Source organism: Sylvia atricapilla, chromosome 10, assembly GCF_009819655.1.
Source record: "Sylvia atricapilla isolate bSylAtr1 chromosome 10, bSylAtr1.pri, whole genome shotgun sequence".
NCBI lineage: Eukaryota > Metazoa > Chordata > Aves > Passeriformes > Sylviidae > Sylvia > Sylvia atricapilla.
Window position 1 is genome coordinate 25204202 of NC_089149.1, and position 72089 is coordinate 25276290.

The 72089-nt window shown below is 46.5% G+C and overlaps 1 protein-coding gene and 1 long non-coding RNA gene across 2 annotated transcripts in view; both read right to left on the bottom strand.

Annotated features, from left to right (window-relative positions):
- Window positions 1-35173: 35173 nt before the first annotated feature.
- Window positions 35174-35750, bottom strand: LOC136365811 (uncharacterized). The gene is made up of 2 exons (XR_010744417.1): window positions 35677-35750; window positions 35174-35276 (listed from the first exon to the last, which is right to left on the bottom strand). It is a non-coding gene; the product is annotated as an uncharacterized lncRNA (long non-coding RNA).
- Window positions 35751-71850: 36100 nt separating this feature from the next.
- ZIC4 (Zic family member 4) overlaps window positions 71851-72089 on the bottom strand; it is a 6082-nt gene continuing 5843 nt past the window's right edge. The window contains exon 2 of the mRNA XM_066326505.1: window positions 71851-72089. This exon is cut by the window's right edge and continues 183 nt beyond it. Within this exon, the coding sequence (XP_066182602.1) occupies window positions 71851-72089 (239 nt within the window).

Here is a 72089-nt window from a genome sequence, read left to right on the forward strand (position 1 = left end):
CAGCTCTTGAAGTGCTCACATGGAGTGGCAACCTCAAGGCCCTGACCCGAGGAGCCAGTGTAGGGGATGTTGTTTTGGATAACGGTTTAGAATATGTTAATGATGCCCTGAAAGGGGTTTGCACTACTCACTCCCTCTAAACCTGCGGCAAGATAGTTTTCCTATTTTGAAGCAGCAGCAGATTCACACACGGTTCACTTTTAATGAGCTCTCTTGTTTAGGAAGTTGGTCTTGTTTACACATCCATATACTGTGTGTTAAAGGTGCAACAAAAAAAAAAAAAAAAAAAAAAAAAAAAAAAAAAAAAAAAAAAAGCAGTTCCAAAAAGTTAAGTAAATGAAAAACAGGCAAATAAAAGCATTATGCCTGGCTTTTGGCATTGCACATATGTTCTGGTAGCTTAACTCTGGTTCTGATTGACTGCTTTCAAAGTAAGTGAACGGAAATTGTTTACTGTTTAAGAAAAAAACAATTACAAGCCAATAGAACTGCCGGGAGGTTCTTCTTATAAGGCCATTAAGCAATGAGCATTGGCCTCTGAGGAGGGTTGGAGTGGGTCACTGTGCTCATGCCCTGAGCAGGACCAGCCCAGGCACTGGGGGAGGCAGCAGTGGAAAACTACTGGAAACTACTCAGGAGCGTGTCATTTGTGTCACCATTCACTGAATCCAAGTGCCCAGACAAATTTCAGATGTTTGCCTGTGCTGGTCCAGTGGGGTTTTTTCTTCTCCCAGTGGTAGGATGCAAAGTGGCTACAAGAACCTGTGAGGAAGAGTCTTCTAAAAGAGCCCTTTAAACAGAATGGGCTTTGGAACTTTTCTTCTATTGCACCTTGCTTAATGTGGCTGCACTGAGTGAGGATTTCAGCTTGTTTGTTCTCTCCTTTAGGAGACCTTTAAACTACTCACAGTCTCTCTGTAGAGATGCAATGATGATAACATCTTTTCAAAAATAGGAGTGAAAACATTATCTTAAAGAAGATTTATTCAGGTCATTAGAAAAATTCTCATTGAATTTAGTAGAATCTGCAGTTCTCTCTAGCATTTCATCAGAAAGAGGTTGTTTGGCTCAGAAATAAAAGGCCAGCTGAAGGCCCAGATTGGTTTTGCTGCCGCTTTGTGGCTGTGCTGTTCAAAGAAGAATCTCATACCTAGACCTACTAAATCCTGAAGAATTTTACAATTATACTAGCACATGCAAGTTGTGTAAGTGGTGAACTACAGGCCCAGAGTGGGGGATTACCTCCAAAAACACTAGAGAGATTTTTGCTCATACACTTCATAAACTCAAAACAATACACCCTCATTGTGGTCTTGCAAAAGGAGTTTGGGCTTCACTCCTCTGGTATGGGCCCAGGGAAACCTTAATCTCGTTCACTCAAGTGTTTTCCTAAATAAGAAGCCATTCCCAGGCAAGGTCACAATTCATATCTCATGTAGCTTTGGCTGGAGTCAGTAGATTAAGTCAACACATGCCCAAAGGCAACCATGGAAGTGTAATTACAGGCAGAGGCCACAAACGAGGAAAATTGTACAGGTACATAGAAATTAAATTCTTCTTCCAACTATCATCTCCAGTTAATGCACACATGTAATTACAAATATATTCCTAATAATTTGTAGTAACTTTAAATGAAAAGTGTTCACTAATTAGTAGATCACTTTATCACTCCAGGTTTGGATGCTACTCCCTTCTCAGTGAACATCTCAGCCTCTCTGTCTTCCTTAACCATACTAGGAAATAACGTGTATTTCGGTGAATCTTTAGGTCCTATTCCTGTCCATACATTGACACATATATATCCCACCACATTTGTATTAAATTAACTTCAATCTCTGTCTAGGATAAGTGGAAATCACCTTCCACTTGCCTATGAAATGGTAAGAGACACTGATAATATCCGACCTTTCCTTCAAGTGAGAGAAATATTTTCCTAAAGGAAATCCTCATTCAATGGTCTTTCTATGCCCAAGCTTGGCCTATCACAGTTTGGTCTTTACCCCTCTCACATGTGAAAGGCTTACCATAGCAAAGCACAGAGGTTTTCTTAAGAAAAAACACAAGAACTAAAAATTAAGAAGGTTTTGGTTTGGAGTCAAAGCAATATAATCTGGAAAAATTCAAACTTCTTCCCAGATCTTCAGCAACTTTTAAAGTTTTCAAACACACCCAAGGTACTACTAATATCTCTTGTGTTTCAGGGGATCTCAAAACCTGAGTGTTTTGAAAGAACAATGTTCACAAGGAAAGAAAGCAAGAAGTTATGAAAACATTATTTCCTCTAGCACCGTGATTTTTTTTTTATGGAGAAATGTGGGTGATGCCTAAGAGGAGGATTTCAAGGTCATTATAAGTGTCCTATAGGTCTTTTACAAGGGAATCTGCTGCTGTCATGGTTGGGCAGACACACAAATTCCTCTTTCCCTGTTCACCAAATGCCTACCACTTTCCTGTCCTCCTCCTCCTGCCCCATATCACCCCCTGGCTACAGGGCCAGGCTGGAAATACCAGGCAAGCAGAGACACACATTGCTCAAAAGAAACAATGTTCAACAAGTAAAAAGAAAAAGAACGTTTTGCTTGGACATGGTTAAAATGCATCTTTTTTCAAAAAATGTTTTTGTTGGCCAACACGTTGCACAATACTTTCCTGGCGTGCTTTATTATTTTATTATTATTACAATTACTGCCTATTATCTGTTATTAATACAGCTATTAAATGTGTATTATATATCTACCACATGCCCTTACATCTTTCTGTTCTAAAACTGTCCCTCTGTCCACGGGGGAAGAAGCTGCCACAAGACCATCTGATCCCAAGTGATGGGATTAGTGGTAACTAACACAGACGGTACCAGTTGGTGGACTCCTCACGCCGCCTGTGCTGCCTGCTCTCCAGCCCCAAATACATTTTTAGAAGCCTTAAGGAGACAACAATTAGGTGAGGTAATGGTTATTCTTAGCCTATTATCTCTCACGCAAATGCTGTTCCATAAATGAAACCCGAAGGATCTGTCAACACACGGAACTTACTCTGACGTACACTGGCGGCCTGAAAATGAAATGGGATCTTCGGATTTGTTTTCAGCTGAGTAAACATGCTGATTTTTAGGGCAGACCTTCTGAGATATCCTGGGTCAGTAAATACATGCAGATGGTAAAGCAAATCGAAATGATATTAATTGAGGCACTCACTATCCCCTAAGAGTCATTGTTTTGAACTAAAACTGAACTAGTTTTCTAAGGGAAAGGAATCTGTCGCACTGTAACTTGATATTATTACTACAAACTAAATAATTTTTTTTCATCATAAAGGCTCCTGGTTTTCTTAAATCTAATAGAAATTGATTCCACATTTTCCGAGCTATGTAACAAACAGCTTTTTTATGCATAACTTGTATTCATCTTGGAACATGATATATTTTCAAAGGCATTATGAAATGAAGTGCATAAGCAGTCAGATTTGAATAGAACATATTATACCGTTCAATCAGCTTACTACAGGCCATAGCCTTAAAAATAAAATTATACCAGTACTGCTGGCATTTGTGCTCCAGAGGGAGATGGTTAATTCTTCAATAAAAAGTAGAAGGATTTGCATCTGCCCTGGCTGACAACATAAAAGATCAACGTTTTTCTTATACTTAGGGCAAAACGCTCCCTCTAAAAACCAAGTTAATGCAATATTAAAGCTGCAGAGTTAAGCATATAAAAATGAGGATAGGCACCACTAACGGTGAACATTCAACCTTAATTCTGTCCTTCGGTGTGCTTGCATCAAAGCCTGGTTTGCCATTGTGTGATTACCACATGAGCAATATATTGAACAATATTAAGCAGCAGAAACTGTGGGACAATCACAGCAACTATGATCTTTAAAAAGAAAATCTAAATTGTTCTAATGTGTACATGGTATATTCCAAGCTTTCACCCTATTATGGTTTGGGCAGGATTTTGCCTATAATAAGAATTTTTTTATTCTTCGCTTACAAAGTTACTCCCAGACTCTTCTGACATGATAAACAGAATATAATCAGGGAATAGAAGCATAAAAGGAGAAAGATCACTACATTCTACAGATATAACACAAGTTCTCAATCTTCAGGAAGCAAATGTGTCAGTTCAAATGCTAGCATTTCATAAAAACAATTTATTCTTAAGAGATCTAGTTCCCAAAAGCTGGAAAGATATTTTATTTCCAACATAAACCTTGAAATAAATACAATAAGGTAATTATTAATGGGCTACTTGGAAGAACCATCCTGTAATCTTTTCACGGTGAAAAGATTTTTGTATATTTTCATGCCATGAATTTGAAGCGTAGAAACATTACTAAGCCCAAAAACTACTTAATGTTACCAGTTAAAAAGAAAAAAAAAAAAATAAAAAAATATATTCTCATCCCAAAAGGCAAATATCTCCCTTGTTAAGATTCTTCCCAATTCTTTTAGAATCAATTTGACATGACAGCCAAGATACATCCTTCTACACCTTTTTTGCTCACATCAGATCCTCCCCCACCCCAGGCTTTTCCTCAATACAGTTTCTACACCAAAGTAATCAAATCAATTAGAAAAAATGTTTTGGCTAAAATCGATGCCACCTCATATCACAAACAGAATATTATTGGTACAAAGTTTATTCATACCACTGCCTCTTGCTTTTGTTAAAGCTATACTGTAATAAATATCTTTATAGCTAACACACTTGTGTCCACACCAGGCTGTTACACTGATTTAAACACTGTCTGTTTTCCCAGCAATTTAGCTAAATTATTAAAACAATGACATAAAAAGCAGAGCATAGAGAGCTAGATGATAGAAAACAAAAAACACTTTCACCTCTCGTTTTCATCATCTTTTGTTTGAATTTAAATCTTGCAGATCATGTCTAAGCCTATAATCACAAAAAGCAGCCACATTAAAAAAGAAGGGGATTTGGAGGGCTCTGCAGCATTCCCGTCTTTCCTGTAAGAGCTGCAAACACTAGAAATATGAAGTAAAATTATCATTAGTTCTGTAGTTTATAAAAATGTCCTTTTTCAAGAAAATATTCCACTTTTAGTTTCTTCTCCATTTGTAAAAAAAAAACAAACCTCTGTGAAACTTTTTCTCATTATCTGTGATTTATTTCCTTATTCCTGGACCTGGAGTGTAATAATGGCCCAAATGTAATAGCCTTGACCTTTGCAGCTCTTCTCAGGGAGGTCACGGGGAATTTTGTTTAAGCAAGGATTTCAACCAGAAATAACATGATGCACTTAGATTATATAGGGCTTTATCTACTGGAATGTACATTTCAGCTGTCCCCTGTGCCCAGCCACACAATCAGCGCTGCTTTATGAGCAGGGAAACTGAGGCACACGGAGTGAATTACCACTGACTGAAACTGCCAAAGGTGGAATTAGAGGTCAAGTTTTCTGCATCCAATACTCACTTTAACTACAGTCACATCCTTCCTCCCAGCACTGTCCATGTCCTTCCATAACAAGACACAGTTATTATTTCAAAATTGAAGCGTGGGAAGGTTTGTGCAGATGAACACTGGTATTACTGCCCTTCTGTGGTGCTTATTTGAAAATCCCAAGGAATTTTCATCTCATTAGGCAATGCCCAGTAATAAATTTCTTGTCTCCACTCTCCTGCCTGCTTCATCCCATTGTCTCCTTTCCTAATGCACTGCAGATCAGGACTGCCATTTTTGGTACAGCTCTAAATTCAGTTCTCTCTTTCTAATTACAGAAGTTTCAGGCTGGTAAAAGGAAAATAAATACCCCACATTAAAAGAGTAAATAAACCGGCACAAAGGGAGTATTAAGAGCACCCTTATCAGCAAGAAATCCCTTATGTCTTTCCTCCCATCATCTTGCCAAAATCATAAAAAAAGGAAACAAAATGGCAAACACTAATACTCAGATTAATAAAGACCCATATTATTCCCAGCTGTTGACTATAAGTGGCAATCCGTGTGCAGTCTTTTTACCCGATGTGGTTTTCACAATACCCATATTTGTTTCTGCTTCTCAGTCAAGCTCCAAATAGTAACTGGTATGTAGTAGGATCTGTGCAAATAATTTATTGTCTGTCTCGCATTTAAGGAACTGCAAAAAGAATGTGAAAAAACAAGGAAGAAGGTTTTTTGTCCATTAATCAGGACCCCGAAGATAAAAAGAATAGGGTTTTACTTGTTAATAGTGAACAGAGGTTCATGCTTTTAAGATTTCATGGCTTTCCATAAGGCACGGGCATTCATATGGTTCTCACATTTTCTGCAAAGTGAAGCCCAAGTTAAGTTTAAGCATTTACCAAAAGCTGTGAGAAATATCGTTTTCTTTGAAAACATTCACATTTTCCTCACCGTGCCATCTCTTTTAAAACCCATTCCACATTTACGTAGCCAAACGTCTATTAAATATTAATACAACACTTTTCTTTTGGTTCCTGCTTATTTTCTAGGGGAGCATAACAATAAGTATTGCTCATTTTGACAGCGCTGGCTACGTTATCCATCTCCAACTACTTTTAAACTCCGTCTTTGAGCCTCGCAGGGATCCGGCCGGCGGGAGCCCAAAAGCAGAGATCGCTGCTCCCTGTCCTGCCGTGCGCTGCCGGGGCGGCCCCGGGAGCCGGCCTCAGCGGGGCCGTGCCGGGCAGGGACACGGTGCCACCTTCCCGGCCACTGTCCCCGTGTCCCCACGGCCCGGGCAGGCTCGGGGCGGCCGAGGGGCTGCGCTGCGGGCGGTGAGACTGAGCCGCGGAACCCCCCCGGCACAGCACAGCCCGGCACAGCCCGGCACAGCCCGGCCCGGCACAGCCCGGCCCGGCACAGCCCGGCACGGCACAGCCCGGCACAGCACAGCCCGGCACGGCACAGCCCGGCACAGCACAGCCCGGCACAGCCCGGCACAGCCCGGCACGGCACGGCACGGCACGGCACAGCCCGGCACGGCACAGCCCGGCACGGCACAGCCCGGCACGGCACAGCCCGGCACAGCCCGGCACGGCACAGCCCGGCACGGCACAGCCCGGCACAGCCCGGCACAGCCCGGCCCGGCACAGCCCGGCACAGCCCGGCACGGCACAGCCCGGCACAGCACAGCCCGGCACAGCCCGGCACAGCCCGGCACAGCCCGGCACAGCCCGGCACAGCCCGGCACGGCACAGCCCGGCACGGCACAGCCCGGCACGGCACAGCCCGGCACGGCACAGCCCGGCACAGCCCGGCACGGCACAGCCCGGCACGGCACAGCCCGGCACAGCCCGGCACAGCCCGGCACGGCCCGGCACGGCCCGGCACAGCCCGGCACAGCCCGGCACGGCCCGGCACAGCCCGGCACGGCCCGGCACGGCCCGGCACGGCCCGGCACAGCCCGGCACGGCACAGCCCGGCACAGCCCGGCACAGCCCGGCACAGCCCGGCACGGCACAGCCCGGCACAGCCCGGCACAGCCCGGCACAGCCCGGCACAGCCCGGCACAGCCCAGCCCGGCACGGCACGGCACGGCACAGCCCGGCACGGCACAGCCCGGCACAGCCCGGCACGGCACAGCCCGGCACGGCACAGCCCGGCACGGCACGGCACAGCACGGCACAGCCCGGCACAGCCCGGCACAGCCCGGCACAGCCCGGCACGGCACAGCCCGGCACAGCCCGGCACAGCCCGGCACGGCACAGCCCGGCACGGCACGGCACAGCCCGGCACGGCACAGCCCGGCACGGCACGGCACAGCACGGCACAGCCCGGCACGGCACAGCCCGGCACAGCCCGGCACAGCCCGGCACAGCCCGGCACGGCACAGCCCGGCACAGCACGGCACAGCCCGGCACGGCACAGCCCGGCACGGCACGGCACAGCACGGCACAGCCCGGCACGGCACAGCCCGGCACAGCCCGGCACAGCCCGGCACAGCCCGGCACGGCACAGCCCGGCACAGCCCGGCACAGCCCGGCACAGCCCGGCACAGCCCGGCACGGCACGGCACGGCCCGGCACAGCCCGGCACGGCACGGCACAGCCCGGCACGGCACAGCCCGGCACAGCCCGGCACAGCCCGGCACAGCCCGGCACAGCCCGGCACAGCCCGGCACAGCCCGGCACGGCACGGCATAGCACAGCCCGGCACAGCCCGGCACAGCGCGGCACAGCCCGGCACGGCACAGCCCGGCACAGCCCGGCACAGCCCGGCACAGCCCGGCACAGCCCGGCACAGCCCGGCACGGCACGGCACAGCCCGGCACAGCCCGGCACGGCACAGCCCGGCACGGCACAGCCCGGCACAGCCCGGCACGGCACAGCACGGCACGGCACAGCCCGGCACGGCACAGCCCGGCACAGCCCGGCACAGCCCGGCACAGCCCGGCACGGCACGGCACAGCCCGGCACGGCACAGCCCGGCACGGCACAGCCCGGCACGGCACAGCCCGGCACAGCCCGGCACAGCCCGGCACAGCCCGGCACAGCCCGGCACGGCACGGCACAGCCCGGCACAGCCCGGCACGGCACAGCCCGGCACGGCACAGCCCGGCACAGCCCGGCACGGCACAGCACGGCACGGCACAGCCCGGCACAGCCCGGCACAGCCCGGCACAGCCCGGCACGGCACAGCACGGCACGGCACAGCCCGGCACGGCACAGCCCGGCACAGCCCGGCACAGCCCGGCACAGCCCGGCACGGCACAGCACGGCACGGCACAGCCCGGCACGGCACAGCCCGGCACAGCCCGGCACGGCACAGCCCGGCACAGCCCGGCACGGCACAGCCCGGCACAGCCCGGCACAGCCCGGCACAGCCCGGCACAGCCCGGCACGGCACAGCACGGCACGGCACAGCCCGGCACGGCACAGCCCGGCACGGCACAGCCCGGCACGGCACAGCCCGGCACAGCCCGGCACGGCACAGCACGGCACGGCACAGCCCGGCACGGCACAGCCCGGCACGGCACAGCCCGGCACGGCACAGCCCGGCACAGCCCGGCACAGCCCGGCACAGCCCGGCACGGCACAGCACGGCACGGCACAGCCCGGCACGGCACAGCCCGGCACGGCACAGCCCGGCACGGCACGGCACAGCCCGGCACGGCACAGCCCGGCACGGCACAGCCCGGCACAGCCCGGCACAGCCCGGCACGGCACGGCCCGGCACAGCCCGGCACAGCCCGGCACGGCCCGGCACAGCCCGGCACAGCCCGGCACGGCACAGCCCGGCACAGCACAGCCCGGCACGGCACAGCACGGCACAGCCCGGCACGGCCCGGCACAGCCCGGCACGGCACAGCCCGGCACAGCCCGGCACGGCACAGCCCGGCACGGCACGGCCCGGCACAGCCCGGCACGGCACAGCCCGGCACAGCCCGGCACGGCACAGCCCGGCACAGCCCGGCACAGCCCGGCACAGCCCGGCACAGCCCGGCACAGCCCCGCACGGCCCGGCAGCCGCAGCACAACTCGGGGGGACTCGGGCTCTTTCTCTGCAAAGAGCCGATGTGGTTTGAGTACAGGAACTTCAGCTGAGTAGCGCTGTTAAGCGAGAGAAAGGTAAGGCTTCTTTGGGGAGCAGCTTACAGGAATGGAAAAAAAAATATATAACTCCCTGCAAATCGGGAACACGTGTTTACTAGTCCCTAAAGTGGCCTTGTTTTAACTCTTTGAAGTCACAACATTATCATCTATGGGAAAGAAAGAGGACGACGATGATGATCAGTATTTATCACACATTTTCTACACAAAAGAGACAGATAATAAAACTTATTGCAGAATACATTGCTAAAGTGGTGTGGTTTCACAATATTCTTCCTTTGCAAACTATTCTTCCATTGCATAATTTTGTAAATTATCTGAAAATGTTCCTATTGAAAGCCAATATGATTTATACTAATCTCTCAGAGGCAGCCGGAATACAAAGAAAAGCTGATGCATTTACTATTTGAAAAGCAACACTATATTTAGGGACACAAGCAAAAATGAAGACAGCAGCTCTTGGGAAAAGAGATGAGAAAATTTTCAATCAGGGATCACGTTCTCTTCTTCACAACTACATCATTAAAACTGCAATATGAGACAAAGCATGGCTTGTTGTTTGTTTGCTCATTTGGTTGGTTTTATTTAAGTGTGTTCAGCTGCAGTCAGTGATACTCAAAATCTTATGATACACTGTTACTTTTTGTGTTCAAACACCAGAGCATGTTACCAACTCCTGTGATCCATTCCATGTGCATTTTTTTTAATTATAAGCTCTGATTCAATCAAAAACTTAAAGGCAAAACTGTGGGAGAAATTTATGGCCTGTATTATCAAGCGACTCCTGCCTAATTGTAGACTCCCTGAATACTCCAGAAGCAAGCAGACATTTGTATCTCTAATGTAATTTATGCACATGTATCATGGTATAGTGCTAGCAGCCATATTCCAAAATAAATTGCTTTTGTAGGTTCTATAAATAAGCCAACATTTATAAAATGGCAATAAATGCAGTTCAATTTACTTCTCCCTTAAATATATTGTTGCACCTCCACTGGATTAATGCATCAGACACTTGTTACAGGGTCTCTAAGCCACATAACTCGCAGTCCCAACCTGCAAAGCCCTCTCAGGACACGATCTGTACTCCCTAGCAGGCTGGCAGATGCCAATCAGGCACGTGTCCATACTGCAGCTGCTGCAAACTCGAGGATTTTCTGCCAACAAACCCAGTCCTTAAAGACACAAGTAAATTAGTGCTAAATGCACTGGATTTCCCCCCGCGTGGCTGGTTCTAAGATAATACCCAGCCTGATGTAGCCACCTCTCTCTACTCTGGGTGTACAGACTCATGGGGATCTGCACGCTCCTGGGCTGACCCTGCTCCCCTTGGATCAGCCCTGGTCCCCACGGGTCACTCTCGGTGCCACAGGTCAGCCCTGTGCTCTGCTGCACACACGGACAAGGGGTGACCTACACGACCACTCAGTCCTCACTTTTCTGTCTCTAGCAGCTAAAGACAATTTAAATATCCAAGCTAATTGCCAAGGCTGACTGTGGCTCACAAGCAATCTGCTGGGTTGTGGTTTTATATTTGGGAATTGTGCCATTTCAGTGAGCTTGTGCCGTTCCCGCAGCTCCCGTGTCCATCTCTGGTGTTTTCAGCCAGCCCACAAACAGAGTTGTGCCAGCACGTTGTGGGGGCCTTCTCAGTGCTCAGGAGGATTGTTCTTCAGCACCCCTGCCCCATTTTAATCTCTAAAACTCAGTAACCAGATACTAAAAAGCAAGCAGCACTTAGCACCTCTTCTGCAAATGCAGACGGCCAAAGACCAAAAACCCCAAAAGCAGTGTTAGGTACCTTGGAAACTGAACAGATGAGAAGTTGAACAGATCTCAGCCAAGAGGCACTCCTAAGGTGATGGAGTGCACAATGTTGCTTATACCTGCCCATTGGGGTGGGCAAGACACTTCAGAGCTGACAAGAATGTAGGTAACATGTGGGATAAAACCTGAATGAACTGACTGCTTGAAATAAAACAGGGTTTTTTTTTTCTCTGAAATGTCTGAATATTTCACGAATATAAAATGGGAGAATTCTAGAAGTAAGTGACAGATAAAAACATATAATTTGGGCTTTTTTGTTGTTGTTGTTAAATCTTTAACCAAAGTAATATTCAAGACAAATGCTTTCCAAAACAGTAAAGAGAATTAAAGCTTAGGGCTACCATACCATTGCCTTTCCCTAGAAATCATCCTGATACAGTTCCAGCTTAACCAGCTCATGTCTAAACAACTGCTTGCCACAGACCAAAAAAACCAAAAAACCAAAAAAACAAAAAAACAAAAAAACAAAAAAAAAAAAAAAAAAAAGTCAAGTAGAAATGTTGATTTAATTATACCAGCCTGTTACGGTGGTATGAAACCTTCTATGAATGCACAGAACAATACGTGAGTGGGGAGTGTGTCCTTTGTAAGCACTGAAATTAAGATGTTTCTGTTGGCTCCCAGTTCTGCAGAGAGGGTGACTGAACTCCAAGCACATGCTCAGCTGGTTTGTGTTGGAGGGAGAGGATTACCCATCAGCTGAATGTTAATTCTGAATGATGAAGTACAGCAGGTACAAAAATGGAAGTGAGAACTGTGGCTGTGGAGGCTTCACCATGACAACCCGCTGGCCAACACTTTGGGGTGCTGCAAAGGCAGGTGAACATTCACTAAACATGGTCATTACATATGCACATGGCTCCAAATATTGAAAATGAGTCATCTCCTCCCACTGATTTAGCTGAGTTTTACCCTGGTACTGGTCCATAAAACACCAATAGCCTGAAATTTCCTAGTGTATTTGACATCGAAGTTCTGGGCTCAGTTAAAATATAGACATCCTAAGACAATAAATACCTGGATAAGCATTTGGTACTCTATTGAAGAGGCATACTCACAACATGAGCTACATAAACTCATTCTCTAAATGGGAATATTTTAAGAGATATCAAGTACAGATGTTTCAAAGTAGAATTTAAGGTCTCCGTGGGTGTCCCCAACTGGTGATCACTCTATTATAAGCTTAACTCTTCACAGACAGAGTTCAGATTCCAAATTACTTACCCAACTTTGCATCAAAGAAAAATAACTGTTTCGTTTCAACAGTTCTTTGCACCCACTACCTAAAACAAACCATGAACATCTGTAATCTCACTGTCCAATCCTTTCTTATACCCTTACAACATTTGTTCTGTTAATGTAGGTTAATTCTGCAAATAACACTTCTGTAAATTGTTCTTGCAAACTGCTACATCATTTATGTAAGGACTTCTGTGAACTTTGAAAAATTAATGCCTTTAATTTTGGTTGATGGCAACATCAGCAGAGCTCTGTAAATTGCACTTTAATGAGATTTTGCTACAGGGGATAATCTGCTACTGACAGAGTAACATCTTGAAAACATCTGTAGACCTATAATTTTTCTATGACGATTAGATCCCACCACAAGAGTCCAAATACAATGCAGAAATAAAGGAAAAATGTAAAGTCCTAGATGAATATCCAACCTGTTCTTTAAAAAGAGGAGAGACACAATGAAAAGTTTCATGCACTGAAAATAAATCAATTTTTCTGACTAATTAACATTTAGCTTTATTTAATTAAGAAAGACTATTACTGTCTTCACTGCTGTGCATCTGTATATAATGAAGCAAACAGCAGTAGGTATAAGATACCACAGAGGGATATGCCCAAGTAACCAGGCACTATAGGTGCAAAGGAACGTCTATTATTGTTAAGTAACTGACATCAGAGCCTCTCTTTAATGTTGTCATAAATAAAAGAAAGATTTTCACAGATGCTTTCACATATGGTTTCTTATTTGTCTCTGATGGAGACTGGGAGTTGGATTAGATGCCAAAATTAAATGATTTAAATAGATAGCTGCATAATGCAAACTACTAAAGAACACCTTTTGAACACTTTCTATTTATAGTGAGCTCTAACTCACAGAATTATGACAAATCTCATTTTGCTTATATCACTGGAAGTTGTTGCAATAAAACCATTGCTTTTATAACCCTGAAACATCAAGTTACACTCCTGTCAATTTGGAAGTGCAAAGAGCACGGGATAATCATGGCAAACAGGAGTGGAAAGCTCAGAATCCAAGATTAACTTTGATAGATTAACTTAATTGTTGAAATATGCAGTTAGTGATTATCTGTAACAGAGCTATCCAGGATGAACTAAAAAGGCAGGTAGAGAGAAGCCTTCAGTGCAAACTGCTGGAGAATACCAAGTCTGTCATCATACAAGTGAAGTGATGGACAACAGAGCAGGCATTTAATACTTAAATAATAACCTACCATCTACCAGCACTAAGGTATTATATCTTGGGGATAAAACTTTGGATTAAAAACACAGTATTTGGTGCAAGGGAAAATGTAGCAGCTTTTCAGGAGACATTCTTTGTTAGTATAGCCATTCCTTGCATTGTTGTTCTGGGTCCTAAATCATAAAACCATTCACAAGTACTGAGTCTGAATGAAGTTTTTCTGGAAAGGAATACAAACTGCCAAATACTACTGGGACCTAAAATCTATTCCTAAAAGCAGTTAACACTGGTTGCTTTTAGCAATATGGAAGGCACGAGCTCATGGATAACTCTGAAATGCTCTACCAAATCAGAGGACTTTTCCTACCACCTATATTTTCAGTAGAGGCATTATGGGCAGAAACACAAAAATGAAGAGGCATCATTTGAAAGACACAATAATAGGTTTCTACACAGTCTATTTATCCAGTGTGAAAGTCAGAAAAGCAGTCTGTGGCAGGAGCTGGGAGTCACACACTAGGGGATGCTCCCAGCTCTGCGCCCCACCTGCCCAGCACCACCACTGGCACAGCCTCCAGCACAGCCACCACAGCACAGCTCCTCACATCTTCTGCACTGCCCAGCTTCTGCCATTGCACACACCTTGGCCTTTTCCTTTTGTACTGAAATGTCAGTATATTAATTTTTATCTCCTATTGTCCACTCCTTGGAATTTGTCATTCAGAGGTGAGATCATTTTTCCACCAAGTTCAGCTCTCTGAGTTTTGAGGACAGCTATTGCGGCACGTGCTGCCCTCACTTCATACAGGCACAGCCCCAAATTCCCATCTTTCTTTGTGCCTGGCTTACGCTATTATCCATTCTCCATCATTTTAGTCTTGCTATGTCTCCACACCTGTGTCACCCAACACTGAGGACACAACCAAGGAATCAGTTTCCAAGCACACCTACCTTCTTCTCACCCTGATAAAGTGAGTAGGATATGAAAAAAAAAAAAAAAAAGTCAGGCAATTTTGTAACCAGAGAAAATGGACCTGGATATTTTGTGACAGAGAGTAAAGATGCTAACACTCCCAGCCCCAAAAATGGTTATGCGGATTGTGCAGCCTCTTTATAACTTGGTCTCAATCTGCACACTATATTTGCCAATATCATAATGTATTCATCCACTTTTCCTAAGCCATCCTTTTACTCGCCAGCATTATGCAGTTGATACCATTAAGCAACGAGCAGCCAGCTTTTGTCCATACCATAGTACTGCATAAATAGAGGTAATGAGAACTTTACCGCAATGTTTATACACTTTAGATACTCAAAATGTGCTTCATATAGTCAAATAAGTGTGTCAACACAATGTAATCTCCATTCTTCAGACAAGATACAGGGCTGAGTTTCCATTTACACTTTCCCTTTGCCTCATTTCCAATAGTTAAATTTGCTATAAGTAGCTGCAGTATATGTGTTTTATAAACTAAATTTTGTAGGAATTAATAGAATTACATAGGTATTTTATATAAATGCCAGCTGAATCACAAAATATACAATTGGCAAAGTTTTGAGCCTAAAGAAAATTTTTTTCCAGCAATCTCAGTTCTTCTATACTCTCAGTTTAACTAAAGCACTGAAAGAGACTCAAGATGTGCAGAGTTGAGATGTAGATGTGCTGGCCACTATTAAGCAGCAGAAAAACACTAATTTAAGTTTGGAATATGGGGTACTGGGACATGACAACTGCCTTTAAAGTAGCCACTCAGAGGTCTCTCTTACTCATATTTCCCTTGGCTGGGAGAAGCCTCCTTGTCCCTCCCCACTGAAATGCTAGCCAGCAAATCCTACTGTGCTGTACTATAAAGATTAAGCTGCAGAGGGAAGTAAAGCTTTGGCTGACACCCTTGATAGCAGAGCCATCAAACCATATATGCCTCTTTAGCCAACAAAAGGTCTGAGAAGCTCCCAACAAGCAGTCATGTAAATTTAAGGGAGCTGAGGGCAGTGTTATTTTACATGCCAAACGTGAGGAGCGTAGTCAGAAGTTGGCACGTGGGAAGCCAGCAAACAAGTGAAATGTAGAGTCAGGACTGAGCACATGTGGGTCTCCAGCAGACTTTCTGTACTGTGGCTCTCGTGGCACCAGCCCTGTGGAGGAGAAGGCGCCAAGCAGCCCTCCACTGACACTGTCCATGTGCTACTGCACCCACGGGGCTTTCTCCAGCCTCGCTGCAGCCCTTACACCAAAAGCCCTCAAAGGATCTGTTTGGGTTTATGCTATTCAAGGATTGATCCACTCTAGGCAAAAAACAGCTCTGTGTGTAAAACTATGTTCAATGTCCTCTGCATTACCCTGTGCAAAGCAAGAGCAGCTTTTCTGTAGTGTGCAGTTCGCTTTACTTTGACTCATGTCTCATTAACCTTAAGCAGAATAACGAATGACAGTGACAGTCAATGGCTCTCATTTTTGTGCAAAAATATTTTTATGAATGTATGAACTTTTTTACCACCAAAAGCACTTTTTATTACGCCCCTGTGACTTCTGGTATTGGCATTCTATTCTCTGAGTGCTTTGTTATTATGTGCTACAATTCAGTAGGTTTCAAACCCATCAAGTTCAAAGTCAGTAGAAGAGGAACTATACAGCAAAAGCCAGGTATTGACCCATGAGTGTTTACCTGACTTCTACAGTGATTTTAAGATTAAAAATCCCAAGAATCCACGGCTGGGGAGAATAGCTACTATAAATATCAAAACCAACTTTTTACAGGGATGAGTTCTTAATGAGACATAGTAAGTAAATGTAATATGAAGCACAACGAAAATTTTTCAATAGCTGGAAATAAATCACCTTGGGTAAGCTGAGCAGAAATAGCAATTAATAATGGTTCTAATTATATTTTTCAGCATATCAAGTAACTAAAGAATTTAAAACATCCTAAAATACAATAAGAATGCAGCATTACAGTAAGAAAATGTAAACATGTCACATTAGTAAAAAAACTAAATAGAAGGTGTCTACTGAAAGGGAGCAGAGGGAACTCTATTTGAAATACTACAGTGCCTAAACACCTAAATTTTAAAAGTGTTGCATTTTTAGGAATACTTCTAGGGAAGCAATGATTGAAAATAAATTGCTTTGGAACTGGGAAAGGGATTCCCAATAATAGCCTGCTAACTCTCCTAAGCCAGAGAGTGTGAACTTCAACCACTAAACAAGCTTATTTTCAAGGACAAAGATCAGTATAAAATTGATTGCCATATTATCCACAAGCGAGAGAATTTGGTTGCCTTTTCTAACAATAAGCCAGGAAGAAAAAGCTTATACTTCACTTAAGGTAAAAAAACCCTAGAATTAATAACTTCTGTCTGACCGTGAAGAGACTGCTTAGATTAGGCAAGGTAAAATAACTCGCACACCAAAATTTAGTTGAAAATTCTCAAACCAAATAAAAAGGTCCCTTTGTATTTCTGACAACTAGACCATATGCAAATGAAAATCAAATACTTTTTCCTGCCCTATGAATGCCTGGCTGGGTAAAATCTAGGTTGCTCAGCCTTACCAGGAAAACAGATGTTGCTTCATCTGGTTTGATGTTCATATGGATGTTGAAGTCTCTAAGGCTAATAGTACAGTTCCAACAGTAGCTCTGACAGAGTTTCAATGAATACATTTGTGATATATTTCATACACTCTGATAGTCTATGCACTCTTGTAACTACAAACTTTGATCCTTCCCTGGAAGTACAGGAAACACCTGGATAGTCTAATAAACTCCACTGCACAGTTGGCCACTTTTTGCATTGCAACCAAATTATAACCAGGTCCCAGAAATATGAGCTGTGGATCTCCACTTCCTCTGTATCACAGCCCTCAATGCAATACTTTCCGTGGAAAAGTGAGTCCTTGGGGAGAATAGTGCTAGGAGAAGAGGCTCAAAACAGATGAAAGAGAGCCAGTAAACCTAAATACATTTCTCCATAATGTGTTTCTCTTCAAGAGAGAGGATGTTGTCCTTTCTCCTGTATGCCTCCTTTGATAAGTGCAGATGTATCACCTGAGCTCTTTCTGCTCTCTCCGCTTCTTTACTCGTCTCTTATTCCGAGACATAAATATCGCACTTTCCACATTTTTTTCAGCTTGCCAATCTCAGTCCAGAAATTGTGAGCATGATATTTTAACCAGTGGTGACTGTGACCAATAGGGAACAGCTGGCCTGCCTTGCCTCTGCCACATAATTCTTTTTTCAGCAACTTTGATTATTGGTGAAAAGCAGCACTTTAATACTTACAGTCTAGCTCAGAGAGAAGAACAACTTAAGGTTTAGGAAGATCATTTCTTGACATCAGCCCTTGATCCCCAGTAATGTTAAGACACAAAATTATTAAGCTGTTTATCATGAAATATTTGTGTTGGGTTAATAATTTTATTCCAATAGGATGACTGGTATGTCAGCCTCCTGAAACTCCAACTTGCTGTGTTTATGATTATTGGTTATTAGCATCTTTGCATTCCTTCCTCTTTATCTCTGCTTTTCGTCTGTTTACTGAGTTAAACACATCAAGCAGTGTTGCAAACTTCTCCCTTGGCTCTTACTGATATTCCTCAACCCTAAATGGAATAGACAAGCCAAGTAAGGAAATCTCACCTCAGTCCTCTCTCTTGGTTTTGCATTTAAAAGAACACATTGCCTAGTTGAGACTCTATGAGTTAGAATATGACCCTGTACTGGTATTTCCTATCAGTGCTTTTCTACCCTGCCAGAGAAGGCTAAACAGGGAGGGTTAGGAGAACACACACGGCTAATGCTGTGGAAAACCATCACCACTAATGCTGAGGAACCGAGTTTTATCCTTTACATTCCTGCCATCTCAGTCTCCTTCCTCGTAGAAAGTTTCCGCTCTGACAGACAGCTACACTAACCTTATTTCAAGAGCATGCTTTGCGTTTCCACCTGTCATTCTGACTTTCCTGCGTTCCCTCTCCTCCTCACGTGCCCTGTCATGTCAGCTGCTTGCTAAGTGCCACACACGAGTGACATGCTGCAGATGTAAGAGCAGATAATGGACCCTAATTCGGTAAGATAAGCTTAACCACACCTAAGCTGCTCGTCACAGCACTGCCTCTGTCAGAGGTTTTGCAGTGCCTTGTTTGAAAGTGATGTTAGCGTTAATGGATGCTCATTGCATGATTATTCTTCCTTTATTTAAGAATGAGCTTTACATTTGCTTTTATCCTGACTTTCAGCACGGCCCAAGCATCCTTTGGACTTTTGTGCTGAATTGTGTGGGAGGCTGTTGGGTAGCTCTCAGTCTAGGAAATGCACTGAGGCACATTTCCATTCTCCCCTCCTCAAGAATAGATTTGCTTTGTTCAATCAGCACATCTCCTGTGTATCTTACAGCACGCATAAATTGGATTGGCATCTGAGTATAGATCAAACTTTGACAAGAATTTCACTACATATTCTTTACCTCCAGGTATTTTGATTAGCTTTCCTTTCTCTTGCTTGCATAGGCTTAAATCCTTGTTGTTGGCTTGTTCATTTAAAGCATTTTTTATTAATTTCTCTCTCTCTCCTTTATCTGAGTTATCTTTCTCCTCCTCACTCATTATTTGTATAGTCACTAGGGCAGACCAAATAAATTATTAAAACAAGTCCTCATTTCCAAGAAACAACTTTAGTATCTACAAAAAAGATGCAATTACAGTAGAGTAGTTCTTCACTTCCCATAAACACCACTAAGAATTGTTTTTTAAAAAAATAAATAACAAACACATTCCAAGAAGTTTCCCAGCAAATTAAAAAGATTTTATGTACCTAAAAATTCTAATCAAAGTAGCAATTAAAATTCCATTTTTTAAAACTCAGTAAAAATCCAGCTTTGTTCTGGAGTAAGTAGACATAAGTTTGCTTGACAAGAGGTTGTAGATTTATTTTTTTTTTCATTTTAAATGCAAATCAACATGAATGTCCTTTATGTTCGTATTTTAATATCAGTAAAATTTTGGACTTAAGTCAGATCTAGTTCATGAAAGTTTATTTCTAGTATTCTCAGCTTGGAACAATTTTGCACAGTTCTATAGGGAAATGTAATTTCCTCAAAAATTTTATAGAAATAAAAAATACCAGGGTTCAAGATACGTGTAACAGAAATAGATGATAGCACTACTTCACAGCAAATGGAGAAACATTAATTAAAGCTCATAATTAGAAATCATTTAATAAAGATACGTTCCTGTATTCCTTTTGACTGAGACCTAAGAGGAGACATTCAAGTGAACAATGAAGTCCTTGTAGTTAAATCTGACAAAGCTTCTGCTTTAACAATTATGCCATTTGATTTAAGGCAGTTTATCAGAACTGGTGCAAGTGGTAATTGAACTTGCCATTTCAATGCAAGAGTTTGCATCCTCTAGTTTATTTGCAGCATGCTTTCAATGCTCATACAAAAAGGACAGCTAAGCTTACTATTTACTATTAATGAAAAAATGTTTCTAAATGCACATGACATCCTCCCTTACCTGATAACAAGCCACAAATTAAAGGCTTTGGTTTGTGTGTTTCTACTCAGTGCAGATTGAATTACGTTTGAAATATAATTTTTAAAATATATTTAGAAACATGGTATTTTTTCTGATCAAAGTAAGGTGTCTCTTCTCTATTCTTACTACTGCCAAGCATTTGATTTACACACAGTTTAATTATTCAGATGTTTATTATGTTCTACATAATGAAATTTGGACCCTCATATTTTCTTCCTACATGCTCAGTGCAGGCTGCAATTATAGCCACAGATATCTGTTTATTTGATGAATTTTGCTTCTTCTGCATAGTTTGATAAATATGGAAATAAGTCAAAACCTACTTTATATACAGTAATTAAAGTGAAAAATCTAGTCATGATGCAAATCCTTAATTGGACTCCAGGAGAGATATGCAGAATTTCTCTTTAATAATATGGGATGACTGGGGACAGAAAAACAAAGCACACTAAAATATGGTTTAGAAGCACAATTAATCACAAAATAGAAAACAACCAATTTAGCATAGCTCATTCAGTGACTCTCAAGGCTCAGGTAATGTTCTTTTAATCATCTGGCTCTAATATTAAGGTTGTGTCATGTGCAGCTGAAATAAAACACAGTATATGTGCTGATCTTCAGTGTGAAACGTGTCCTCTGGACTAATTTGTAAACACAGCCTTTTCACACTAAAATGCTTAGTCTACTTAATGACATCTAAGTGAATGATCAAAGCAATGTAAAATAGTTTTTAACTATTATTGTTTAATGTATTAATTCATTAGCAGAAAGAAACCCTCTTGCAATTGGTTGCAGGGAATATGTTTTTGCTGGCTATATATAATTCATTCTGTTTTTTCATTTTATTAAGACAAAGTCATTATTTTGCCTGATGGTGTTCCAAAGAATGTACTTGTTAAGCGGTATTAAATTGACAAATTATAGCACGGAGTAAGTGGGGCTGAGATACAAGTCTCCAGGAAAGGGACGTCTGTACAAGCTAAAGAAATAAATGTTTTCTTTCCAAGCTCTGAACAGATATTGCTCTAATAAGCTAAAATTAACCATCACTGTCACTTAATTTGATTGTAAAAATATTATTCTCCATATAGCTTCCTGTAATATCCCATTAGGGGCATATGATCACGTTCTAATCAGAAGGTGCTGGATTTATTGTGCTAGTTTGTTTAAACTACAAATACAATTAATCTCCTTTTGTACTTCTCCCAAATAAGTAACACCAGAATGACATTTTTTGCCTCCAAATGGATTACAGACATCGAGCAGGAGGCAGAGGTCATCCCCCTGCACTGCCATAATTATTGCAGCAAATATCTGCTCCCAGGCCCTGGGTGCTCAGTGGGGAGCTGGGGCTGCCTGCCCCATCGCCCACCGCCCCAGAGCTCCGTGCCTGCCACAGACCAGGAGGACACTCTTCTGCTACCCAGATGTGCCCATTGGGAGGGACCATGACTGCGAGCTTCCATGCTGAGAGCAGCTGAAATTAGAGAGGCTTGATGTCCAGTATTCAAAATCACTGTTAAAACTCTTTCCAAGTCAGGGTCCCAACTGTCTTTGACAGATAAAAGGGGTCCCGTGCAATCTAGTTTCAATGTACTCTTCTTTTGACCACCCTGAGACGACCTGGCACCTCCTTGTGCACCTGCCGTAAAACTTAAAGGCTTCAGAAATTCTCTTCTTTGAAGTGTCCTAATAATAACAGTCTAACCTTTGATGTTCCTTCCTGTACCACATGCTTGAACTTCTTATAATCTAAAGTGTATAACCTTCAATTGCTGCACACAAATGGGTCGCACATCTTGAGAACACAACACTATAAACCTAATGCAAGCTGTAGTAATGATGGGTTTATTTCATTTGTATTTAGCGCTTTAACTTATATAGCATCATAAACTCAAACACCAACCAGGCATTGACCATCCAGGCTGATTAGCATGGAGCAGAATTCACCCTCTGCAGCCTGGAGACAGAAGAAATAAACAATCTCATGTAAAATAAACTTTGTGTGCAAATATGATATTTTAGAAGATCCTTTTCACACTAAAAAGCAGAGAGAAAGTCTGCTTCCGATGGCCTGAGATCCCATTCAGAGAATATTTTTTCAGTACATAAAATTTAACAGACCCCGAAGAAGCTGGGGAAAGTTATTTTTAAAAAACATTCCTACCCTGATCATTACCTCAGGTTTCTGTAAGCTTTTACAGAGCTCTCTGAGAATGTCTGTCCAGTTCTGTTTTATGTTACTTCACAGATTTTTAATATTCAATAGTCCTTATCCCGTGCAAATGTTTAGATCTAAAAAGAATTGTTTCTAGTCTCTATTTTTAACTTGTACATCAGGGATGAATTTCATCCAAGATGTATCATTTGTATAGCTCTGGGGAGAGAGAAAACACATCCTCCATGTAGCCAAGTCCTGCACGAGCCCATGAACATGCTGAATTTCCCTTGATTTAAGCCATTCTACTGAAAATTGTGAGCATCTGCAGGGTGCTCTTCCAGCATTGCTTAAATTTCTGCCTTTCCTGTTAATCACTCTTTCGGGTGGCTATTTTCAGAGGATTGTTTTTCATCTTATGGCTTTATTCTTTGCCTTTGACTGGAATATTTTAAGGTTTTGTTTGGTTGGTTGGTTGGTTTTTTACCAAGGTGAACCTTGTGGGGGAAGTTATTTAACTAAAAATTATTATTCACATTTTAGAATAGTGTCCTTTGTCCGGTTACTCGGAAGAACAGAAAGGGGTTTTGTCTTCATAACTAACATTTACAAAGAAATAATCACAACTGAAGTGCAAAGTCCTTTTGAGCAAACGGTGGGAAACACTTCAGTCCACACTGCTCACACGCAGCAGGAAGGAGAACATGTGGGTCTGGTCCTCTCTAGAGTTCCAGTTTCCTCATCAGATGTTTGCAGGGGATCCAAACTGTGCTCAGTTCAGCTGACCAAGATTCAACCCCTTTGGCTCTCACTGCAACATTAGAAGCCAAATTTGTAAATTATCAAAAGGAGAGCAGTTCCAGTTACACTGATGTAGCGGCTCAAATAGCTACAATAGAATGGAAAAAGAGTTGGAGAGAGTGACAAGTATGAGCAACACCCAGCTACAGCCTCCAGGCACGGGCAGGTTAAATACCGTAAATCTCTTGGAACTGGGAAAAAAAAAATGAAATTACTAACAGAGACATAATAAAGCTTCTTAATATCAAGAGAGATGTGGACAGGATGTGTGAGGAAGGAGCAGTCACTCTCCAGGAAAGTTGAGTGGCCATCAGATGAAACTTGTGAAAGTCAAGTTCAGAAGGTAAATAGGGCATTCTTGATATAACAGTGCATAGTTAGGGTAAGGAAGTGTCTTCACTGGAAGACACTTGGACTGCCAAAACATCTATATGGAGTTGAAAAGCATCTGGAGATATTAACAGAAAAGGAACTCAACAGAACTAGTAAACAGAAACATGGCATCTGTACAGGAGAAAAACTCACAAGAAGCTTGAAGTGCAGCTGTAAATATCACTGCACAGTTGTTCTTGCATTCCTCCCTAGGCATCTGCTCATGGCAATAGTAAAGTGCAGGATATTGTCTAGATTGACCTTTAGCCTGGCCCAGCACAGAAACTTCTGCAGATTGAAGAAAACTGTAGAGATGTCTGATTCATTTCAACATCTTCAACAACAAGGCAAGAGATGCAGACCACTCTGAGAATGAGACAAATTCAAGAAATGGCATGCTAATGTACAGAGATACTTGGCCCTGGATTTCTCAACGTAAATATTAATATATAGTAATAGAACCAGAGATTTTACCTCAAGATCAAGTTCAAAGTCTTCCACTTGAAGGCAAAAAAAAATGTAGTAAACACTGATTATTCATATTGTTTTGTAACACTTGTCTGACTTCTATGTCATTAAGGAGACTCTTAAATTAGCAATTCTAAAGCAGATGAAAGATCAGCATCTGGCTGTACCGTACTTACCTCTGCCCCAGCCTCCAAAGCAGGTTTCAGGTTTGCTGTGTTTTGTTTTCACTGGTGATATTTTTCTACTGTCAGAGGCTCATGGATCTCAGTGTGGTGTTGCAGGCATCATTTCACATAATAAAGGCATTAGCACCTCCTTGGTTTCTAAAAAGATATCTCTCCAGCCTAAAATTACTTTTGTCACTGTATCACTTTACAAGCTCTTTTCTAATTTGCCACCCCCTATAATTCTAGGTATTTTTCAGTCTGACTGCTTTGTAAGTATCTCCTTCCATTATGTAAAGTGGTTTCTTTTCAGATTCTAGATTGTAGAGCTACTCAAAATGAACAAAATTTTTTCACTCTCACTTTTCATTATCATGTTGCACTTAAACCATTTCTTATGGGAACTTAATAATGTTCTGTAGTTGATTAGACTTAAAAAGGTCTACATTCTTCTTTCAAATATGTACAAAGAGCTCCTATTGACTGACTTCAATTAACTGAATTTATTTCAATTCAACAGTCTAAATTAATTCTTCATCTAACTACTAAAGTCTAGTGAGCCAAATATTGTATGACAGCTGAATTTCACATCCAGACCCAAAGCAGTATTTCAATGTTGTCTGTTGCACGGATGAACAAAAGAAGAATGTTCAACACTGAAAACCGAGTGAAACACATACCATGACCTATACAGAAGCTTAGGTTTGATTTGGTTGGTCCTGATATTGTAACTATAAAAATCCTATTCCCAGACCCAGAGATTATCCCTGCGAAGTCCTGGAGTGAAGTCCTATCAACAACAGGTCTCCCTTAGGCTTCAGCAGAGGTCAGGGTTTCCCTACACATCTGCAGAATAACAGCATTGTGTTTATTTAAAGGAAATCAAAAATCAAAATAGAGGAATTAGGAAGCTTTCATAGAGCAAACAAGCAGAGCAGGAAAAGAAAAAAAAAAAAATCAAAGAAAACAGGAAGCCAGGCAAAATTGTGAGCATTTACATCTTCTACATATGGAGTTTAGAAGTCCAGGTGGTTTCTGTTTTGCTCCTATTTGCTTCAGATATTGAAATATCCAGATGTCAGTACAAAAATATACTTGAGTACTATAATATTTTAAAAGAAATTGAGAGTCATGGTCGGTCCATCCTACTCTTTAACCAGCACTGCGTCTAAGGCATAATCAGCTAATACAGTAGTAGAAATAATTTTCTGATTTTATACTTCTGCTGTTACAATTTCCAGTTTTCAAACTAATTTGTAATGGAAGGCATCTTGTTGAGTCAATGACTTCAGAGGGATTTGATCTGGTTCCAAGTTAGGATGCTTTTTCTTTTTTTAATAAAACAAGTGTATCTACATAAACAAATATGTACTTTATCTCTCAGCTGATTGCCTAATTAACCAACTTTGAGACAAGAAAAGCTGTTGTAGATAAAACCAAGGTTTATCTGTTGGAGTACCCTGTTCCAATAGTGGCTGAAAGTGAGTGCCTGTACAGGGAGGCCAAACATTCAGGGAGACAAATGGCAATAATCTTAATTCCAGCCATTTGCTGCTCAGAGATTTTCTGAACCATTTCCTGAACTCTGAAACCAGTGTTTCTAGCTCTCAGTGGTGTTTTCTTCTATTAAGTTGTATTACTCAGCTCTTCAACTCTTATGGCATCCTAGTATTCTGTGGCAAATTTTTAAGAACTTAACTACATACTGTGTAAAAAAGAATTTACTTTGGGTGCTTCTGTTAAGTGACATCACTTGAGCTCTTCCATTCTTGGATGCCATTGCAATACAGTGAATAAATGTTAAGGTGTTTGATCATGTGATGCTTGGTGATTTCATTTGTCTTCTATGTAAGTGCCATTGTATGAAAATCAGTTTTTAAAAGAACCTTCCAGACATACAGATAGTTTGCAGTTGATAACACTATGCTGGTTAAATAAGCTGAATAAGACCACGAGCAAAGTGCCAGCCAACCAAAAAGTTGAAAGGATCTGACATAGCTGTAAGAAAAAAACTAATTATCTTGAAATCATTAAGCATTACTCTCAACAGAATACTGCAATATCATTTCCAGCACAGGTGCCTGATGAACACAGAGACTCCTCATCTGCTCGTAGCAACCAGTCCTACCCAGAAAATAAATAACCTATCTGAATGCCTCAATGGCTTGAAGTTGCTCCACCAGGTCATGTTGAACCACTCTAATGCCGCAATGGCAAAATATTTTGCACATAAATGTAAGTAGGCAAAGAGTTGTTATGGCTGTAAAAGCAAAAATAAATTGACATCTTTCTTCTGCCAAGAAGAAATGAAAAGGCAGTCTCAGCTACTACAGCACTAATTTTTGTGGGGTGGGGTAATCTAGTACCTAACAAGTGCCTCCTGCCAAGAAACAAAACCAGCAATGTTCAGATCTGCCGAGACATTTTTTCGCTGTGAAGGTTTTTTTCTGCAATATTTATGCTATAAACTACTCCTGATTCCAAGGAGATGCAAGTGGAAGTCACTAAAGATTCAGTGGCAACCTCTGCTATCTCCAAGCACAATGTTTGGGGAATACAAGGGGACACACTGCACTAACTGATAGGTTTACCTGAGATTTTGTCTCCCACGCTGTCTCATTTACCCTACCCTGGTCTCATTATTTCAATCTTTTTCAGGTATGTAAGTGCCAAGCCTAATGAATTTATAAGATCTTTTCATTATCTTTATAAATTAAAAGAAAGGAGAAGAACTTTAATGGGTTGTTTTTTTTATGCCAGAGTTATCTAAAGTACAGATTTCAGAATGCAATGATTTTGATTAAAGCTTTCTTGAGTTGCTCAGCAAAGATGGGAAACCCAAACCATTAATATCTTATTAAAAGTCCAGACAAAACAGTTTCTATCAAGCTCTCAGTGTCTTAGACTCAAAGAAAAAAACGGAGTTGAAATAGAGAAAAATTTCCAGTTCACAAAGACATGCCAAGGGGAGCACATCTGGATGTCCTGCATACCTGGAGCTCTTCAGAACTCTATTATCCAGAACTTACGGGAAAACAGTTCTTTTTAGAAATAAAAATACTTTTTCTATTGATGAAGAACACCCCCAATACTTCTTTAAAGAAAAAGAAGTAATGTTATTGGGCAGAAACTGGCTTTCCTGCAAGAGTAGTCTTGATTACTTTCCTGACTACCAGTAACTTTTAGATCTCCCATTCCTTTTGAATGCTTTTCCAGCTCTGTACCATGAAAGCCACCCACTCAATGACACAAAAACTATTTGCCAAAGAAAACAAAAGCCCCTGTTATGCATACAAGGAAGTCTTAAATGAAGACTTTTCTTGGTCTACCTTCACATCCTTTGAAATCTGTTCTCCATGTCCTTGAAGGGAAAGGGATCCCATCCATGTCTGCCTAAAGAAATGGTACAGAACCATCTTTATCCCACTCCCCACACACAGAGTTCATGAAGCTCTGTTCATGCAGCACTTCACACCTGAGAGGAGAAGCCAGTCGTTGTCTGATAGCTCATCATCCAAAGTGGCTTCAAACATTTCACTCCACCAGCTGAGCTGTAAATAGGGTTGAAGGTCCCAATCAAGAGGAGTGGCCTTCACCAGGCAATGACTAAAATTATTTGAATTTGAAGCCATGGCAAAATGGTCTTAGAATGGAGCAGAGACAAAGGAACACTATGAGAAGTCAGAGAAAGTAATAACACAGAGACTTTCTGTCATCAGCACTGCTGCATCAGCAGCAACCTCAACAACATGAAAAGGGTGTTCTTCAAAACTTAGATGGGTGAAGAAGCAAGAGCAGTGGTGCTCTTAGAGATTTCATTTACAGCTGGTATTGTGTTGAGGCTCCTGAGAGCACACTTCCTTAGGCACAATATATATTAAAGTATCATTTTAAGCTATGGCTTTCGTATCCTGATCTCTCTCCTTTCCTGGGCCCAAGACTAGGAAATCAGTTGATGATATAAATTTTCCAGGCTTCTTTCCCCATTCCCAAGCTGCCTGCTATGTACATTCCAACACCAATACTAAAACATGGGTTTAGCTATAGTTGGGAAAGCAGAATTGACTGGCTCACCTCTCAAGGTCTTCTCCGGTCCTATAACTTTATAATCCCGTGTCTCAAGTGAAGAAAACATCTAGTTTTCTAACAAAACTGATGTTCTGATAGAATCTAAGTCTCCAGAGGGCTGTGGGTCACTGCAAGATAATAAGCTTCTTACTGATACCTTGGCCCCAGATCCAAATAGAATATAAATCACCTAAATTGAGTCTTAAAAATGTAAAAACCCACAACTCAAGAGTCTTAAAACTCTGTGCAAAGCTGTTATAAAATATTCCAGCTTGCACATTTTTTTTTTGCTTACCTTTAAAAAAACTAACAGGGAACAAGCCTATTTGCAAGAAAGACAGGACAGAACTGACCACCTGCAGCACGTGCCAAGTTGGCTTCTGTTATTCAAAGGACTATCCTGCACTGGATCCAGCTGGATTTTTATCACTGAAATACAAACGCTATTAAATTTATTACTGATGATAAGCTATTACTATTAGAGGCTGATTTTCCTCTCTTCATCCTGTTCTCCTTGCAGTGTAAGTGCACATATCCCATTTTATTTTAATGAAACAAAGGTGGGTTTGAAAAAAAAAATGCATTGATAGTGCCTGAGGTTGGGTTTCTAATTGCAATTTAGACACTTCAGGAGAGGCTTAGGGCTAAAGGGCATTTTGTACATGAAAATACCTTCCTCTGGCCAGCTAGTCAAAGGGGTGAGCTTGTCTGATGAACAGTCAGTGCACTCTCCTCAGAATACAGACAGCCTGAGGTTGAAGAGTCCCCACCTCTCTGTCTTCCCCTGCCAAAGAGCAAGCAGATATCCAGAATCCACTGCTGAGACATGATATTTTCCTTTTAGAATAATTCAACAGGAATTAAGGCGGATCTTTAATCTCCACCAACGCAGAATTTATAATCAGTCCTTTAAGTCACCAGCACACGACAGCAGAGTAAGTCATAATGTATTTCATAAGGAAATTATATTTCTGCAGTGGAAATTCCCTTTCTTTTTGATAGCCTCTTCTTGAGCTTCCATTCAAATATACACAAAAAATTCTCTGTGAATCTGCAGGTACATCAGAACATGGATTTTAATCGCTACAGGAATGTTTCTGTATTTTATGTCTTTTTTTAGAATTTAAATCACAATCATCAAAATAATCAAAATAATGAGACTAAGAAGAGGCAATGCTATATTCTCTAGAAACTCTATTTCCCTTTCACATTTTCTTTTCCATTTCTGCTTTTCCCACTATGGCCACTACCACTTGTGTCTAGAAGAGGGAATTTCTGGCTGCAGAGTTCTGTGAGGGATGCACCAACCATGCAAAGGGAAGTGATGTGAGATACTGAACTGCAAGCACTCTGAGGCACCACAGTGGTATTTTAGATTAAAACATTTAGGATTGAGGAAGGTGGTGCCAAAGCCATGCCAGATTTTTGAATTGCTTATATTAAGAAAAGTAAGATAAACACGGCAGTGTAATTTTTTTTTTTTTTTAATTGCAAAATTCTGCTGAAAGTAGCTTCAGCAGAAAATGTATTAGCTCTGTAGAGCAGGGAAGACAGACATCATTCTTCATCCATGCCTTAGCAGAAATGTGTCTGGCCAGAAATGTGCCTTGCATACTGAGGATCAGATACAGTCCTGCTATTTCACGGAAAAGTCTCTCATACGTGTTTGCCTGACCCTGCCCCAGGACAGAGCCACAGGAACAGAGCATCAGCCCAGCCCCAGAGCTGGATGGACCTGTCTCCAAACACCTCCAAAGAGCAGAGGTCTGACTTGGTTTTTCACGTTTCCATCAAGGAGATTTCTATGCATACCCAGGCAATCTGTTCCATGTTTCACTATCCCAGCAGCTAGAAATTGTCCCCAAATATCCATCCTAATCTTACCTTCCTGTAAATATCAGCCAATTGTGAATAACAGCTACAGAGAACTAAACAGTGGATGGCCTTTTCTTTGTTATTACCTCTCCATCCCAAAACAAAAAGGATGCCGCTCATTCTCCTCCTTTTAATGTTAAAGAAAGTAAATTATTGCATCCTTTCATTGAAGGAGGCATTTGATAACTTCCTGCTTTTGTTTGCGGTTGTCCTCTGGGTTCCCATCAGTTTGCTGCCCTTTCAGCAGGGCCAGGAGGGCTGGATGTCACACAGCAGCAACCTCCCCATGCTCACAAACACATCCTTCTCTGTCCACCATCACTGCATGGTTTTATACTCTCACCAAGACATCCTAAAATGTGGAGACCTTTTTCTACCATCCAGGCAGTGGGACATTTCAATGGTGTGCATGCCTTGGCTTCTTCTAAAGGGCAGCATTCTGTGCTTGCAAATAAACACATGTAAATAAACACAAATGTAAATTTTGGATGGCTAGTTTTCCATTCTCTTTCTAGAATTTCTGCTTTCTTCTAAGTCATGTCATGAATAAAAGGAACAAATATAAAATTGCACATATTCAACAATGCTCAATAAGGCACTGAGTATTGTACAAATGAGCATATTTGATTTAATCAAAATAAGTGTTGTAGGAAAATCACGTAGGTTTAATTTTTGAAAAGCTATTAAGTTTCAAATTAAATGGAAGATTAAAATAAAAATGAGCTTTAGCTGTAAGTGGAGGCTAAATTTGGTCAATTTTTGTTGTTTATCTGTGCATAAAGTCCTTGCATTTACCATTTGACAAATCCTCTAATAAAATACTTGCTGCAATCAGGTGAAGTAGGTTATTAATGGTTCTAAAAAAGATATACAGGATTGCCTCATCCTGAGGCAATTAAGTCTGTGAAGTAAGTGTGTTTAATATCTCTGGGGGCCTGACTGAAATGAAACAGGTGATCTTTCTACAATTCCCATTGTTTCATTTAGAATGTCTTTAATTTTGTTTGTTGTTTTTTTAACTGAAGAATGACTCCCTACTTTATATCTCTTTTGTTAAGACTCTAGTTTGGGAACTTTCAAGGGCTGCACGTGCCACATCAGAAGCAGAGTGGAAAATTTCAAGCATCACTAAAAAGCAGCAGCAGCAGCAGCAATGATCCATGTGAAGCCCTACCAATCCACCCAGGAGAGGACAATGCACATTTACCCCCAGGCTCCTGAGTCAGGTTTGCAGTGGTGCTGCCATCTCCCACTGGGTCAGAGCAGCCTTGAGCCAGCTCCTCCACAGAGGATTTTGCCCACCCCACCCCTGGTGCCTCCCCTCCCCAAGGGCTCAGGGAGCAGAGTCAGCACAGCTTCCCTGCTCAGAGCACCTCAGAGCAGGAGCTCCACATCCCCAGCTTCAGGCACCTCCACTCGGAAAACATTTTCTGAGGGATGTGTTGTGTATCCATCAGGGTGCTGTTTGGCCCTTTGCTATAAAATCTTGTCTTTTTCATTTCTCCTTCTTTTTCCCTCTGCTGTGTTCTTTTTTTTTTTTTTTCCCCTGGATTTATTAGCAGGGATGGTTTGTGGAGGTATGGTTAATTACTAGAGCTTATGGCCTGCTGTGATTGAAAGCTGATCTCACCAGTTTGGGGTCTGTGTTATATTTATTCTGTATGTAATTAAATCAGAATACCATAACTATGCATAATGTTGGAAAATGAGATTTTTTTTTTTCCCAGGGAAAGCACATCTGAAAGGTGTTTTCCTCCTGCAGTACTGAATTTCTACAAAACTCTGCACTTTGCACACACACAAACAAGCAAACAGCCAAAAGGGGCGTTGAGGTCTATGATCTAGAGGAAAACAAACATTAGCTTATCAGATCTGTGTGACCCATTAAAAATGGAGAAGGAATCCAAGGAAACTGTGATAAAGGCTATCCATACACCTTGGGGTACTCGTAGCACCACAGACACACTAAGGACTCGCAGAGAAGTGCCAGCGCAGCAGGGTGAACACAAACAGCACAGATCCTGGAAGCAGCAGCATCCAGCTGAACACAGGAGATTTGGCTGAGGAGGCCCTCAAATAAAACAAGTTTTGTGGGAGGCCAGGCCACTGCTCTGACTATAGGGATCAAAACTCCTCCTGACTTCCTTACTTAAGGAGGGGGGACCAGACCGCTGTGGGAGAGGAGATCAAACACTGTTTACACTGAGGTAAATCAAGCAGAACACTGCACAGCTCACTGAACCGTACCAGAATTAGGCCAGACATATCATATCTAGAGGCTCAATTTTTTTTCTCTGCTACACATAAAACTGAACTCTGCCAAGGTCCTTGTTGTTCAGTGTGACAATGAGCTGAAATTAGAGGCCTCTAGAATATCCCTAGAATATCAGAAATCTTTGGTCTGGAAATTTATCTCCTTACTTCTATAATACAGCTGATGTTCAGGAAAAAAAGTTTGCCATCTGATGTAATTGGATGAATGACACAGTCAATAACACTCAAAAAAGCCTGTGCAAGCCAAAGCCAAAATAACTAAATCAAACCCTCAGTCTTTCACCATAGCAAAGCAAACCTATCTTAGGACACACCAAGTAAGACAAGGGTGACCTTGTAACCAGGAAATTACCTTTAAGGTTCAAGAAAAGCAACAGTGGGGGGAGGAAATTAAAAAAAAAAAAAAAAAAAAAAAAAAAAAAAAAAAAAAAAAAAAGCCTTTTCTTAGGGAATAAAGGTGTGTTCCCCTCTCCCTAAAAGTGCTGAATGTAGGACAAGAATAAGATAAGTCAAGTGAGAATTCATTGAACAGCCAAAGTGCATGCAGTAAGGGAACTCCCAATGAAATCCTTTCAGGACCTTGCTGTCTAGAAAAGCCCTTTTGCTTTGTCACTGCCCCAGAGAGTAAAGAACAGGCCTGCCAGTCTGGGCTGCAGAGAACACCACAAAGCTGTCCAATGCCCAGACATTACATTACTAACAAACTTGCTTCTTTGAAATGAAGCCATTGCACCCAGAGCCCAGCTGCTGGAGGAAGGCATTTCAAGGAAACAAACAGCAAAAACCATGTTCCTACAGCGCTGCTGCCAGGCTTTTCCCCTCCTCAGCCAGCAGCGCTCCCGTCTGCCTCGGGATGTGCTCCAGGAGGCCGAGGGAAGCAGCCCTGGCAGGACAAGGCTGTTGGCACCAGCCATCACCAGGGCTTTAATGGAACCACACGTAGCGCCCACTAACGCGCTTCCAACCACCTCAGCTTCTCGTGGCACGGGAGTCAAGGCAGCCCAACGAGAAGGAAACCTCAGCCTCTGTACAAGTACAACCTCAGCACAAGGTTCTGGGGGATTTGCAAGGGTTGCTTTTGGTTAAATCTGTGGTGTACATAGACCCAAGACTAGGATTGTAAAAATAAAAAGTTCTTTGCTGAATTCCTTCGTCTCATGACTCTTAAATTGGCTAAAACTGGATGAACCAGGAGCTCTTCTGGGGTTTTTTTGTTTGGGTTTTATTATTTTTTTTTTAATTTCAGCAGTGAACAGGTTCAGATAATTTCACTAAATAACTTGTGATAGGTGGTAGTAAAGATGTTAAGAAATCCTACTCCCAGCTACATGAAGTACCATCCTATATCATATTTTAATCTCATTTATTTTCACAAGTGACAGCATACCAGATTGTCCTCTTTATTGTCATATAAGACAATATTTATCCACCAAATCAAATTTAAGGGAAAAAATACCCTTCACTGTGGGTATCTGTACAGACAAAATCCAAATTGCAAGTCTGTTTCCTACCCAGAAAGTTACGAGATTTCATAAGATCAACAAGAGAACAAGATTTTGGTATATGAAAATAAAACTGTCACTGTCTATCATCCATAATAATCATCATTTCGTAAATTGTAAGGTTTATATATGAGCTATACAGACAATTAATACATTTCTGAAAAATTTTAGTCAGAGGAAGTAAAAGAATTTAGATAAAATCATAAATATGCTGGAAGTCCCTCAACACCACCACTACCTTGCATGCAATAATTATGTTGTCTTTTGTGCTCAGGGAGAACAAACAAGAAAAAGACACAGATCCCTGACTCCTCCAAAGAAAATGTTTGTTCAAGAAACACCAAGTAGAAAACACTTTCACAAATCTTATTGTGCCCAAGAGGAGCTGTAAGCAGCACAGCAGACATTTACACTTGCCAGAACTCCATTCTAAATGACCTATTCAATACAAACGACTGTGTGGCATTGTAATTGCTGCACTGCTCTTCTGCTTGTGTTTATCTTCTTAAAGCAGATGCATGGCAAACTTTGCAAAATCAAATTATCACGTATAAGGTTTGTTCTTCCTGTCATGTAGCTCGTGTCCTACATATTTTGATGAAAAAAACTGTGACAGATATACCTAAATTTTACTGCATTTTGTTTTTTTAAAAGGCTGTTTCTTTCCATCTTAAGGTAAACAATAGACCTTGAAGCCTAGGTATAATTAAATATGAAAAGGAACAACATGCTAATGAGTCATGCATATGGTATTTATTTAATACACCATTCTTCCCAATTTAGCTTTGCTTCTGAATTAGCAATCTGTTAAAATAGATGGGGTTGTTCATACCAATGGTTTATTTCAGCTTCCCCCAGATAATGCATTAGTTTAGGTCTGGAAGTTATTTTTATATCACAATCTCTGCCACTAAGGCCGCTACGCTCAACTTTTTGCTATTTCTTTTAAATGGAAAGTGAAAAGCTAATGCACAATTGTTCAACAAGCAGGAGGTGAAATGCTGTAGCACAGTCCCTACCCACCAACCCATGAAATACATGAAGCTTTCTTCACATCCACTGTTTAAGCAGGACCCCCACAATGCCTTCACTTAGGAGTCTGCATAAGAACAAATGGCATAATATCTCAAACTTAAGAGATACAATATGTTTGCAAATTATTTCCATAAGTGTGTTAGTAAATGAAAAGAGAAATTTTAAATCAAAGCAGAGGAAAGAGTGGGAGTTCTTCACCAAACAGCTTGTCTCCCAGTAGAAAGTATGTTTTCAGGTTCATATAGGCTAAAAAAAAAAAAAAAAAAAAAAAACATTTAAAATGCTAAAGCTGTGCCCATTGCTACCAGGTGGATATATCTGGAATGTTATTGTTCATGGGAAACATTTGGATGACAACTAAATTCCAGGGAAGAGCACTATAAAATTGTGTTCTGTTTTCCATTAGAAATTGCTCCCTCCATATTTTTCACCACTCTTTGCACACTTCCTCCAATACGTTAAGAACTCAGACTTCAGGATAACTTTTTCTTCAGCTCCCAGTTACGAAAAAGTTGTTTGTTTGATTTCAGAGACACGTAGGTATAAAATCAGCCACCTTTTCAGCATTTGGACACGTGCTAAATCTTATCCTGAGTGATCTGGTAGGTAGAATTAGAGGCCTGGAAAATTCAAATTAAATACTTACATTGACATTCAAGGCTGTTTGCACTCATGCTGTTTTTATAAGTCAAATCCTTACTTCTTTTGGAAAAGTTGTCAACTGCACAGCGAAAGGTTTTCTTAAGTTAAGAATGCCCCTGCAACCTCAGCACATGGTGCAAAACAACCTCAGTGAGGCACACATTGTTTAGGGACCTCACAAGTCCGGCTCCTAGATGGAGCTGCAGTACCCAGTCCTCCCACATTGCAAAGTTCACATTTTCACTTGGCTTGCCCTTTGTCTCTTAATATGGTAATTACCTAATGAAATACGTAAAATATCATACTAATGCTACAAAATGCTGATCCTTTACTACCAAAGCCTGCCTTAGTATCCTCAAAGCTTGTCCCACTTGCTGGGAACAACATGAGAGGATGTGTATGCAGCCTAACCCTTTAGCATAGCAATGCTACAAGACTGAGCTTATTTTCTTTAATTTTTTCAGCGCTAGATCTGTCATTTCTCTTATCTAAAACATATCAAATATAGCTAGAGAGACTGAAGAATTAGTCTTCTGCCTCAAAGGCAGAATCTTCACACTCATGTCAGCCCTAGCAGAGGTTTGTCTGGCTTCTCCACCGTGGATGAATACCCCAGAAACTCTTTAGGCTTCAACACTCAGCTCATCTTACACTGGAGACCTCAATCCACCTCTACCTCAAACCTCCTTTGCTACAATTCAAGCACACTCTTTTCTGCTGTCTGCTGTGGAGAAAGCAAGCATTCAGTCCTCAGGCCTATTCCTCACCAAAAACTTTTTCTGTACTTGGTTCTTCTAAGCCTTGTCCTCTCTCTGCTAAATATTTTCACTGCCACATGTTCTCACAAGCCATACTTAGACCTACAATTTCTTAATTCTCCTCTACATACAAAACCCAGGTATAAATTACCTGCCAGTAACCTGCTAGGTCTCCTTCTCTCCCTTAGCAGGAGCATTCAGAAGAGGAAAAGAAAAAAGAAGGGGAGGCAGTTCTTTCTCACTCTCATATATATAGCCATGGGCCAGAATCCACAGGTACTGTAAATTGACACATCTGTACATAGTTAAAGGGCTATGTAAATTCAGAGTTGAGGTAGAGTAGTTTGTTCTGCTGCTGCTTTAGGAAAAAGATAGGAGACAGAAAGACTAGATCTTCTTTTTTTATTTGTGGCTGTATGAGAAATTCAGAGGGTTGTGGAGGATACTTGAGGCATTATTTTGAACATTTTCATTGTTGCTGAGCTAAAGCATCCCTCAGATGCTCCCACGGGCGCGTAAAGGTCAATTAAATTTTGTCTTCCTGCTCTGGGTTTGTTAAAGTAAAGCAGCAGCAAGTTACATCCCCCAGCAAAGAGCTGCTTTCCCACGGGGAGAACGACTCCTTTACTGGAAGTCCGAGGTGGAGGGGCTGTCCCCGGCTGTCCCCGGCCGCCCACTGCCCTGTGACGCCGAGGAGGCAGAGGGTCACTCCTGCGGAAAGAGAGCTACAAGCGGAGCTGCACAGGGAGCTCCAAAGCCCAGGGAAAAGCCCAGAGCGAGCACGGCGCAGCTTTGTGTCACCGATGCTGCTCAGCCCCACGGAGCAGGGGGTGCCTGACCGGGCCGGGGGGCATCGGCGGGGTCGGGGCCACGCCAAGGACCGCGATGGGCTCGGTGCCTCTTCCAAGGAAGAGCACGTCTCTCCTCGCTTACAAAAAGTTGACATCAACTGAGTTGAAAAGTAGGTTAATTAGCGGTGTCTGACACAGCTCCCCAGCAGTGACTTACTTCAGGTGCCGCACATTACTGCTATTCTGCCGCAAAAGGCTTTGTTTGCACCTCGCTTTGTAGCCTCGAGTGTCTGAATATTGAGTAACTCTGGGTATTTGATTTCTTTGAAATGCACTCGCATTATTTCAATAAACTGTATCCTTTAATCGAGTTATTTTTTTTTAGCGTAATGAAAATATTTACAGCACTTTGCTAGGATATATATGTATGACTCTCGGCAATGAAGTCATTTTTCCTTTATCACTGGAGCTCACCGATGTCCCTGAGTGAGGGGATGTGGCGACGGGGAGGGAATGGATGGGGTCAGCAAACTCCTGCGCGGGGACTTACTCCCGCCAGGGTTGTTTTGGGGGTTTGATTTGGGGCTTTTTTCATAAAAAAGACTGAAATATTTACCCTCCTGAGAAGGTCTCGGTGAGCTCGGCCGAGCCCAAGCCTCTGCTCTGGCCATGGGAAGCCAGAAAACATTTCTACCTTCGAGGATGTCGAAGGAATTGCTCTGCACCGGAGCTGTCCCCGGCCTCCCAGTCCGGCCCCGCAGGCGGGGGCGGCGCTGGCGGGACACGATTCGTGTCGCGACAGAGATGATGTCGGGTGGCGGTGACAGGCAAGGCCGACCCCAGGCGAGCAGCGCGGCGCCGAGAGCTGAGCCTGACACCAGCCCCGGGATGCGCTCAGCTTTCCAAAGGCCTCTGGGACAGCTCTCTCCTCTTTTTTTTTCTTTCCTTTTATTCACTGAGTGAGAACGCATGAGGAAAGGCAGGCGGAGTTAATGGGGGGATTAAACATGGGAGAAATACGGACTAAACTGTTCATTCCTGCTGCTCAAACGAAGCTGCACGCAGCTCCTCAGTGCTGAAGTGTCCTGCTCAGCAAGTTTCTCCCTGCTGCGGTGGTTTCCCTAAAATTCTGCTGAGAAGGGCCCCCCTCTCCTTGTGATCCCCAGTAGCCAGCGAACTGCGCCTCCCGCCTGCCTATTAACCTACCAGTGTGTCCCCTAAAAGAGTCTGGCATGGGCAGGTTTGTTCACCCCGGGTAGTGCCACTGTGCACGGCGCAGCTCCTCGGGGAGGAGGAAATCTCTGGGCGAGATGCCGTGCGCAGATGGGATTGCTCTCCCACGGTGAGCGAGTGGCCAGAGAGGGCGAAAGCCGCGCAGGACAGCCTGGGAGGAGCGCAGGAGGGGTCGGGACACGGGCTCCACTCGTGCCCCAGGGAGCCGGGGGGTGCTGAGTGCGCCTCTCTCAGCAAAGAGACCCGCAGCCCGTCCTCCTCCTCCTCCTCGGGTGTTGCCATGTCCTGCAAAAGCCCGGAGCAGGCTCAGCTGTACCTGCCTTCTCTGCTCATCCTAAGGCACCGCTCCGGCGCCGAGAGAAGAGCTGATCAGCTGCTCACTTCTGAAACCCTGGGCCCCGCTTTGGTGCGGTTTTCTCTTTCCCGTGTTCCCTGTAAAGCCAAACAAAATCAAACCCAGTTGTCTTGATCTGATCCAAAAGATGTACCAGACCAAGTCCGTTCTCAGCAGAAATGTCCTTGTTTCAATTTCCGCTGAAGTCTATTGCTTTTTCTCCTCAGGCAGGCAGCCGTGCGGCCACCGTTTTAACGTGCGGGGTGGATCCTAAGGTCACCGGGGTTTTCGGGTGTTCGTGTGCTCTAGGAAACTTTTTAATCTTTGTTTGCAAGGGGATGAACGAGAGAGGTCCCTGGTCAATCCTTCTTCCATTAAAACAATTAGACCCTGCCTGTTGACTTTACCTAGCTGTGCTGGGGCGGGGTTACGGGAAAGAGCCTCGAAAAAATATTTAAAAATCCAAACCCTCCTTGAAGTGGCCAGTTTGGGAGGACTGGGGTCTACTCTGCTGCAAATACAGTCTAGTCCGCGTTATTTATACTGTACTCGCCAAAGCTTGCAGGCTTCACGGATGAGAAGCGCAGTGCTCCTGGAATCGCTTCAGAACGTGTTCTGATGTACAGATAAACTTCTGGAAAGTATCTGATCGCTGTGCCCGAGTGCGCTGACCCGCCTCCCATCGATGGGAATAAAGCGAAAGCATTCGACTTAAAGAAAGCCGCAGAACTTAATTAATTCGATGCTTTAATGGTTAGAGAATCTGCAAAACACTAGTATTAATTTAGATCCTGGCATCTGGTTTCACTGAAGTTCATGTCGATGCGCGCACTATCCACCCCAGCGCTGCGGCGGCCGCGGGCGGGCAGCGGGAGCGGGGCCGGTGCCTCTGCCCGGCCGCTCGGAGGGCTGGGTACGGCTGGGAGCGGAGCTCCTGGGCACGGCTGGGAGCGGAGCTCCTGGGCACGGCTGGGAGCGGAGCTCCTGGGCACGGCTGGGATCGGAGCTCCTGGGCACGGCTGGGAGCGGAGCTCTCCGGGCACGGCTGGGATCGGAGCTCCTGGGCACGGCTGGGAGCGGAGCTCCTGGGCACGGCAGGCAGGGGAACCCATGGGCACGGCTGGGATCGGAGCTCCTGGGCACGGCTGGGATCGGAGCTCCTGGGCACGGCAGGCAGAGGAACCCTCTGGGCACGGCAGGCAGAGGAACCCATGGGCACGGCAGGCAGGGGAACCCTCTGGGCACGGCTGGCAGAGGAACCCTCTGGGCACGGCAGAGGAACCCTCTGGGCACGGCAGGCAGAGGAACCCATGGGCACGGCTGGCAGGGGAACCCTCTGGGCACGGCTGGGAGCGGAGCTCCTGGGCACGGCAGGCAGGGGAACCCATGGGCACGGCTGGGATCGGAGCTCCTGGGCACGGCAGGCAGAGGAACCCTCTGGGCACGGCAGGCAGAGGAACCCATGGGCACGGCAGGCAGAGGAACCCTCTGGGCACGGCTGGCAGGGGAACCCTCTGGGCACGGCTGGCAGGGGAACCCTCTGGGCACGGCAGGCAGGGGAACCCTCTGGGCACGGCAGGCAGAGGAACCCATGGGCACGGCTGGCAGGGGAACCCTCTGGGCACGGCTGGCAGAGGAACCCTCTGGGCACGGCTGGCAGGGGAACCCTCTGGGCACGGCTGGCAGATAAACCCTCTGGGCACGGCTGGCAGAGGAACCCTCTGGGCACGGCAGGCAGAGGAACCCTCTGGGCACGGCTGGCAGGGGAACCCATGGGCACGGCTGGCAGAGGAACCCTCTGGGCACGGCAGGCAGATAAACCCTCTGGGCACAGCAGGCAGCGGAGCCCGGCGCACCCGCAGCCCGCCGGGAGCCGCCCCACGCCGCGGCCGCACAGACCCCGCGGGGCAGCGCCCTCGGCTCGCTCCTGGCCCGTCCCGCAGCCGCAGCCGGCCGGGCTCCGGCCCCGCGGGTCCCTTCCGAGGGCTTTTAGCGCCGGACATTCGCCCGCGGGGCCGTTTGTCCGCGCTTCTCAAATCGGGCAGCGGTGGGAGTCGAGTCGGTTTTTTTTTTTTCCGATTGTGAAATCTTTAAGACAAAGAGTCTCCTTAAATCATGAGACTGACGGACTTGAAAGAGAAAATTGATAATGGTAATAAGTGGAGTTTGCTGGGAAGATGACATTTAGAAAAGGGTGAGATGCCTCAAATTGAATTTTCGCTGGTGAAACAAGGCGATTCTAAAAGGCCACAGATGAAATGATTTTTATTAAACGTTTGCACTATTTTGGAAGCTAAACCATAATTCATCTGCACTAAAATTTAACGACTTCGATTCATCAGAAAAGTTTACTCTTGGACTCCGCTTCAAAGACAGAACAACAACGCGAATGACAGGCTATAATCATTTTGCCTCTCTGATTTGCAGTGGGCTGGTGTGTTCTTGTGCCCAGACCGAAGATTCATATTCAAATCCCGAAGTCATAAAATTTAGACTTTGGCATTTGTGTTTTTCGAACCAAAACTTGACTAAACCAGAGTCCAGGATCAAAAGCGCGCAAGAGCTATCACTTTCTCAGGGGACTGCAAAAGAAACTCTCCGCAGATACTTCGGCTGTACTGAGGACAATTTGGGAAACGTTGGGCAACACGTGTTGTCCCTGGGAACCAAGTGGCGCTGCTTGTCCTCAGGTTTCCCTGTCAGCTCTGGTTTAACAAAAGTTCTCTCCGAGAAGGTTTCTCGGGAAAGACGTGCCAGGCTCCATGCTGGACATAGAGGATGAGCAGAGCCAGGGAGGTGTGTGTGCTCTTGGGGCTTTGTTGCTGATCCTGGCTTGGCATCGTTTCCACACTCCCCTCCCCAAACCCGGATCCTTTTTAACTATTTTTTTCCTCCAGTGGCATTAAATCAAGTAAGAGAAGTACAGAACTAAAGATGAGTTCAAGACGGTGATGCCGACCCTTTGGCATTCCCCAAACGTTCATCCTTTCCTGGGGGAGTGGTGGCAGGAGAAAGCCATGTGTTGTCACACGGCAATATCTGGTCACCCAAGGGAGAAGATCACCGGGATGAGAGCCCCGAGCCACAGCCCGGCCCTGGCACCTCAGCCGCCCTGCCGGGAACAGTGTATTTGTGCTGTCACTGAACGGGCTGTTCCCAACCCACCCTGACGCCTTCACCTCAGTCCCTGTGTGAGCAGGGCTCTGCAGAAAACAACCTGGCCTGACTTTATTCTTCAGGCTCGGAATAAAGAGAAACCGTCTCGTCTCTTCTTGATCTTTTCATTTCCTTTCCCTGGCCCGGGCGGAATCCCCTGCCCGCCCCGCACATTTTAAGCCATGTCTGCGGGACTCCAACTAACCCCAGATCTGTTTTTTCAAAAGTATTTAAGCTGCAGAATTTGCTGACACATAAATAAGCCATCAAGGCTCTCGGAAGCTCATGAATCTTTCACTGAAGTATGTGTGAGGACTTACACACTTGTTCCACGTCGTGATACTTTTAAAACTTTCACAAAGACGACTCTGGACAAAAAAAAAAAAAAAAAAAAAAAAAAAAAAAAAAAAAAAAAAAAAAAAATCAAGCACCTCTGTTTAACAAGATAATTCTTGCTTTCAGTTTTATTTCTATTTTCAACTTCCTATTCTTTTGTCCCGTGACATGGCGCTTTTTCCCCCCTCGGGGACTCCTTTCTCTTCTTTCTCCCCTTCCATTCTGAACTGTTTTACAGCCCCGCTTTGTTACTGTCAGGAAAAAAATGTCTGGAGAGTCCTGTCTCCTAAAGAAGCAACAGAAAAGGGAGGACTGGAGCTGCAATGTTGCCTATGCATGCAGAACATCCCAATCTGTTTTTGTGCATTGAGTTGGGGAGAGGGCAGCAGGGAGCGTGCACCCAGCCTCCTCCCGGACAAAGGGAGGCCGGACAGCTGCGCACCCGCCACAAAAGATTCACTCTTCTGTCAACTCTGTTTACTTAGTGTTGTTTCTGACCTCTGTGCTACACTTGTTGCTAATACATATGCTTATCAAACCATTTTAATTGGCTTTCTTCATAACAGTAGTCACAGCGCTTTTTTTTTTTTTTTTTTTTTTTTTCCTGCGTGTGTTTCCAAACAACTTAATTGACTTCTCTAATATTCATCTTCTCGGGCTCTACACAGCGCCTTTCTCCCGCCACGCTTCCCAGCCTCCGGGAAGAAGGGCCGGGGGTGTCGGCATGGAGAAAGTTCACCTTTCAGAAGGCACGGCTGTGCAGGGAAACGAGTCCCCGCTGCCCAAGGGGACAGCCGTGTCGCCGGCGTCGCTCGGGCCGGCGCTGAGCATCCGGGCCGCGAGTGATGAAGGCGAGCTGACCGTCGCGGTCACGTCTTAAATGTGGTTTTGCTTTCCTTGTGGCACTCGGTGGACCGGTGCCAAGCTGACCAGAGCCGGAGCCACGCTGGGAGCCGCCCATGGATCGGGAGCGCTGCCGGGCGCGGGGCTCCGCGGGTGCGCGCACAAAGAGGCGCAGGTAGAGCCGCACCCCGCAGCGGGACCCTGCGGCCGGGGAGGAGCCGGGATCAGCCGGCCTGGGCTGCTGCTGGCACGCCGGGAGAGGAGAGCGGCCAACCTGCACCAAACCACAGAGCCCCCGACAGCACTCCCCGCCGCCTCTGCCGTCTATAGCAATAGCTTCGCTTCAGCCTCGCCCTTTTTTTTCCTTCTTTCTTTTTTTTTTTTTTTTTTTTTTTCCCTCAATTTCGTAATTAATTGTTGCACTAGGGTTTGTAATGGAAACAATCCTGCCAGGCCGGATGGTTGTTATGATTTGCTTTCTTTAGCTTTTCTTCCCCTTCGCGAGCATTGTTCGTGGTGACTGTCTGGGCTCAGATATGATGTTGGGACAGCGCCTCCCTTGAAATGGAAACAGAGGCCTGAATAAAGAAGGGTGGAAAAAAAGTACTTTGTAGTCTGCATCGTCCATCTTTAATTCAGAGACGCATCTATACTCCTGGGAGCGCCGCCTTTGATCTCTTTGATTTTTACACCAGATCTGTTATGGACTAAAATTCCTAGGTTTTCCATAGAAACATCTCCATTCCTTCGGGATATTGATGTTTTCTTCTTCCTAGGGGTTATGATATGGTAAATCAGATTCAGAAAAGCATGGACAATGCCAGCATTCATGGGTCGGGGGGCGGGGGTGGGGGGGCGGGAGCCTCTCTCTCTTCTCCCAATGAATCAAAATATTGTTTATTCTGTTGCTCTTTAAGCCCAGTCACTTCAGCTGCCTTTCAGTGCCTTCAACTCTGGAAGAGGGGCAGCAGCAGCAGCAGCAGCAGGTTGCGTTGCCATGGGGACCCTACTGTATGGCAGCAGCGCCAGCCCCAAAGACAATGCCTCGCAAAGGGGCTTGAAAAGTGAGGTTTCTCCCTTTGCCACGCAGCCACTTCCGATGGAGCAAGCATTCTCCTTTCGGGACCCTCATCTTGTCACTAGAACAATGTCTATCTTCGCCTGCCAATTTTTTTTTTTTTTCTCTATCCTGCCTTTGATCTATAAAAAATCAAAAGAACAAAGTCAGGGGAGAATAGGGGGCTTTTTTGTTGTTGTTGTTGTTGCTGATGCACAGAACAGGCTTTTATAATTTGGGTCTACTTTTGTGCCTGAGAATTTCAGGGGCAGGGAAGGAGGGTAGTTTTATTCGTGTGTTGGTCTCTCTCCAGTCCTGACGACCCTGGGCAAGGCGTGTGCCAAAAGCCCCCCTCCCTGTCCCCTCCTCCTCCCCAAACATCCCAACCACAGGAGCAGGGGTGCTGCCCAGCCTGGGTGTCCCCTCTCCTCAGCCCTGGCCCTCAGACTCTCCTGCATGCCTTCCCACCCGCTGGGCCCGGGACACCACTGCAGTGACAACGACCCTTGCTTAAGGCCCAGAGAAGATCACCTCTGCCTACTAATTAATGCTGATGTTAACAACAGATGTGTACAACGAAAAGCACGCCCATCCCACTACATTTCAACAAATAATGAAAATGATGGTATTTCCCAAGTCATGGTTTTGTGTAAATGTTAGAGGCGTGAATGTGAGACTAACAACTTTTTCTAAAAAATACGGATAATTCTGGACCGTGTGAGGCCATGAGATGCCGAAATGTTGGAAAAAGAAGTGGAGTGTCCATGCAAATCCACCAGTGTGCGTTTGACTTCTTTGTTTGTAAGTGGCAACAGTCATTGTCACATGTGTAGGACAGGCTATAAATAACCCTAGACGAAAAACTGGGGCTAGTTTTGGTTCTTTCCAGGAGGACGAGTGGCTGGTTGAGTTCACATGTGACTGCATGCATGTAACCCTCCTGGAATTAACCCTCATGATCTGAACCCAGTTCAGCTCCTTGCCTTGCTTCTAACAGCGGGAAGTGTTGATTTCTCCAAAAGGATTGCATTACAGCTAGTTCCTTTTCATTAAAACCCCAGCAGAGGAAATAACAGAAATTACTGGCCTGTGCTGTATCAGTTTCACTGGCTTTGGTGCCCTGGCTAAAACGTGTTCCTGCACGATTCACTGATTAACTCCATCACAGGCTGGTTTCCTACTCTGGAGGAGTCAGTTTCTGGGCAAGAGAATTTGGTGGGTTGGGAAGAGGGTGGAAGTTAGAGGAAGGTTTATTATGAAACTCAGAAATCGTTGGTGTGAGCTTGTTTTCTCTCTGGCTACCTTTTCTTCACTATTTTTGGAAGTAAATCACCAGCTTCAAAAAGCTTAGATGAAGTCAATTAATCTAGAAAAAGGCATCAGATCCCTAGTCTGGGTTTATGCTGCTGGGAAACTTTTGCTGTGGACTGCAAATGGAGGTTGATAGACCCCTCACTGGAGGGCTGTAAGCGGGGACTGGGACTTGCGTGGCTTCCTGGGGCTCAGGGACCCCACCTCAGCATTTATGTCAGACAGATGTGAAACAGGGTGACAGAGCTCTTTTCCAGCAGGGCAGAGTCATGGGTGGCCACGTGGGTGTTAGAGCACTGTACGTCCCAGCAGTCTGCTGTGGAAATTTCAAGTCTGCCTGTAGATCACAACTGGAATGTTCTGGGTGCACCATCAGAGAGCCAAGTCTCCACTGCTGCATCTCCCTGGCATCACCTAACCTTCACCAGTGTCTCCCAGCTCTTGCCTACAATGTGCGTTGGATGCTTGAACTCAGATCCCACTCCATGACACAAAAGTCCTCCTCTCAGTGCCCAAGAGTTGACTCTTTAAGATCCGGAGCACCTCCATTCCTCACAGTCTCTGCCCAGAAACCACAGAAGTGAGTTTGTCATAAAAATGGTCACTGAGACGGTGGGTTTGCATGGCACTGGGCGGGCTTGGGGACACATCCACATCATCCACATCCACTCCATCCACTTGCAGGCAGTACCTGGGCTTTCAGAGCAGGGATGGGAGAGGGCTGTGTTTCACCTCTCTGCAAGATAACCACTGGAAGAAGATGTGGCAAGCAGCCCTGGGGCTCAAGATCAATTCCCCTTCTCTCCTCCTCCTGTCCTGCACATCCACCCCGGGGAATCGACTTCCCACCCTATTTGATCACATTCTCTTCCGAAGATTAATTGTTGGGTCAGGGCGGATTCACCATTGTATCAGCCTGCAAGTGCCCTTCTCCTTTATCTTTTTTTTTTTTGTTTTGTTTTGTTTTGTTTCCTGCAAGAGTGTTTTAGTCAAACTTCAGCCCCCGTCTTTTCTCTCCTCCCCCGTCTTTTAGGGCGGAGGGCTGCTACCCTGATCCGACCTTCTGAGCTGAGATGCATCAGCCATGCCTTTTAACTGTACAATTATGCATACCCCCTAAATGTCGCTTTAATAACAGAGCTTGCAAAAAAGCCGCAGCGGGTCGGTGTTTAGGAAAGCAGCGAGATGCCCGGAGCGGCTCGCTCTGCCCCTCAGACACACAGACACGCTTGGGGCGGCTTTGCGCGGGGGCGGTGACAATGCCCCCACCCCGAGATGGGTGACACCGTCCCCGCGGGGAGCCCCGGGAAGGCGCGGGCGGGGGGATGCAGGAGGGTGGCTCGGGGAAGCAGCAGCCCGACCGTGGAGCTGGATCCGCGGAGAGCCGCGCACGGCCCCGAGCGGAGCGGAGGGCGCGGGGAGGCGGCGTCTCCGCGCTGACCTCAGCGCAGTGCATGGATGGGGAGCGGGGGATTCGGCCGGGGCCCAAAGCATCGCCCTCCGCAGCCCGCAGAGCCGCGCAGCGCTGTGGGCAACGGGGCACGGCTGTCATCCGCAGCCTCCCGCCGCCCTCCGCACCGCCACCGGCACCGGCACCGCGCAGCCGAGAGCCTGAGAGTGGGGACAGCCCCTGGGACAGCCCCTGGGAGCCGGGAGAGCCCCTGGGAGAGCCCCTGGGAGTGGGGAGAGCCCCTGGGAGAGCCCCTGGGAGCCGGGAGAGCCCCTGGGAGCCGGGAGAGCCCCTGGGAGTGGGGAGAGCCCCTGAGAGTGGGGAGAGCCCCTGGGAGTGGGGACAGCCCCTGGGAGCCGGGAGAGCCCCTGGGAGAGCCCCTGGGAGCCGGGAGAGCCCCTGGGAGTGGGGAGAGCCCCTGGGAGTGGGGAGAGCCCCTGGGAGAGGGGAGAGCCCCTGGGAGAGCCCCTGGGAGCGGGGAGAGCCCCTGGGAGTGGGGAGAGCCCCTGGGAGCGGGGAGAGCCCCTGGGAGCCAGGAGAGCCCCTGGGAGCCAGGAGAGCCCCTGGGAGTGGGGAGAGCCCCTGGGAGCCGGGAGAGCCCCTGGGAGCCGGGAGAGCCCCTGGGAGAGCCCCTGAGAGTGGGGACAGCCCCTGGGAGCCGGGAGAGCCCCTGGGAGTGGGGAGAGACCCTGGGAGAGCCCCTGGGAGAGGGGACAGCCCCCGGGAGCCCCCCAGGCCCCGCCGGGCTCTCCCCAGCCCCGCCGCTCACGGGGTCTGTCCTGCGGGAAATTCCCACCCAGCTCTCGCTGCCCTCTGGGAGACTGCAGAGGCTGCGATCGTTTCCCTGCCAAAGCCGCCCTGAGAGGGGTGCTGGGAAGGAGACCCAGACACCTTCATATCTCAATCTTTCTTCTTTGGACAGGAAATGTGTGTGGAGGTGGGGGAGGTCGAGACCGTAAATTTCATTGATTGCTTGCAGACTGTACAGAGTATATTCAAGCTTTCATGACAGCTTCTGGAGACATAACGACTGGACAATATTGCCCGAGCACTACAAACTCCCTTTAACAACTACAAAGAAATCAGCAGGTAATTATAGGCTCGATTGTATACATAATAGGCATCGGAAATCGGAGAATAACTGTAGGCAGCGATTCTGAACCAGAAGAAGAACTGTCGTGCTTCAAACTCTCATACAATAGCTGCTCATTGTGCTGGGTGTCTTATTCTAATTACAGATACCTGCACAGCATAGCAAATATAGGAGATACATTCTTGATTTTCCTGCCAGAAAACCTCATCCTTTAGAAATTAAGGATATAATGGCAAAATAAGCCATGTGGGTATTCCTGAAACAGGCGATAATGCTGAGCTGTGCCCTCTGTGCTGGAAGAGCCCTTTACTGTGCAAGAGGAGCAGAATTTCTGACCGGAACTGGACTGCTGGCAAAAAAACCAAAACCAAAACCAACCAACCAAAAAAAAAAAAAAAAAAAAAAAAAAAAAAAAAAAAAAAAAAAAAAAACCCACAAACTTTTCTCGAGATGCCTAGAGAATTAGCTTTTCCACGGAAAAAGCTAATAAATATAAATGAGAGTGCGACCAAAATTAGCCAAAAACAACAAGCGCTTCGGGGATATATCAAGCCCTTTACTAAAAATAGAGGTTATAACATTCGGAATTATTTTTTCTTGACACTCGGAAAAAATAGACACGCTTGCTTTTCTATACCTAAAGGAATATAAATATTTCATTCTGATATAGCGATTGTTTCCTTTTTAAAAGATGGTTTTGTTTTGAAATCATTATTGATATTTCCTGCGCAGAAAAATGTCTCTCCTTTAACCGACGATTTCTCTTTCCAAAGGACTCTAAATCGCAGTAAAATGAAGGAGAACACTCCTAAACACTTTAAAAACTCTCCCGGTGTCGATGCCCTTTTCATTCGAGGGTTTCCTCGATTCCCGTTTCTCTCAGGTGAACTTTTCCAAGGAGTTCCCTGGCTGCCAGCCCAGGCGGTGCCCGGCGTGTGCGGTGGGTGAAGCCCCGTCCCCGCGGCTCTGGTGCCTGCTCTCTCCGGCAGGAACGAGCCCCGGCGCTCTCCGCACAACTTCGCTTTGAATATCATCTGGCCTGAAAGTTCACTTCGGTCGTTTTGCCTCTAGGGGTACGTGCTATGTTATTCTAGGTCACTCGTGACTTACAAGCTTAAATAAACATGTGTTCACATCAAAACGCGGCCGCACAGAGGCAAACAGTCCAAGGTATCATTTCAGCCCGTGGGGAAAGGCTGTGTCCGGCGGGTCCGGTTTGGCAGGGGCAGGGGCAGTGCCGGGCAGGGGCCACCTTCGCTGTCGCTGTGACTCGGGCAGCGCGGGGGGCTCGGGGCTGGGCACGCCCCCCACGCGTGTCCGTGCGATGGGAAACACACTCATCGGGGAGCAGCCAGCCGCCAAAGAAATCAGATTTGGATTCCTCGCAATCGCAAACGTCTGATTTGTGAAGTCCGATTGCTGGTTTTCTAAACGTCTTTTTTTTTTTTCCCCCGTAGTTGTAAACGAGATAATGTAATTGTCGATTTAAAATTTTCAAATGATTTAGAGAAATAAATTCTCTGTCTAACTGGCAACGAGTAATAACTAAATGTCTCGCTCGATGCCATTCAGTCCTGCTTCTGCAACAACTGTTTTGGCTAAGCTAGGTTACTGGTTTCAGCCTATCAGCTTGGGTTTAATGCCAAGGTCTGAAGAAAGATGTTCGTATAAACATGAATTATTTTTTTTCAAAATGCTCCTGCCTAAATCGTGACGTGAAGATAAAACACAGAGAGAGAGAAGGAGGGGAAGTGCTATTTCCCAAAATTGAAAGACAGTCAAAAATTGATCATCAAAAAAAAAGTCTCCAGATGAAGACAGTAAAGGTAAATCAAAGCAGAGCAACTGTGTGCCATATCACTTCTACTTTTCCTGTTGGGCTGTGCAGTATTTTACCCTGGAAGTGCTAGCAAGATGTGCAGGTATCCGCTTACATCAGAAACTGCATTTGGTATAAATATTCTCTTCCAGAGAACCGCTTTATCACGTTTCCAAATAATAAAGTATCCTTTGAAACAAAAGCCTCACATCAGGTGTCATTCTATCAATGAATGACGCGCTGCCTCAGAAATACGAAGGGTGGGTGTCTTTATGAAAGGTGTCTGTTTTCTGCCCTGTCCCGTCCCGTGCTGTGAGGCGGAGAGCGGAGTCCCGTCCAGAGCCCCCCGGAGCCGCCCGGCTGCAGCCCGGGGAGCGCCTCCACCTGAACGGGCTTCGGGGCGAAGCCTCGGGCTCCGGGCTTCAGCCACCAAATCCCCGCACAGAACGCTCCCGCCAAGTGGCAACTTCTGTTTGTTCCCCTAAAGTCTTGGGATGTTTGCCCAATTTCAGCACGAGAGGCACGCGATAGCTCAGATTTACACCGGGGTAACCTGCCTGCCTCCATCCTCTCTCCTGCGTCACCTACGAATTTCTCAGGTGCGCGGTTGCACCTTTGCCCTCACGCCTGTGCCATCAGCGGTGTCGGGACAGTGCCCGGGCTGAGAGGATGTGTGCCATGCCGTGTTTGTCATAACCGGTCCCAAACCCCAGCTGCTGCTGCAGCTCCACAAAGCCACGCTGTGAATTGGGCAGATTAAGAATCTGTTGATCGCCCTGGCCGCAAGTTCGCTTTTCTGACCTTATCTCCCTGTACAGCCGAGCCTTTGGTTTGGTCTGGTTTGGGCTTTTAAATAAGCCGACTCTTATTTTACGTGTTAAATAGTCGGCTCTTTAACCAGCAACTAGCAATCATCAGACATTAATTTATACGGCTTTTACAAATACCTAAGCTATTTAAAATGCTGAACTGGGTTGTGTGTGGCAGGGAACATCTATCTATTGAATAGGCAGTGTCACACGGTAGCATGCTCTCTTGTCAAGGGTGATTGTGTTTTAGGCAAACATTTGAGCAAACATAAAGGCAAAGGTCAAGTACTGTTCAGTTGCAGTGTGTGCTAATTCACCTAGCTAACCAATGGGGCAAAAGTTGCATTTTCTGTGAGCACCGCAGACCAAACCTCTGCGAAGGGCATTATTAGCTGTTTGGCGGCTGTGATCGTTTCCAGACAGCTCCCGAGTGGAAGGGCTGGAAGCTCGGAGGGTGCCCGGGGTGCAGCTACTGCTCCATCACCTCCCGTTGCTAACAAGTGCCTTCCAATAAGCTGGTGGTTTTTGTACTGTTCTGACCTCATCTTTTTTCTTTTTTCTTTTTTTTTTTTTCTTTTTTTTTCCCCCTCCCTCTTTTCCTCACTATTTATTTCTTTGCTGGTATTTGCTTCGTCTCCCTTCCCATTCCTGGACAAACGAAGATGGGCTGTCCATCCCCAGCCAGCTCGGTGCGCTGAGCAACTCCGGAGAAACTGGGAGAGCAGAGACCGGTGGCAGGGAAGTGCAGTTTGGTTCCTCATTGAAAGTGCGTGGGGAGGAGGGGGAGGAGGAACCCAGTTACTTTATTATCCTCATTCCTCCCCACGTCGTCTCAATTAAAAATAAAAAAAAGAAAAAAGAAGTGTCATATTTTGAATAGGAAACGCTGGAATTTATTTCTGAGGGTGATATACCTGCCTATTTTTCCTAGCAAACCTGATTATTTCATATAGGGACTTTTTCCCACTTTCTATTAAAAAAAAAAAAAAAAAAAAAAAAAAAAAAAAAAAAAAAAAAAAGAAAGGAATCAAAGGACTGGGTGGTGGTTGCCACACTCGCAGCTTAGAAGTGCCTCTCTCTCATTCTGCCTCTCTCTTTTAAGGGGGTGAAAAAAAGGGAAAAAAAAAAATGATGACCCATTCGTTCCTTCTCGGTTCAGCCTGGAGGACTCGCACCTTGAATCAATAGTCATTTTATCTGAACCAATGGCTGTGCTTCCACCCAGGCTGTGCGTACGGTACTTTTCATAATAAACAGGGAGTTCACAGTTGTGGTCTTAACGCACTCAGGTCTGGGGGATGCATGTGCAAAATAAATAAACAAATTAATAAATAAATAAATCGCTAATTAAATAATAATTAAATAGCATTACAGTGGAATGAAAAAGAAATTTAAAAAAAAAAAAAAACTAACAAACCGCCAAAACGATTATTTTGAACACAGGCGAAGGCTCATGAAATTCTTACTTGTTGCCTTGTGGCACTCGCCTCCCAGTCCCTCACCGTGGGATCTGGCTCTGCCTGGCTCTGCTGCTGGGAGAAGCAGGAAGATTTTTTCTTTTTTGACAAAACTCCAGGAAGAACATCAATAACATTAGAGACGTAATTCTGAGCGCAAAACTGGTCTTTGGCTAAAATGACATTAAAGCCACGAGGGCATGTTTTCTTTGCAATGCAAACTTTAAACACAAGCATTCACTCATGAGAAAACACGTTGAAAGTAATAATAAACTTACCCCCGCCTGCCAAACCATCACAATTTGTGGGACTCTTCTTTAGTGCTGCAGACAACTTGACCCTTCAAGCCCCGCATTAAACACGGTGGATACAGTGAAAGAGGAATAAAATTAAAGGGGAAAAAAAATTGTTTTGTCATGTATTTCTAAATAGTCTAATCTTCAACTGTCTCGGATTTCTTTACAACTCACTGGCTACAGTCCTATAAACACCACCTGGGCAGTTTCACAAGCTTTAAAGTTTTGTGCGAGTGTGTGTGTGTGTGTGTGCGCGTGTGTGTGTGTGTGTGTGCAGTAAGTTGTTTAAAAGGCATCGTTGCCATTCAGAGGTATAAAAGTATTGCCCTGATCTTTGGCGTGATGGGATTTGGGTTTTGGATTTGGAAGGGGTTTTTTTTACATGCACCTCTCATTTTACTTAACTTTTTAAAGATGGGAAAAGCTGGAAGCTTTAGTTTTCGAGAGACTTTTCTCGTTATTCATCTGTTTGGTCGCCTTAGCCGCACAAAAGCGTATCAGCTGCGTTATGAAAAATGGCCTAAGCCTAGAGAATGTCACAGTGGTCGACTTATTATTTTAGCCCTTCTTTAAAAAAAAAAGAAAAAAAAAGGAAAAAAAAAAAGAAAAAACTCAAGGAAAGTTTGCTTTTGATGAATTCAATAAAAGCGGCACTGCAACGGAAGAGATTTTAAGCTAAAATCATACAGCATGGGGGCAAAAGCTTAAATCAGCCAGATGGTCAAAGGTACACAGAGTCTGCCCTCTTTAAACCAATCCACCGAAGTTACAGTCCTCCAGACTTTTAGCTTCTTATTATGTTTATCGTGCTTTGTCCTACTTCCCCACCCCCCCGCCCTTAAAAGTGTCTCAACAAACAAATGATCAAAAGTGAACTTTTGCAATTCATATGTCACAAACAGTTTATTTCCTCCTCAACTTAGCATTTTTCTCTTTTTTTCTTTTTTTTTCCTTTTGTTTTGTTTTTTGTTTGTTTGGTTTTTAACCTTTTAAAAATGTTATTAGTTTAAAAAAAGACGCGGCTTTCATTGCCCCTGGGCAAGGTGTTACTTTTTAATTTACCAGCACCTCATGTCTAGTCTCCAGGGAGGGATTCCCGGCCGTAACCAGAAAGGACAGCTCTAAGGGACTGCAGGGACTGCAGCTGAAGGCTGTGCTGGGAATCAGTTCCTGTCCTTCTTCTGAGTAATAAATAGATCTAAATAATAACTGTGATTAATAATTATAACAAAACTAAATACCACAGGCTAGCGACTGTGTTGGGCAGGGCATTGAAGTCGGTGTGGGCTTTGTTTATTGGTAGCAAACACCCATAAACAGCCCTAAAACCACTAGTAAACCCTAATCTCCTCGGCCGTAAGAGGCTTTGCAATTCTTGTGATCTCAGCGGCACTCGGAGACGCCATTGGCTTCCAGAAAGTTGTCCTGGCTGTAAGCGAGGGCAGAGCCGTGGCGCCTTGAGTCCCAGGCTGCGCCCACCTGCTTTAGTAGCAGGACAGGTTCTGGTGCCGCTGGACCCAAGGAGACGGTTCTGGCTGTGCGGGGGTGACAATAATCTGCAGGGGCAGTGCGGACTGAAAGCTCCCTGCCCGGGCTCCTCTCCCCTCTGGCCCCTTCTTCCACAATTCTCCCACCCTGCGGAGCAAGTCTCCTCTCCTCCCCGCGGGAGCCGAGCCGCCCGAAGGTGCCCAAAGCCGGGCCGCCCTCCGGCTCTGGCCCTGCTCCGCGGGAGCCGGGGCCCCGAGGGGCGGCTGCCTCCGCCACGGGGGAGCCGCCGAGCCCACGCGTGGGGGTGGCCGCGCTGGCAGCCAGAGCGGGCCCGAAGGTCCTGCTTGCGGTCCGGTCTGCGGGCGGTGCCCGGGAGCCGAGGGTTACCCCCGAGAGCCGGCTCTTTCCTCAGGACGGTGGGGATTCGAACTCCTGGTATTTGGCTTAATTTGTAAACGACTAAACGAAATAGAAGGAGAATAACCGTGGACTCTGTTGAAAGTGAAGGAAAGAATGTGGTTTTGCGTGTCTGAGTGGGCGAGTCGCGCATTGGACACTGTCCCCTTTCAAAGAGCAAATTTTACTGCCGAGTTTCCCAACGCCTGGAGACCTCCGGGAACGGCTCCCCGACAGGCGCTGCCGGGGTGAGGGCGGCACCAGTCACGACAGTGGTCAGGAGCACAAACCAGTTTGCAGTCGCTTCCCCTCTGGCGCAGCGGCTTTACGAGAAGCGCTGAAATAAGCGTGAGAAGATGCTGGCAGGGAAAAAAACTTTGGGAAAAGCAGCTTCCCCACTAGTGTGTGTGAGAAGCTGAGGAGCCCCGGGCTGTGGGCGCACACCTGAGTCCCACTTTGCAACCTCTGACCTCGGGCAGCCCGGCGCTTGGCTCTGACTCGTGTTCCTGCCTCCACCTGCGGCTGCGCTGAACGGGTCACCCGGGCAAGAAAGACGTCTGGGGGGAATCCTGGTGACCTTCTAGACGCCTTTTTCCCAAAACGCTTGAGAAATCCGTTAAATCAAAGACCTCGAGAGGCTGGAAATCGCCCCTTGCATCCCCAAAGAACTCAGGCTGGGGAAATTTGAAGAGGTTTCATTCCACTGGGAATGACAGCGCACCATCGAGGGGCGTTTAGGAAATTTGGAGGAAGCGGTTAAATCGGTCGATCAAAGAAGTTTTGGTTTTGATTTAGGAATATTTAGTTGCCCATAAAATGATTCTCGATTCTGAGCGGTTTTACAGAAATGTTCTAAATCGGAGGATAAAGGGGTACGATCCTGTCGCATGCTGCCAGAAGCGTACCTGCCCCCGTTTACACAAATTATCTGAACGGAGAACCCCTCGGAGTTCAGCCCCTCGGAGCTGCCCCCTTGGCCCTTCCTCCCCAGCGCTTCTCTGTGCGTGGGACAGGTCCCACCGCCTCCCCAGCGCCGCTCAGCCCTGGCTGTGAAGGCTGTGCGGAGCGCTTGGAGGATCCCCCGGGATGCGGGATGCTGTGAGCGCTACTGGCGCCAGCTTCACCCCCCGGGTCCCTCGAGGGGACAGTCGAGGGGAGCCCCGCAGTTTGGAGCGGGTGAGGGGACAGGGTGGCCCGGGGCAGGGGCCTGAGCACTGCCGGCTGGGCTGGCCATCCCCACCCTGATCACCAGCTGGGCTTCCCCGTTCTGGCCACTGACAGACCGGACACTGCCGGCCCGTTGTGACCCGACTCCCTCGGGATCCGGCCCGCCGGCTCGGCTCTGCCGCGCTCCGGAGCCAGCCCAGAGTCCCGTGCCCGGAGGCAGCCTCACCGCTGCTCCGTAGGAAACACGGACATGTGGTCATGTCCACGGTGTGCGAGATGTTAGACGGGCTGGTGCGTCCTCCCAGCCGCAGGCTGCCCGTGAAACGCTGGTGTTCAATCCCCGCCCCGCTATGTTACTGTTCCTCTGCTCTGCAAGGAAACTCGCTGTGCCTCTGACGTTCCTTGCTCTGGACTTCACACCTTCCGAGGACCGATCCTGGAGCTCCCAACCAACCCAAACTTCCCTGAAGTAAAGAAGAAATAAGGGGTTTTTTTCGGATTTGATCCTCCGAGTGTTTTGGCAAGTCGGCACTCAGCCAAGGAAGGGAGAAAGGTGGAGGTGGTTCCCTCCGGCTGCCCACTGCTAAGGACGGGCTCGGGGGCAGAGGCGTCCCCGGCACTCCTCGCGGTTCGCCAAGGCTGTGCCTCGTCTCAGTGTTTACCTCCCGTACTACAAATGTCACCAGAATGTAACTTTAGTGCTTTGTGGTTAATATTTTTCGCCCGAGGTCTATCACTGGCATTAATTGTCCCAATAAATTGAGATATAGAGTGCATAATGCAATGTAACAATATGGTTATATTCCACGTGTATGACTTAATTAAGCTATTTGCAGCCTGATGCTGCAAGTCAACGGGTGTGCAAGTGGATTAACAATGTACTGTTCTCGTATCCTCAGGATGGTGCATAATTACTTTACTGGTGGTACATATCAATTTTTGATGATTGCAGAACACATGCTCACTTTACCAACAAGCGCTTTAATAACTCTCCGTCGTGTTTTTAAAAAAGCCTTGTTTGGAAATATTCGGAAGCCTCCGCAAATGATGTTGGAGGTTCGTGGCTGGAGGTTTAGACGCGGCCTCTGATGGGGCGCAGAGGCTGTGCAGAGGCGGTGCCCAGGCTCGCTGCCCGCCGCCGGCGCCGGCAGGAGCGGGGCCGGCCCTCGAGGCCCTCGGCAGGTCCCCGGGGACGGGGGCGTGTGGAGAGCGGGGGTAGCGTGCCCCAACACATGCTCCTGACATTTGCCAGCGGAGTAATGAAATTAGGAAACTCGATTACAGGGCGGCGGCGAGCCCGGGGAGCCTCGGCTCTTTGTTCCCGGGAAGATGGCGCCAGGCTCTGGCCGCTGGGATTCGGCGTGTGCCTCCCCAGGCAAAGGCGGAGGAGGACGAGTGCCGACCTTCCCGGGGACAACTTAATTTCCGCAGCCTAATGGCGTTGGTTTGGCAGGTACCGTCCGTGAGAGCTCCCGGCGCCACGCCGAGCGAGGCCGGGCACTGCGGCCGGCCCAGAGCCCTGCTGCACCGGGCACAGCCCGTCACCAACAGCAGAAAAGAGCAAACATCGTGCCCAGAGCCGCCTCGGGACACTGACACGCTCAGGCCCCGCAGGGTGGTGGCCTCGAGGGGCCGGGCTGGCTGCTCCTGTCCGCGGGCCGGGCTCGGGCTCCGGGTAACCAAAGGCAGATGGTTCCTTGGCTTGGAGGGCGCTCAGCAGCTCCCGGCCCCGGCGCTGGCCCACAGTGGGCTGTCAGGCTGTCAGACCGGCCGGAGTGGCCCCGGCGCTGGCCCACAGTGGGCTGCCAGGCTGGCAGACCGGCCGGAGTGGCCCCGGCGCTGGCCCACAGTGGGCTGCCAGGCTGGCAGACCGGCCGGAGTGGCCCCGGCGCTGGCCCACAGTGGGCTGCCAGGCTGGCAGACCGGCCGGAGTGGCCAGCAGCCGGCCGTGGTGCCGGCCGAGGAGAGCAGAGCCGGCCTGTGCCAGCCCCGCTCCGCGCACCTTATCCTGGCTCGGGGTCGCTGCCGCTCCAGAGCAAGGAGACGATTTGTTCCTGTACCTGAAGCAGGTGATGTTTATGCAGAGACATCTGAATGACAGCAGGAGTGAAGGACAAATCTAATAAAGCCTAATAAACCGTGAGAGTCTAAATGTCATTAAACTTACAAAGATGAGAATCCGAATCACCAAAAAGGTAAATGTCTTCATTAGCCTGATCTCTGAAGACTGTCGAACATTTCATTAATTTATAATTTATGATTGTTTGACAAATATTGAAAAGTATGTAAATATGAGGGGGATAATGTCTTTTCTGCGGGAGATAAGGAAATGACCCAAACTGTACGTGCCTGCTAGATTACACACGAGGTTCCATCTATCTGTTATCAAACTGTGCTTCCCCTTTATACAACATATTGTGCGACTGACAAGTGAAATAGTGCAGATAAACCAATGGTTTAAAACGTAATAAAGACAACAGCCATTTGCATTTTTTACATTTTATTACAAAGGTAATTTACTATGACACATTTCTGAATGTAATTTATGAAAACATTTTAAGGCAATTATATAATGTATACAGCACTCGGAGACACGGAAAGTCAGATAAATAATAATCTTATGGATCTTCAGAGACTTTCTATAACGTTGAAAATATAGACTTTTGCAGGAAGAGCAGTAAAACATAAAATCATAGAAATAAAATGCAGAGTGATGTAATAAAGAGGAAATGGGTGTACTTCGAACTGGAATTGCAACATTAGATATTCAAGGAAACAATTTCATCTATTCCAAAGAACTAGATCATCTCAGACTATTATTTGTTTTTTTTCTTCCTCTGCGTTGTGAGATAGGCTTCTAAAAGAAAAGAGGATTTGTGTGCAAAACGCGTTGTGCCCCAGTCCTCTTAGGTGGACCAAGAAGTGGACGTTGCAGCGGGGACTCCTGGGAGGCGGGGATCGGCCTCCCCTCGCTCTCCTGTGACAAAGGCAAACTGCAAGTTTATCGTCACCTCTCTTGTCGGAGAGCAGGGGCAGCGGGCGGTGCTCGGCGTGGGCAGAGGGGCTGCCCGGGGCCGGGGTGCAGACAGCCCCTGGCAGTGCGCTGCCCGCCCTCTCCGCACCGCACCGGCTGCACCCAGGGGAGCTTTCCGCAGCCCCCCGCTTCTCTGCACGGCGCACCCCTGCTCATGCCCCAGTGAAGCCCACGGCGAAGTGGCCGCTGTTTTGGTGGGCGAGGGGCACAGGGTGGCCACAAGGATGGGGTCCTGCCACCTCCGGCTGGCACAGGAGCGCTTCGGGGCTTACCGTGGAGAGCAGGAAGATGCCCGGAAGATGGCAGGGGACAGCATCCCCTGATAAATGTCTCCATGTGCCTCCAAGGTGTTTGCACTCGGAGGGTCAGCAACCCATCGCGTGCAACTGCCTTGAGTTTGGGGTTTGTGTTTGAGCGGTTGTGGTGGTGCGCTTTTTTGGTTTTTTTTTTGTTTTTTTGTTTTTTTTTTTTTTTTTTTTTTTTTTGTTTTTTTGTTTTTTTGTTTTTTTCCAAGCCACCCAGCAGACAATAAGCCACGGAACAGAGTTTTCTAAAAGCCCCCATTTCCCAGAATGGGCTCTGTGTCTTTGTCTTTACATAAAACAGTGCCCGTTGGCCAAATGCGCCTGTAACGAGCTTGTAAAACAAACCAGAAATCTCAGCTCTTCCTCGAGACTAAAACCAAGTCGCTTTATTCCCAAATCTTGCAAATATGTTGGGAGTGTTAGAAGTGGGACTAAAAAGCCTCCTAGCAGAGCTGCTTACCTGCTGTGAGCCTCACTGCCACAGACCCTTTTGCCAGATATATTAAATCTCTTACCCTAAGAAAGCAGGCACTTGTCACAATTGAAACTCGACGTACCGGGGGGCAGCGGGATGTAGGAGTTTAGGGAACTCAGTATTTTCCCCGGAGGCCCTCCCGAGCAGAGGTCCGAACACACCTCTGCAAGCGGCCTGCAGGGTCTTCCCAAGGTTTTTGAGGGCCACGTCCAGAGCGTTCCAGAGAGACGGCCCTCGACGGCCTCTCTGTGCACAGGCAGCGCCTCGCACCTGGGCTGCTGCTGAGCTGGTTATGGCGTGAAGGAGGAGATGGAGGGTGACTTCCCCCCAGAACCTCCTTTGTTACCCTCCCTCTCTCCGTCGGGTGTCCGGGCTGTCCCCCCGAGGGCAGATCCCGGTGCCTGTCCCAAGCTCGGAGCTGCCCGCCCTTGGGAATGGTCACCCCGTTCCCCCAGCGGCCGGCCCGAGGGCCGCCAGCCCTCCTCTCCCTGCCCTTCGGCAGCGCGCTGGCATTCTTTCCCATCTCTGAAGTATGGGTTTTATTACGAATTATTTCATTTGATGAACAACATTCCCGTCGCCCTGAGCGGAGTCTAAGTGGAAAAAGGTTTACTTGGCATTGCGAAACAGTTTCGATGATAATAGTAAAAAAAAAAAAAAAAAAAAAAAAAGTCAATTACGCGCACACAAGAATATCTGGATATCGCCAGACGGGCTAAGCTGCCTTCCATGGACATAGGATGCAAGGTTTTCCACCCAAACTAGCCCTCATTTCTCTCTCTCTCTTTTTTTTTTTTTTTTTTTTCTTCTTTTTTTTCCTTTTTTTTCTGATGGAGGCAAGAGGTGTCTTGTCCCACCATCTTATTTATAGGGCAGGTCCTCCCCATCCAGTCCTCAGACGGCTGTTTCTGACCATCTTGGATAACGCCTGCAATTGTTCGAAACTGGCAAAATGTCTCCTGTAGTTGAAGTTCAATATATACCAGGCGACGGAAAGACATTGGCAACCTTTCTAACTTTTTTTTTTTTTTTTTTTTGGGAGTAAATGATTTCTAACAAACACTCGCAGGTTTGTAACTTACAGCGAAAGGAGGAAAAAAGGCAGAGACGGCCGGAGGCTGGGCTGGGAGAAGCCCACCGATCCCTGAGTCATAAAAGCGTTCAATGAAAGGGCTTTATTGTCTCTCGTTAAGCAGTTCATAAGTGACCCCGTTTATTTCTGAATAGCCATGTTTTGATGACTTATAGTATATGCAAAAACAAACTTTCCCGCGGTGTTTTTTTCTCCGTCATGCTTTTCTTTTCAAACAGCCAGATGATTTTAAAAAGAAAAACACCCAGAAATGATAAATCGCGTCGCATAGCTAATGGCTGGAGGGCGCGTTTACCAATTCATAATCATTTATTCTTGGTGATGTATGACCCTTACTCTTAAATCTCAAAAGCTTCTATTTGAAGGTGTAAATAGCTTTTTCCCCCCTTGCAGTAAACCTTACTGCATTAGCAGTGATTGATCTCCTGTACAATTCGTCCCAGAGTGCTATTTTAGAGGGGGAACACTGGCTTTTGGAGATTAACTGGGGAGTCTGTTACATATTAATGAACCTAGGAGATATACTAACGTTTTGGTAATTTAGTTATTTGTGTCTATAGCTTTCGCCGTTATTTTCTCTTAGACCCCCGCGGTTGTTATACATCGAATTAAAAAGTGGTCCTTCAGCATCATTTTTTCAGCGGCAACTAAACGCCATTTAATGTGAAAAACAAATGTTGACTCGTCTCTTGAAGGAAGCGTGTTTCTTGGCAAGACATCAAAGTGTTTTAAACCGTATTAGAAGGGTTTGTTAGTTTTCTTACCCGGAGCCTACGGTAATGTAAGGAAAGAGCCTCTCGGTGGAAGCACCCGTCGGGGGGGCAGCGGGCGCTGCGCAGCGCTGCACATAGGTGCACGCTCGAGAGGCGGCTTTAGCTGCGGCAGGAATGCACAGGCACCTCTTCGCCGGGATTACAGCCTTGATTAACGCGCTAATGAATAGGGATGTTAAAGAGTCGTCCGGAAACCCGTCTGTGAGAAGGAGGAGTGAGAAACTCCTAGGTTGGGCTTAGCCTGCAGAGAGAGCAACTTCACTAAAATGCCATTAACCTACTGCTCCTCAGCGCACACCCGGGCGAAGCACCTCGGAGACGTCTGAGAAAGGGCTGAGGTGGACTCCCCGCCGGGCTCTGGCCTGTGTCCCCGCAGCTGATGCGGGGCTGCGGAGGGGCAGGGCAGCCCGGAGCCACGGGGCCGGGCACGGCCACTCTGTGCCGGGACAGCCGCTGCCCCGCTCCTCGGCCGGGAAATAGTGTGGGGAGATGGAGGGCTGGGGGAGAAAGGAGCCCAGAGGAATGTTTTTTCAGCGCTTCCGCTCTCTATTAACTTTGACATCTTTCTCAGATTTATAAATTCGGGTTCGTTATCCTCGAAGGTCGTTAAAGTAGGCGGCCCAGCTAAGAATTAATGCGTGCAAACCCGCTCGCTACGGCTGGCTTCGCCCTGAGCTGTCCGGTGGGCTCAGGAAGTTGGCGGAGGCTTCAGTCACTCCAGTGGTCAAAGAGAGATACCGGTCCCTTCTGCCCTCCTCCTCCTCGCCATTTATCGCCGGTAGAAGGTTGAAACGCAGCTGCCCACCAACCTGGAGAGAGCGGCAAGCAGATCCCCCAGGCAAATGGACCTGCCCTTATTTTTGAAGGAAACGAACATGTTTCTCCCCCCGCGTCCTGTCCCAAAGTTAAACGTTTGTTTAGGACAAACTCGAGAAGTAACAGTCTTTGCGAGAACTTTGTTTTCCCCTTCTCCTTGTGAATAACAAAGTAGTCATAGGCTACTCGGCCAGTTGGCGAGGAGAGAACTTTTGTTTTCTGGGGCGATTTATGTTCTTTATAAATATGTGGTTTGGAAAATAAAAAGAGACTTGAAAACGTTGTTACAATGAAAAAGGACAAATTAGAAGACATTTTCTGTGATCAAAGGAGGAAGAGAAAGCGAGTAGGGGTATTCAAAAAGCTTGACTTATTCACACAACTCCTTTGGAGCCCAGGGGCAACAAGCGTGTCTTACATTGAAAAGGCGGCTCTATTCAGAGTGCAGGTGCGAAGTGGTGTGGCACATTCTGCCACATTATGTAAAGGTTGTTGGAGATTAGTGTTCAGACTTAATAACTAAAGCGCTTGATTTACATTGGAAAAAAGCCCCCTCATCCGTGAAAGCAAAATAATTTAACGCGTGATCATTTCGAGTGCTGCTGATATCCTAATACTTGCATTGTTCTCGGCCAAGTACTAGAGGAGCGCGGATTGATGCTTTTGGGAACCTATCATTTACAGCCACTGAACTCTGCTCAGAACTGGAGGTCTGGAGGGGAGATAAAAGAGAGGCACAAGAGAAAAGTTTCACATTAGGGAAAAAAAAAAAAAGAAAGAAAAAAGAAGAAAAGAAAAATAAAAAAGAGGGAGAGAACAATATAAACGTGACAGTTCTCCTCCCCTCAGAGGACTCCATGCCTCCTGTCCAGTGCCAGGGCGAAGCAGCGTCCAGGTCTACGGAGACGAAAATTGGGCTCAGGTCTCAGGCTCTTCCCTACTCCGCCTTCCCCCGTCGGAGCAGAATTACTTACCTTACTAATTATTCATATTTATGTAAATGTCATTAGTTAATGTAACTTTCTATAAAAAGATAATCAGGAGAGAACGGAGCATAGGTATTACCTTAAGTGCATTGGCTCTGGTTGTTTCATTCATATGTTAATACACGTGATGCAGTCGTGCCAGGCGTGGGGAGGGTGGAGAGGAGGGGAGAGGAGGAAGGCGAGGGAAAGAAATTAAATAATAATAACAAAGCCCCACAAAGGCTTTAAGTTTGCATCGCGGGACCAAGGAACACGACGCCTTCTGATGCGCTGAACAAAGGGGGACCCGGCGCCGTCCCAGCCGCGGCGGCTGTCCGGGCATTCCGGCAACTTTGGGTGGCTTTTTGGTTTGTTCGTTTGTTTGTGTCCCCTCCTCTCCTGAAGGAGAATTTTATTCTTCAAACCGTTTCGCTCTACCCAAATCCTCGTGCCGAGCCGAGTGCCTCAATTCCCGAACGACCCGAATTAAAGTATCTTTGTACGCGACACGCACCAATTAAAATTGCAATACCTTTTTGCATCTCCCTCTTTAGTGTAAGTATTTAAGGGCCATTTCCATAAATTCTCTGCGAGAATAAAAGCTATAATGGGAACAAGGTGAGAAAGCTGTTAACCATTGTTTCAGCAAGAAAAGGTCGTAAGTCAGGCAATTGGTGTCTGACCTGTCAGGATAAGGTATAAAGGCTTTATTCATGCAGTCGCTCACGATTTTCTCAGCTCTCACAAAAGTGTTTTTATGGTTCTGTTTTCTTACCTCGTTCCTTAATTAAAAAGCTGAATGATTAGAATAGCACCTGCATAATGTCTGAACGACGCCTGCATACTAATTCGCGAGTCTTTACATCTAGTAATTATAACATAAAATCAGAGATTGAATAAAACAGAAGGATTTTGCCCCTAAAGCCCTGCTAATCCTCTTTTAAAAGAGTCTGCTGAAATAATTCAGAACAGTTTCCGGAAGTTGGATTACCGACTCTTTTTTGACTATTTACAATGAAATGATATTTCACACTTAAAGGACTCTCTATTTCTACAACAGGTTTTTTAAGGTGGCCTGTTTTCTAGACAATAACAATCCAGTGATTCCTTTCTTTTCCTACCCGTTTTTGGTTTTTTTTCCCCTTTTCCTCCCAGCAAGATCTTCATCTTTATCAAGTATATGCGAGGATTAATCTGTCCTCAGGTAGGGATAACAAAACCTCCCCCCTTGAAACCTCCCTTTGACTCCCCACTCCAGGACTCCCCGTGACGAGGGAAGAGGGAGGGCTGCTGGCGGGCAGCCCACTTGTGCCCAAGTTCAGGCGCACCCTGTTTCCCTGCCGCTCTCCGGAGCTCACATCGCTTCACTGTTACCCCCACCCAGGGCAGAGGAATAATTTAAGCCAGCAACTTTGACCAACAACCGGTCAAAAGTTGAAGACTAATATTTCTGCGTGTCTTCCCGAAACAGCCGGGGGGATGATGGGGGAGTGGCGGTGCCCGATTTTGTCTGATTTTCAGGCTTTTGTCTGATTTTCAGGGCGTGCTGGAGCAGGTATCCTCGGGGCAGCAGCGGGGCACGGCAGGCAAGGCGGCAGGAGGGAAGTGCCGGGCACAGCCCGCGGGGCTCAGCCCGGCTCCCGCTGCCGGGGGCTCAGCCCGCCTCCCCGGGGTGGCCTCTCCGGTCCAGCCAACCCCAGGGACGGCTTTTGCGGCAGTATAGTTGATCCTCCGGGTTACATTGACTAGGGGGAAAGGGGGAAAAAAAAATCTGCCCGTCTGTTAGAGCGTCCTATTTATTTTAGGGAAAAGGTTTTCTTGTAGACTGGTGAGCTCCAGCCCGGCCATGAGGTTGGTTGTCTCATGACGAAGAAGAAAACAAAGTTGATGCACGGGTTTTGAAGCTCGGGAGCTGCTGCCCGCACGCTCTGCAGCTCCGCGGGGTCTCGGCGCCTGATCCAGGGGAGCCAGCGTGGCCCTGGCCTCGGAGAGGAGTGCATCCAAATGGAGAAGAAGTTGAGAATAAAGTCAGCCTCACGGGAAGTTGCAGAGATTTCTCTGAGATGTTGCCATCATTAAGAACACCTTAGTCTGTTGTGCCATTTTTTAAAAAAAACTGTTAAAGAATTGCTTTTGGGGTGACTGTTGTCCTTCCCCCTCCTTCTCCTCCCATAGTGTAATCCTGCAAAAGAACTCCGAATCATCTATGAGAAAATGGAGTCAACGTGTCATTCATTCAGCATTAAAAATCTAGGGGCTTTAACTAAAAGCTTTAATTGCTATCCTGGCCCCATTATAACCATGGGAACGCCATACTCTGTTGGAAACTCAGAAATGTTACATATCGCTTTAGCAGGCGCTGCCCTTGTTTGTTTACTGTAGCTTACTTTCATTTATATCCCAGGAATATTATTTCACTAGGCGACACACGAAAAGACAAAGGGTGTAAATAAACTAACATATGGCCCAGAGGTTTTAGAGGAGCCGGAGCCGCTTAGCAAGTCATGTGGGTGATACTGGGAATCCGTCTTCTGTCCTTCCCCCTCTCCCTCATAACCTCCTTCTCCCTGCGTATTCCTTCTACCTTCTCACGATAAGTCCCGTTCGTGTCGCGACCGGCTTTGGGGCACCAGATGGTTTTTCCTTCGGACCGCAAAAATCTGGGCAGCGCAGGAGTGGGGAGGGATGGGCGCAGGTCCGTGTGCCTGTGCAGCCGGAGAAAACCCGCTGACATAACAAACGTGTGTGGGGATGAGTGTGCACACGCACAGCAGCCCCCGCCACGGTCGCTCCCGGGAAGGGGAGCCGGACCGAGCCGGACCGAGCCGGGCCGTTCCGGGCTGGGCCGCCCCTTGGAGCGACCTCGGCGAGCTCGCTGGCGAGCGCCGAGCAAGGTCGAGTAATCTGGCACCCACAGAGACACTTGACAACCTTTTGTTGTTGTTGTTCTTGTTGTTTCCAATTGTCATCGGTTTCAGGATTTCTCTCCCAAAAAGCCCAGCCGGAGCTGAGCCCCGCTCCGTCCGGGAGGCGCAGAGTGTTTAACCGCACGCTGCACCTTCTTCCCCCCCGCTTCTCCCGGTAAGGTGGCGGAAACGGGTCTCGGTTACTGATTCATATTTCTAATCTTCCTTTCCTGGATATACAATGTGCTTTTGTTAAATGAATGGTCTTTAATTAATGCACTTGCACAATGCAGGGCCTTGCATGGGGATCGATGATAGGAAGCAACAGGGGATGGTTCCCTCCAAAATGGTTTGTCAGCGTTGAGAAAGAAAAGGCAACGTCTATAAAAGGACCACTAATAATGCCCACACGTCTCTCACCATGTTGTCTGAGGGGACATTCCTTCCCTTGTTGACAGTCAAGTGTAATAAGTACATGTCTTCGCTCAATCATTAGAGACCATAGAATTGTATTCTTTAATTACCATGTACTGTTAGCCCTCCTTTCCTTTATGGGCCAGTTTTTGTCTTTTACAGACCAGTAAAAATGTTTTCCTTCATGTCTTTTTCTTGAATTCTATTATTTCTCAAATTATTTTCTTTCTTTCTCTCTCTCTCCCTTCACGTAGTCAAATGTATTCTCTATTGACAATATTCCTGGCAGCTAAAGCCAACTTTTTGTCATCTCTCCGTGTTAGGCAACTTCTTTCAAGTTTTCCTTTTCTGGCCGGAATGAAGGCAGCGCATGCGCAGGGCGCCCGCCGGGCTCGGTGTGCCCGAGGCCGCAGCATCCCTGCGAACAGCAAAAGCTGGCGTTTGTCCTGCCAGGGGAGCCCTGGGCAGCCTCGGGAGCTGCGAAACCCCCAATGGATTCATATCCATCAGCAGAATGCGCCAGGCGAAAGAAGGCTTGCTTTCAGGTTACTTTAGCTGGCGAAAGAATTCGCCTCTCTTAAAAAAAAAAAAAGAAATAAAATGCCCTAAATCCTCCTAGGAACCTTATAAAAAGGTTTTATTTCACTGTGACGGGGACCTGTTCTGGAGGGGAGCAGCAACATCTCGGAGTGGCCCCGCTGAAAACTGGCCACAATCTCCTGAGCGCTGGTGCCCGACGTGCCGGTGTCGGTGTCCCCAGGGTCGCACAGTGCCCCTGAGGAGCCGGGCCGCCACTGCGGAGTGACCGCGACACGCACCCACACCCCCAGGGTCAGGGCTCCACCTGGGTGACACCGGCCTCTGTCTCCGCACCCTGCGCCTCGCTCAATGCTGAAAGGACAATTGGTTTGAAGTCTGCGACCCGAAAAATGTTGTCTCAGAAATGAAGCCAAAGAAGGGGATTGTTTTGTTTTGTTCTTTTAATGGAAATGCCAACCTAAAACGATTAACATTAAAAAAAAAAGATTAAAGAGCAACAAAAAACCCCACTCAGTAATACTTGATTGTACACCACATTAATAGCACACAGGTTTGGGCAAATTTTTTTTCAAATAATACAAAAATCAACAGAAAGAGAAGATTGCTTACACAGTGTTTTAGGAATGGCTCGGTATTATCAGTACAAATACATGTTTTAAAAGTGCACATTTGTAAAAATAGCCATAGAAATGAAATACTTATAAATATTTATTGTAAAAAAATCCAAATATTAAAAATAAATAGTATGTTCAAGCACACAACAGAACATTTCTTCATTGCAAATATGTGATAAAGCAAAATAAGGAATATAAGAAGTCTGGAAAGAGATACAGCATACCAACATTGCAAATGTTTTTCTGCAAGCTACATTTTTCAGAGGCTTCTTCTCTGTACAGTTCACAAAGAATGTGCTAGATTTTCCCATAAATATGACAAGACAAAAAATTAATAACAATAACAGTAATATCCACTCCATTCTAATTTGACTCTGTCTTTACTCAGAAAAGGTCCCATTAAATTAATGGTTTGGCTTAGAATGGCAGGGCTCAGATAATTCTTTAACAACTAAAACAGAAGTACACTGATGAGTTACAACTTCAAGGAATTCATATTCCGAACAGGGCATTGCATGATATCCAATGAGAAACTACTAAAGAAAACTTGATCGAGGAATCGTTTCAGTACAACACCGTTATGTTTATAAAATGAAGATACAAAAGGGATGCAGTTCGACTATCCTTACACGTACAGACAATAAAACATGAGAGCATATGGAAGCCATCACTTTGAATGCGTTAACAACTTCGATACATTGCAGTATATACATGCTTGATAGGTATTCAGACTGTTAAATGATCAAAGAATTTACTCTATGTCTACGCTCTTGCTTTCACTCTACTGGAATGAAAACATTTGTTGGTCACAACGTGGTGTTAATGAAACCCAACATTTCTGCCTTCGCCCAAGAATCGCATTCTGTGCAGAGTGTGTGTAGGAATAATTTACGAGACGGAAAAGTTTGGAGGATGAAATGCAAAAACAATGGACATAATTTCAACTTTCGAACTGTAAGGTCATACAGACATCTACGGACATCTGTACACAGTCAGAGTTTCACGCAGACACAGCCACATATATCCAGATGTATGCCTATACACAGGATTCGATAGTTTGGTATTTTCTGCACCCTCTGGGCCCCTAAAGTTATCTTTAAAAGTTTGATTTTATCTCTTTAGAAACGGTTTAAAGCTAACGGGCAGGGTGAGTTTGACAGAGAGGAGAACAAATCGCTGACAAAGAACCTTTTACGTTTCATCAGCGTTGTTAGGACGACGAGCAGGAATTTCTCAGATAATAACTCCCACTTCAAAGATTTCTCAGCTCAATAGAAATTGGACCATCCTTTTTATTCAACCACAAGGGCTGGCACTAAAGACGACTCAACTGTTTGAATTTTTTTTCCCCCGTGTTTATTTTTCCCCTATTCACTAGGGTACTTGGATAAAATAAACAACAAGACAATTACTGGAACATGGACTTCTAACTTTCCCGGGCCCATGGCCCAGCGCCCATGGCCCCGGCCACGCGGGTGTCAAGTTCCCCCGCCCCGCGGAGCCTCCGCTCGCTGCCGAGCGGCGACAGCGGCACCGGGCGGAGTGGGGAGGGGGTACGGCCATCCCCCCTCGGGCCTCAGCCTGCTTTCCGTGTCCTGGGGGTCTTCCATCGGGACACCCGCTCCCTGGGACAGAGGCTGCCCAAGGAGGGGGATCTTCCAGTCTCCATCCTATCTTCCCCTGTCACCTTTGGTGGCGGGGGGAAAGGGAAACAATCCTCAGGCTTTGCGGCCAGTTGGGTTCCGAGAAGGTGGTCGGAAAGGCTGGGGGCAGTGGACAGGAGCTGCCGCAGAGCTTGGGGGGACTCGCGGTCCCTTTTTGGGGAGAAGGATATCGGGGCTACAGCGTCGGAACGGAGCCAGCCTCGGGGGGAGGGCAAAGCCCAGCAAAGCCCGGCTCCGCCGAAGTGCATTAGGTGGAGGAAGTCTATCTCTAGCGGGGAGCAGATTGAGTGTATTAAGCTAGCATGAAACCAAAGGTCAGTGCAAATGTATCTTAATAGACTGTCTCAAATGGAGTGTGCCTCCTTTGAAGGCCGCTTGCTATTGCTCTCCTCATTACCATAGCGATCCTAACGTGGCATGCTGATGCACCATAAAACTCACACTTTCAACCCCAAAATCAGACCCTTTGAACAACCCGAGCTTGATTAGACCTTTCTCCTTTTCTTTCCCCCCTTAAAAACCATTTCCTTGCCTTTAGAAACTCGCCCTCAAATCCCAAATGCATTCTCTGATCCTGGCAGAAAGCAGAAACAAAAGTGAGCTGAGGCGACGGTTCAAGCGGGCCTTTTCTTCCTGACAGTCTTATCCATTTTTATTATGGTCTGGAACAAGTGCCCTGTTCGCGTGGGTTTTGTTTACCGGAAATTAAATGAAAATGATTTAGTTCGCGTCAAACAAAAATATATACTTGTATACACAAGAAAAAGGGCCTGTTAGACGTAAATATTATGTCCTTAATGAAAAGACTGGACGGGCTCCAGACTTCGCCTTTCACTATTTAAGTATGACTTGCCTATTGCCATAGAAATCCTAACTTACCATGAAGATTCACCGTTGTGAAGAAATACTTCTTTGTGCGAGCTTGCTTTGATGTCTAAGGCATAAGATTCAGGCTTTCAGCTGCGTCTGTCTAGATTACCTTGAGAGCAACGGGGTAGACATCTGTAACAAGCAAATGAAAAATTAAAGGTGATTAGCCTGCACAACCAAATACTGCTGTAAATAGAGAAATAAAGAAATAAACAGATCTCAGGACATGATGGAAACATCCTCCCTACCCGCATCTGGCTTCTGCACTTCTCGATTTCCAACGCCACAAGTTTCGGGGGCTGGAGAGGGGCACAACTGTCCCCTTTTTAGGTTCCTCTTTCAGACATTGCTCTCACCTAGCTGATTCCCTAAGTGTATTACCGCTAGCGACATGCTGTTGTCACTATCCGTGGTGTTTAAATACAAAAATTGTTGAGTTTGGGCGAATGAAAGGGAAGGAATGCCGACTTGGTGCCTTGAGAGAAAAAATACGGGTGTGTAGGTAAGGAAGGCAATGAGCATCGGTTTGTTTTCAGTCACTGACCGGCTATTTATTTTCCTGTTGTTTTTATATCGCTCGGTATCAACACACACGTGTGTATGTGCGCGGTGTACAGTTGTACACACACAGTAACCCCTGGCTGGGGAGGTGATCTGTCAGACACGAGAGGATGCGGTTACAGCAGCCTTCTGTCTGCTCTCCACAAGCCATAGAAACCCTTTCCCAGCAGCCTACGCTATTTATTTGCCTATACTATCTGGTATTCTTAAACATCATTAAAGTAATTAAAACGGCACCATTCGGTAGTTTCAAGCTACCCCAGCGGAGAGGTCTGTTTATTCATTTGGGGGGCTGTTTATTTTTTTACCCCTCCCTTCTTTCTCCGAAGCGGTGCAGTGAACCCTGTAGGTCTGAGACTCTGGGGCAGGATGGAGACGCTAAAGGCGCGTTGCGGGAGCGCTTCGTTTCTCTCGGGGCTGTTGGCGGGGCAGGGCCGTGGAGCAGCGGCCCCGGGTCCCCGCGCTGCCGGGGGCTGCCCTGGCCTGACGTCAGAGAACGGTGTCCCCCCACCCCGACAGAACCGCCCCCCGGGAGCTCCAGCGCCCACGCTTCAACGGGAGCCGCGCTCTGGGTGGGGACGGCATGTTTAGGTATTAGGAGTCATTACCAGTGGGAGCTAAAATGGACAGTCAATCATCGCACCCCCCTGGGCCTTTCTTTATTAGCGACTGCTGGGTGGGGGGAGGAAATATATATATATGTATTTATATAGAGAAAGAGGGAAAAGTGAGGAGATTATTTACAGAAACGTCAATCGAGCGGGTTAATTAATCAAAAAATTTAATGGATCCATTTTGTACAAATTGGTAACAAATAATAGTTTATATATATATATATATATATATATATTTCTTAAAAAAACCACACTCTCACAGAAAATCGTGGGCGAACAAAACAGCGCAGCACACAGTACTGTTGACAAGGGAAAACCTGTACAGAGAAAATCTGTATGAAACCACTGAAGGGAAGGGGAAAGGAAAACGGGAAGAGGAAGGGGAAGGGAAAGGAAGGGATAAGGAAAGGGAATGCAAATCAGTCGGCATGTAAACAGAGCGGAGCGAGGCGGTCAGAGCGGGGCTGTGTGGCACGGCGGGAGGAGGCGGCCGCGCCCCGGCCGAGGCCAGCGCAGCCCTCCGGTGTGCGCGGTGCCGGGGCCGCAGGCAGGGCCCGCCCGCAGCCTCTCTCCCTCTCTGCCGCTGCCGCTCGGCCTCCCCGCGGCCGGCTGGGCGCTCCCCGGGGCCGGCTGGGCGCTCCCCGGGGCCGGCTGGGCGCTCCCCGTGCCCTCGGCGCTCCCCGGGGCCGGCTGGGCGCTCCCCGCGGCCGGCTGGGCGCCCCCCGTGCCCTCGGCGGGCCCTAGCAGCGGGGCCGGGGCTCGGCCGGGAGGCGCGGCGGCGGGGAGGCGCCGGGGGGCCCGGGGGGGCCGCGGGGCCCCGCGCCCTGACACACGTACCATTCGCTCAGGTTGGCGGCGGGCTGCGCGGGCGCGGAGGGCTCTGCGCGGGAGCAGGAGGCGGGGGGCTCACGGCCGGAGTCCGAGGAGGGGGACACCAAGGAGGGCGTGGAGGACTCGTAGCCGGAGCTGGGAGGAGGGG